Source organism: Humulus lupulus, chromosome X (genome assembly GCF_963169125.1).
Source record: "Humulus lupulus chromosome X, drHumLupu1.1, whole genome shotgun sequence".
NCBI lineage: Eukaryota > Viridiplantae > Streptophyta > Magnoliopsida > Rosales > Cannabaceae > Humulus > Humulus lupulus.
This window is the reverse complement of record NC_084802.1, coordinates 35,352,263-35,424,351: the sequence shown is the minus strand read 5'-3', so window position 1 is coordinate 35,424,351 and position 72,089 is coordinate 35,352,263. Positions and strand designations below refer to the sequence as shown.

At 43.1% G+C, this 72,089-nt stretch overlaps 1 protein-coding gene across 1 annotated transcript; it reads left to right on the top strand.

The window, feature by feature from the left end:
- The first annotated feature begins 56,523 nt into the window (after positions 1–56,523).
- On the top strand, positions 56,524–57,075 carry LOC133805709 (uncharacterized). The gene has a single exon (XM_062243872.1). The coding sequence runs from the start codon at positions 56,524–56,526 to the stop codon at positions 57,073–57,075; it is 552 nt and encodes a 183-aa protein (XP_062099856.1).
- The last annotated feature ends 15,014 nt before the right edge of the window (positions 57,076–72,089 follow it).

Sequence of the window (72,089 nt, the reverse complement as noted above, 5' to 3'; positions counted from 1 at the left end):
GTAGGAAAGGCTGTGTAAACCCTAATTTTGGTAGTTAACTACTTGTAAACTTGTTTTGGAGCTGTAAATATTTTATAAACTATATTTTGGGATCCCAGATGTGAGACACTTGAAATTTTCAGTGAATTAAGAGATGTTCAAAGATTACAGCGTTAACTTCTGTTTAATCACACTTTTGTTTTAAAAACCTAGTCTAGCGAGTTGATTGCACATTTTAACCTCACTTAGTAACGGCTCTAAGGTAGTAGGGCGTTACAGCATTCACGGGCTTAGTACCATCTTCATCCAGAACATCGGCGATAGTAGAAGGAAACAACCCGACCTTCCTAAGGTTCTTTGAAGTAATGAGAACTCTTCTCCTCAGGGGTCATGGCAATCAATGCCTTAGCCCTAACAGTCATGGTCTGGGTCGGGAGCGGTCTATAAAAAGGCCCGACGTGCTTAAACTTGGAGTAGTTGGCCTTTGCATCCTTAGTGTAGAAATAGTTGTCGGCATATCTAAACGCCTTGCTGTTTCCAGAGATCTCTTCCAAGAAGGTGTCGGTACCTTCTCTCGTATAATGGTGGAAGTGGAAGTACCCCGAGTTGCGCCGTGAAGGGTTCGTCTTCAGATCAAATAAGTAGTGGATCTCATGAGGTACTAGAGCAGCCCATTTTCTACGATGATAGATAATGTACAATGAAAATAACACCAAGATGGCGTTGGGAGCCAACTGAGAGGGACTAATACCAAAATAATCAGCCACACTCCAAAAATAAGGATGAAGAGGAAGTAGGGCGCCAGACTTAATGGCAGAGCGTGTCCAAGCGCACATACCCAAAGGGGGGTCCTCAGCTCTTTAATCCGGACTAGGGATAGTAATAGAAACGCTAGAAAGGTCAAAGGCCTTCCTTAAGTTCTTTACCTTCTCTTCAGTCATGTCAAATGCAGCCCCTTTGAACCAAAACACCTTGTAATCAGCGGGGCGAGGCTTCTCAACAGGTTTCCATATGATCTCGTTGGCAAAAGTGCCCCCAAAATTTGATGAATAGAACTCTTTTTGTCATATTTTCTTCTGCTGCGCAGCTGGCGAGACTATCTTGCTCTTGGGAGAAGGGCTAGCCACCTTAGGTCAGAACCTGTGAATAGAACGCTCCTGAGGGTGAATAGCCTGGTGATGAGATCCCTCTGTATGTTCTCCCTAAGAAGAAGAGTGATGGGGAACCCGACTGGTATCCTAGTGCAAAGGGCGTTGCAAGGATTCCTGCTAACTAGACAAAATCTGTTGAGAAGAGATCTGAGAAGAGCCAGGTGAAAAGTCTTGAGTGATGTGCCTGGCATTGTGAGGATTATCTTCGGAAGGTTTCCGAGTTGTCTGTTTTACTCTCTCCATTGGGCTATACCTTTTCAAGAAAGATTTGTCACTGAACAAACATATAGAGTGGAATGGGGGAAAGTCCATTTCACCCTTTCCAACAGCTCTTGGGGAGTACGCTCACTCAAAGACTTTTCAGACGAAGAGGAGCTGGACATCTGCAACAAAGAAAGGGAAAAAAGTAAAGTTAGTATATCGATGTAATGAAGCTCCCTACCATGAACCATATAGGCCAGTAGCTGGGGGCATATCCATTACGAAGGAGAAAAAGTGAAGAAATCAAAAGAAAAAAAAAGGCCCTGGGTGGTCGACCTATGATTGGGCCGACCACCCTAGATCTTGGATCCCCAAAATTCGCCCAGAGAATATGGTGGTCAGCCTATGCTAAGTAAGGGTTGGGTCGACCACCTAGGCCTGGGAACCCTAGAATCGCCCAGGACATGGGAAATGCAGTCTAGACTTGGATTTGTAACCCTGGGAATCGTCTATGCCTGGATTTGTATCCCTGGAAGTCGCCTATGCCTGTATCTACAAGCATGGAAGTCTTTCAGGTTAAGGAAGCCCTAGGGGTGCTCGGCCCATGATGGAAGCCCTAGAGTGGTCGACCCATGGTGAAATTCACAAGCCTGAAAATCGCCCAGGCTAAGGAAGCCCTAGGGGTGCTCGACTCATGATGGGATGCGTAGGCCTAGAAATCGCTAGGGGTGGTCGGCTTATGATGGGAATGGTAGGCTTAGAAATCACCCAAGCTCTGAAAATCTATGGGTGGTCAGCCTACATTCCTCTAAACCCTAATGTATCATGCAAAAATGAAACATAGATCAAGCCATTTATTAAAAACAAGTTTCTTTGATTCAAATAAGTTAGTTGTTTTAAATAAAAATAGAGCAAAGCAAGGAAATTCAGACAGATTCATCAAAGACTTAAAGATTGGGAAATAATGCTTACCCAAGAGAAGATGCGCAGAGTTGATGAACGCTTGGAGAATTTCACAACTCAGACTTTCCCTGAGATAGGCGCATGGGTCTGGGATGTGATGACTGTGTCCCTACTTATAGCCTTTCAGGCTAACCATATTTTTAGGAATTCAAATTCCTTGAAAAATATCTGGTATAGTTACAAAATTCAAATTCCTTGAAAAAAATCTTATATTTTTAGGAATTTAAATTCCTTGAAAAATATTTTGTATTTTTAGGAATTAATATCCTTGAAAAATATATTATATTTTTAGGACTTCAAAACTCCTTGAAAAATATATCATATTTTTATGACTTCAAAATTCCTTGAAAAAAATATACTAGATTTTTAGGAAATTAATTTTACTTTAAAAATATAATTATTTTTAGGAATTACAATTATCCTTGAAAAATATGTGCTAAGCAAATTATTGATAGTTGATAAAAGTACTATGTAATGTCCCGAGGGACTTTGCTGTTAGAGTACTGCTACAGTATGTTTCTCAGGCCAGATCAAGTTTACCATAATGTTGAACACATTACGATAAACTTGGGGGGCAAATGTTATCCCTCAAAATTCAAGAGGTGACATGGCGAATGAGAAAGCAACACGTGGATAGGTCCAGGACCTATAGGGAAGTCGACCAGGCCTAAACCTCCTAGGGGTGGTCAGCCTGGCCCTAGCCCCTAGGGATGGTCGGCTTGACCCCAACCCTTGGGGGTGGTCGGCCTGGCATGCTCAAGGACATCATGATATGGTCGGCCCACCCTATTCTTCATAGGGCGGTCGGCCTAAACTTCCAAATACACTTCACTGGATAAAGTTCATGCTCGTTCAAGCTGAAATCAACTGGTGTAGCACCCAAGCTCAAAAAGGTCATCGAACCTAGCACCTAAGTCTCACAGACCAACCAAGACTTAGCATTTTTCGTAAGGTTTCAATCGTGCGTCGTCAACCAAGATCCAGAGAAACAACGAGAAGACCCACGATCTCATAATTATGGGGAGGTGGACACGTTTCTCCACTCCCAATGATCGTGTACCAAACCACAATCCCCAGTCTTACTAATCATGTAACAAGCCCTGGGTACTATAAATAAAGGAGCCAGAGCTTCATTTAAAGGGATCTGATGAATATTTTGGGGGAGAGACTCTGCGTAAATCTGTGATGAGTGAACTCTTTAGTTCATCTTTGTAAATTTTCTATTGAGTGATTCAATACTAAAGACTAAATGGATTAGGTTAATAATGTTCATCAGAACAGGATTGAACCACTATAAATTTTTGCGTGTTTGTTTAGATATTTGTACTCTGTCGTATATTTATATTTATCTCGTTGAAAATGTGTCGTGTACCATACATACGACTGTTGGCCAATTTCACAAGTCAACAAAATATATAACCATATAAAAAATAATTACTCTGGTTGTTTCTAACAACCAAGTTCACACATATCACAATAATCTGCACTCAGAAAATTCCCAGTACAATCAAGATGTATAACCATTTCTGAAATAATACTCTAGTTGTTTCTAATAACCAAGTTCACACATATCAAAATAACCCGCACTCAGAAATTTCCAGAACATTCTATATATATAATTACATAATTTAATCAACTCAACAAACATAAAGGATCTTGGCTCCAACCCGGATTCCCTCTTAACGTCTTGGCTCCAACCCGGACTATCTTACCATGTCCTGGCTCCAACCCGGCCAGTATTACAATAAGGTTACGGCTCCAACCCGAACTCACTTACCATTAAGCTGCAAAATGCATAAGCATTGCAAAGGTAGGCATTAAGCATACCCTGATCTTAATGACCCAAAAAAAAAAACTAGTGTAACCTACTACTACAAGCACACACTACTACAAGCACACAAGAAAGTGAAAGGCTAACTTGTTGTCCTTAGCTCCTAGTTGGATCTTTAACACCGCTATTCATTTTCCCTTTCGCGGTTACTGTAATTAATACAGTGTACTCAAATTAAACTATATCATACTCTTATAGCTAATATTCGATGATAGCTACAAGCAATAAAATTCTCTTAGAGACGCTATACTATAGCCTCTTATACACCTTATAGTGTATAAGGCCAGATTTTGTTTCAGTCTTTACAGTAACATGAGAAAATTGGCCTCACCGCAACACGCTCTCCGTGCCATGCATCTTAATATTCTTTAACTAAAGAACTTTCTTATCGGATAACTCATATTTTCGTTTTAGGAAAAGGAGTTTTACTCAACTCATAACTTTAGAAAAATACCAACTTGTTGTTCTCTTACACAAGTTCACCATTTTCTATCATTTACCAAAATACTGCTTTTTGACCCTTTACAAATAATATCTATCAATGTTATTCCATTCTCTCAAAAGTTCTACAAAACCCAAACTCCCATTTTTACAATTTTTATCCATAACCTAGGATCTCTTTTTATGTTATTTTTTAAAAGAAGGACAATGGGACCCTTAACTTATAAAATGGTAAAAATCAACTTTTAAATTAACTCAAGCTGATTTGGGATTGGTTAAATCTCTAAATCCTTAGTTATCTTCGTAAAAGATTATTTCTTCTCATTTCCAAAACTTTAATGTCATTATATGTTTTAAAGTTGTAAAGTCCCATTTTTAAGCTTTTGCCCTCAATTGAGTTTTTTAACCAAAACCCTTAAACTATCGTTCATGTATTCTGTGTCATAAGGATGGGAACTAGACAAAATTCTTGCATCGTAACTTGTTTTAGGTTAAGATAACTAACCTCCCAAAAATCATTTTTCATTAAGGTTAGAAATTACTACTTTTTCAATTTTTAGGGAAAATTTTGAAAAATTATTTCTCTTAAACCGTGATACAATTTTCTTGAAAATTTTACAAGAGTCCTTATACACATCTTAACTAATTCCTCTCAAGATTTCATAATTTTTTGGAAGGCAAAACCCATTCAAATTTTTAAAGCAATCTGGGCAGTGCCTGCTGCCCAGAAGTTTTTCTCAGATTTTAAGGTAACTTTGAAAATTTATTTATCTTATACCATAACCTAGTTCTTTCTAAAATTACAGGGACCTTTGTACATGTGTAAATTAACTTCCTTCAAAATTTCGTAATTTTTGGAGAAATATAACCTATCAAAATGTTTAAAACAAAAAACAATCTGCCCATAAGTTTTGTTTCCATATTCTAGGGAAAACTTTGAAAAAGTTGGGAAATCTGGGCATATTTCTTATACCTTAACACATTTTCCTCTAAAATTTTATATTGTCCCTTATACATCGCTTTTATATTAGAAAAACCCATTCAAAAGTCAAAACAATCTAGACAGTGCATGTTGCTCAGAATTTTCCAGATTTGCATCACAATGCCAAAAAATGTATAACTTGGGTTTAAAAATACCTTTTTACGATTTTCCAAAGCCTATCATCAAGTACTCACAAATAAATATGCAACTACACAAATATTTTTCACAAATAGAGGCAGTGGAGTGTAATCTGACCCGTTGGAAGCCAAACCACGAAATTTTGGCAGCATGCATTTTCACTCACACTCAACAACAACAAGCTTTCTAGCATAAACCCTAGCCACATGAATACATGCAAATCACACAATCTCAACCTTAAGCATAAAATAAACTAAAAAAACCATTAAAATAACCTATACACCAGATCTACGAACATAAGTCACAAAACTTAAGAACAACCATAAATTTCTACCTTTGATAGTTCTAGCTTGGAGATGTGTTTTCCTTAGCTTCCTCAAACTCCCCCTTGTGATATACACTCTCAAATCGAGCCCCAAAGTCCCACATGAAGATTTTTAAGAGAGAGTTAGGGTAGAAAGACTTAGATGAGGGACAAAACATGCAAACTACCAAGATCTCTTACCTTGCTTTTACTTGATCACCAAAGTGCTAAATCCTTGAGATCCTACTCGTACAAGCTTCTCTTGAACCCTTAGAACACAAGATCAATTCCATGGATGAATATTAGATCACATGCATCCAAAATAAACCCTTAGGGTTTTAGGTTTGAAGAGAAAAAGAGGAGAAACATGAAGTAGGTTTCGAAACTTACTCCACAAAAGTGTACTCTTGAGCTTCTCCCTCCTTCAATGGGGAAATAAGTGCTCATGGCTCATGGAGAGAAAAATTGCAACAATGGAGATTAGAGAGGGAGAGTGTTTCAGTTTGGAGAGAGAGAGAGCTAGAGAGAGAGTGTGTTTCTTGAGAGAAAAGAAACTTTGTGAGAGAAATGATTAGGTTTTGGCTTGTGGAAGAAGGTGAGAGGATTTTTCCCATTCTTTAGCTTGTGTGGTAAGTTACCTAGCTTATTAGAGCCCTAGGGTCTACCCCTAGCCTTGCTGTCCACCTATCTCTCTCTTCCCTAGGAAATTATTTTTATGCCCTTGCTTATTTTACCTCACATATAAGGAATCCAAGGGCCCTTTCAGAATTTTGTGCTCTAACTTTCCCTTAACTTTTAACCTATAGTTTTTAAATATCTCAAAGCTTAATTAATTAAATTAAATGTGACCCAAAAATAAAATTTGTCACATATCACTAAATTTTGGTAATTTTATCAAATTGATCAAATTGTCATTAGAGGTCCGAGCAATAAATTCTCATTCTTAAGCCCGGTTGATTTGAATTCAAACCTCAATCAATTTTGATTAAACTTATTGGTTCGACTATAAAGTCCCAGTTGCCAGACAAAATTAATATTTTAATGCCATAGTATTTCCTACTTTATTTAATCCGAGATTTTCTCCCATTATGGTTTATTCCTTGGTCAGAGACTAATCTTTCTTTGCATAAAGCTAGACCCTTTACCAGATCATTACAGCGGCTATAAAATTTACTAATCATCACAAGTTCATATAATATTATTTATCAAAAAAATTCTTCACATAATTCTTCACCGACTCCAACCAGCTACTAATGGGTGTTCAAAACACAGGATGTTACATTATTCGTCTATGATTATGTTCATTATTATTTATTTATATATGTTTAATGAGTTTATTTTGTGTTTTTAGGACTTGGGATGTTTGGGTGAAAAATAATGAATTTGGGATGTTTTACAAGCAATGGTTAAACTCGGAATTACAGGTCTGAAAATTTACACTAGATTTTGATAATTTTCCAATACTCTTTTGGAAATCTTTCTAGAAATACAAGTTTTATATATTTTTCTTAGATTTTCATAGCTTTTTGAATCCTCCAATTCTGAGCTATATCGATGAAGTTATTGCTAAAATACAGTCAGCGGCTGCAGCTGAAGAAAAATGAAAAAATGAAAAAAAAAATGATATGGTCGTGGCCAGTCACATCTCAGGCCTTGGCCATATCAACAGAGCCCAGCGGCTGCGACCAACAATGTCCTAGGCTGTCGCTGGCACCCGATTTTCTGGAAAATTCATGTTCTAGCGACCGCGGCCGGCGACTAATTTTTTTCTTAATTTTGAATTTCAAATGTATTTTCAAGGGGCTATAAAATGGGTTATGGTTAACTTTTAATAGAACTTTGGAATGCAAATTTTAGAGTCCGGAGTGGTAGAGGAGAAGAAAATACATCGTCATCTACATTTTTTAATCTAGTTTTTCTTTCTTCTCAAAACTTCTTTATTTTCATTGAATATTTATGTTTGTGAATATGAATTTGATTATGGAGTAGTTTCTTTTTAGGTTAAGGGTTATTTCAAAACCATAGACATAAGATCTTGAATGCATTGATGAATTTTATTCCTTCTATTCCCTTATATTAAATTGCTTCTATTTTTTCTATTTCAATGCTACGAATCTTGTAAAATCTTGTTTAGAGGGCCACTAATTAGGGTTTTGCATTGTTCTATTATCATCTCAAGATGGCTATTCACCTAGTTATTTAGGATTCTAAGTAGAGTGATAAATTGCAATTAAGGTATTGTGACGAGCATTTCAATTGTGATGAAGAATATAACCTAGGTTAAATGAATTTCATGGTTAATGAATATGTTGCCTAGATTAACTTGTTTCCATTGAATGTAATGTTTTTCCTAGGTTAAATAGATCTTAATGGATTTATTACTTGGTAAAAATGATTAATTAAGAGCGCTTAGCTTTAATTAATTATAATAATGAAACTGGAATAATTGACTGCTTAAGTGTTATTTGCAGGGTTAATAGTTTAATTGGTAATATGGAATATTATTCGTCATTGTTGATAGATTGATTGTTGAAGGTGGAGAATAATTCTTAACTGTTTCTTTAAAATCGTATTATCCATTTTTTTTTTATTAATTTATTTTATGTTATAAATCTTGAAATAAAATCCCCTATTTTATTCTTGTTTTTATTTTGAATGATAAATTAAATAATAGTCCTTGTGGATTTGATCCTTACTACCACTTTACTAATAGTTTAGTGAGTAATAAGGAATAAAGATAATTAAATTTGATACGGCATATGACGCACATCAATGACCTTACAAGCTGGCATCCGACCAAGTCCTCCTTTATGGGGCGACCTTCAACGGAGAGGATGACACAGGCTTGACGACTTCATACATCGAGCCCAAGAGTATATTCAATGGGAAGATGCCAGATTTGAGCATTTGGAGGGTCGATTTCCTTCCTGAATCCAACAATCCCAGCTGCCATAGCTCCGAGACCACAATTCTCACCATACACTCCCATACAGATGAGTGTCATGAGTGCCCTGCAGTATAATAAACTGTTCCCCAGGCTAGTTTTAGTGTTGTTCCTTCCAGGTATGGAGCAGTTCCCACTGGATACAGTGTATTTCAACCTGCGTTCAGTGCTAGAACAACGGCTCCAGCCTAGTCAGTAGCACCCGGTGATGGCCCCAGCTGGAGCGAACGCAGGGGGAAAGGTAAGGGCAAGAATCCCAAGAGGATTGGCACTCCTGAGGAGAATTATACTCCTCAGCACTCTGAGTACACAGACTTGGTCGATACTCAGGAAAACATTTTCCTTGCCACGGAGTAGCAAATCCACTACCGAAAGCCTTAACCTATCCAGAGGGACCGAAAGCAAAGGGACTCCATGAAGTTCTATAGGTTTCACAATGACGCTGGATACCACACCAACGAGTGCAGAGAACTTCGAGATGAGATTGAGAATCTCATCAAGTTGGGACATCTCCACCAGTATGCCAGGGCTGGAGCATGCCCTGCCTAGGCTCCGACCATGATTATATCTCCTCCACAATAGGAGGTGCCTCCTCAGGCCCCAGGCCAAGTGCTTGTTGTCCCACAGCAAGCAGCCCATAGACCTCTTCCTCTAGTGAACTGAAGAGTAGGGACAATATCTGGAGGACCCTACCTAGGGGCACGTCAACGGGCTCGTAGAACCCTTATGCATAGGCCCTAAATCATGATGATGAAGTATTGGCACTAGCCTAGCTAACATCATAAATGCCTCGGATGACGGACCAAGTCATCACCTTCTCCGAGGATGATGCTCGGAGAATTCACTTTCCTCACCATGATCATTTGGTGATCGAGAGCCAAATTTCCAACAAGATGGTGGCTCAGATCCTGGTGGACAACGAAAGTTCTGTGAACATTCTGTTCAAGTCATTCTTCAAGAAGATTGGGCTTACGACAAGTGACCTTTCCCCGTGCACCTCCACACTTTATGGGTTCTTGGGTGAAGGTCTAATTCCTATGGGGAAGATCAAGCTGCTAATGACAATTGGAGAAGTGCCTCGCCAGGCCTTCAAGTACTAAAATTTTGTGGTGGTGGACTGCTTCTCCACCTATAACAACATCTTGGGGCGTCCAACTTTGGTGGAGTTTGGGGCAACCACTTATATTCGCAATTTGTGCGTGAAGTTTCCCACAGAGGTGTGAATAGGAACTTTTTGCGAGGACCAGAAAGAGGCTCACCAGTGCTACAATGTGTCACTAAAACATCCATGGATGGTTGTTGAAGTGGTGGCCCCCGAGCACTGGTGCTGAACACAATTTCTCTTTGAGCAACTGGAAGCTTTCCTGACATTTATCCGTCCAGTTGAACTTCTGCTGTTTTCGGGTCAGGTTGGTAAGCGGAGTGGCTGTCTTAGAAAAGCCTTCTACAAACCTTCGGTAATAGCCTGTCAGCCTAAGAAAACTTCTAACCTTTGACGCATTCTTTGGTCTTGGCCAATCCTTCACAGACTCTACCTTAGTTGGGTCCATTGGGACTCCATTCTTGGATATTATGTGCCCGAGGAACGCCACTTGTGATAGCCAAAATTTGCATTTCTTGAACTTGGCATAAAGTTAGTGCTTCTTCAGTCGCAGCATGGCCAGTCTTAAGTGTTCCTCATGTTCGACTTTGTCCTTGGAGTACACCAATATATCGTCAATGAATACCATAACGAATTTTTCTAAGTAATCCTTGAAGACCCGGTTCATTAAGTCCATAAATGTGGCTGGACCGTTGGTAAGACCAAAAGACATAATTAGGAACTCGTAATGTCCATATCAAGTCCTAAAAGTCGTCTATGGTGTATCTTCTTCCTCTACCTTGAGCTGGTGATAACCGAGTCGTAGATTAATTTTTGAAAATACTGTCGCTCTTCGGAGTTGATCAAATAAGTCATCGATTCGGGGGTAGTGGGTACTTGTTCTTAATTGTCACCTTGTTCAGCTCACGGTAATCGATACACATCCGTATGCTTCCATCCTTCTTCTTCACAAATAGAATCGGTGCCCCCTATGGCGAATGGCTTGGTCTGATAAATCCCAAATCCAAGAGATCTTGTAACTATGATTTTAACTCCTTGAGTTCGGTAGGTACCATCCGGTATGGTGCCTTTGAGATAGGCTTGGTTCCCAGTACTAGTTCGATCCTGAAGTCAATTTCCCGATTAAGGGGTAATCCTAGTAAGTCATTAGGAAATATCTTTGGAAATTCCTTTATAATGCGGACGTCTCCAACCTTTAATAATGTTTTCCGTGCAACATCCGTGACACTTGCTAAAAATGTGTGACATCCTTTCTCTATCATCCTCTGGGCCTTGAGAGATGAGGTAAGTGGTCTCTGTAGTCCTGAAACCTTGCCCATAAAACACAGTTTTTGACCCTCGGGGATTTCAAATGTCACTTGCTTGCGTCTACAATCGATGGTTGCGCCATGTCTTGCAAGCCAATCCATGCCCAGTATTATGTCAAAATCCTTGATCTTTAGCTCTATCAGGTCTCCTTCTAGCTCCGTGTCCTCGAATTTGATCGGAACTCCTCATACTATCCGTGATGATAGAATGATTTTCTCAAAGGCAGTTCTGTAACAAACCTATTTCTAAATCTTTCACAAGGTTTGTCTAGTTTCTCTATCATTGCTAACGAGATATACGAGTGTGTTGCTTCCGAAAAAAACAATACTGAGCATATATTATCGAGGATAGGAAGTTGACCTGTAACCACCTTGTTACTGGTTTCGACTTTTCCCTGGGTCAAAGCGAAGAGTCTGGCTAGGGCCATCTTGTTATCTTTCTTCTCTTCTGCTATGAGCTGAGGACATTCTCTTTTCAGATGACCTTCCTGGCCACACTTGTAGCAACCCTTCCCCAGTTTGTTACCATTTTCCTTTTGCAATCTATGGTTGCCACATACTTCACCAACCAGTCCATACCCAGAATCATGTCAAAGTCGGTCATAATCAACTCTATCAAATCAATGGATAACTCTCTGCCCTCCACTATCACTGGCAATGATCCGACCAAACTTCCCAGTGGGTAATAAGGTCCTGAATCCCACAGCATAATAATCACATGGTCTACACATTCTATCAATAATTCTACTAGCAACAAAAGAATGCGTAGCACCAGAATCAATCAAAATAGTATGAGGAGTTCTAGCACTAAAAACTTGACATGTAACTACTGAGGGACAAGCCTCAGCTTTTGCCTGGGTTAATGCGAACACTCGAGCTGGGGCCGAGCTGTCCCCCTTTCTTGGCTCTTCCTTTCTTGCCATCAGGCAATCTTTCCTCAAGCGTCCCACTACCTTGCATAAAAAGAAGGCTCTTGCTCGACACTCCCCTAAATAGTGCCTCTTGCATCTAGGGCACTCAGGAAAAGTCCTCCAAACCTCACTGCCGCCCTGACGGCCCATTATAATACCGCGTGGCCTCCTGTCAGGGCCTGGAGCTGGGAAGGCATCAGGAGCCTTCCTTTTTTGATCACTGGGGCCTCCACCCCTACCTGAACCCATAAATGGAGGTCCCACCCTCCTAAAGTCTTTTATGGCTGTGTTATCCTGCCAGATCTTGTTCTCTGCGCTCTCAGTTGTGAATGCCTTCTCAACCACCTATACATAAGTAGTCACTCCTGGCACAGTGGTAATACGAACATCACGGGCTATCCTAGGTTGTAGCCCCTGGAGAAACCTCTCCCTTCTGGTCTCATCAGTGGGCACCAGTTCCCCAACGAACTTTGTCAGTTTGTCAAACTTTAAAGCATATTCAGTCACTGATAAATTCCCCTGAAATAGCTTGTTGAACTCTTTAGCTTTTGCAGCCCTAATAGCATCATTGTAGTACTTTTCATTGAACAGAGTCTGAAACTCTTCCCAACTCAGGGCATTAACATTCCTAGTTTGGGATATCACTTCCCACCAAATTCGGGCATCATTCCGAAATATATATGTGGCACAAGCCACCCTCTCATTACCATACACCCTCACAAAGTCTAGGATGGTGGTAACCATGCTCATCCACTGGTTGGCCTTGGCCAGATCTGCACTACCCTCAAATACTGGAGGGTGTTATTTCTTGAACCTTTCATAAAGAGGTTCCCATTTATTCCCAGCCTCCGGCGGTTGCTCAACTGCTGGCACCATTACAGGTGGTGCTTCTGGTAAAAAATTTTCTGCAGGAACCTGTTGTTGTCTCAGGAGGCAGATTTCTTCTTCCTGCCTCATTACCCTGGCTTGCAAATCAACAAGCAACTGCTACCAGTTTTAAGGAGCTGGCTAAGGGGTCTGACCCTATCTATCATTCTGGCCCTGATCTTCCTGGCCAGCTGATGATTCTACCTGCCTGGGGATCATACTTTCAACTTATACCTTGCTGCAATAATCAATGCGACCAGTTAGGTAGTGATAACTAAACCTCTTGCCGCCTCACAGTCCAAGATCAAGCAGAAACTCATCCACATTCAACAATCATGCTAATAAGCATGTCGATTCATAAACATAACAATTAACATTTAACACTTAGAAATTTAACAATTAACGATGCTAATAAGCACGTTCTTGCTCATTATGCACCAGTCAACGGCCATGCCCTGTCAATGTATCTCATGTAGGCAGGTAAAGCATTTATTTTCTATTTAAGTAGTTGAACACAAAACCACAGAACCATGAGTCAAGCTTGTCTTCAGTGGCAAGTGTACATGCCCAGCCAGTCTACAGGAACCCTTAACCTTGGCATGCTCTGATATCAAGTTGTAACACCCTAGATAACCAATACTGTCACACTATGTATTTTAAATAGTGCTTAACTCATTAAACAAGTCATTAGGCCATAAACGTGCATCTAAGTGTTATTAATGGGTAGGGTTAAAATTTTGGTCAAAAGGAATGGATATTTTATTAAAAACTGTTAAGATGTACATGGGATCCCATAAAAGTGTTTACAAAGTTGTTTACAATCCAAAATGGTCATTACAATTCAAAAGTTACAATCTGCCGACCTAAGTGGAAAAAATAGGGTTAAACCTTAGTTCCCCTGAAACACCTTGGCCGTGGTGGTCAAGCGGCCGCATATATACATGTTGCCACCTAAGCTCTCCACTCAAGGTTGGGTAAGCTTTTCTTTCCCTTTACCTGCACCACATAGCACCCGTGAGCCAAGACTCATCAAGAAAACTTATTACTGCATGCATATGAGTATTAATAAATGATCATGAAATCATTCTGGGGCCTGCAACCCTAATCAGATGATCGTGGAGTTATCTTGTGGTTATGTGCCCTGAATAGATGACGGTGGAGTCATCCTAGGGTCCTGTGCCCTGAATAGATGACTGTCAAGTCATCCTAGGGTCCTGCACCCTGAATAGATGACTATTGAGTCATCCTGGGGACACGTGCCCTAAGCCATGTGACCATCAAGTCATCTGAGCCTTTTAGCCCTTGCTCTGAGTAACTAGCCAAACGCTTTAGTTTTCTTTGACCATTGGGTCAGACGAGCGTATAATGCTCTGTTGATTAGATCTAATCATATGGACCAGCGCTCGTTGCGCTATTGCCGCTCTTGACTCATAAGTCAATGTCATACGACCAATGCTCATCACTATTGCCGTATCTAACTGATAAGTTAGAGCTTCATGACCAGCACTGTAACGCCCTACTTCCTTAGAGTCGTTACTAAATGAATTTACAACGTGCTAATCACTCGTTAATCGAGGTTTTAGGTTAAAAGTGTAGCTAAACTGAGATAAAACCCGTTACTAGTCATTAAATATAAAACATTTGGTTATTTATTGAAATCTCGGAACGTTTTACAGTTGGGATCCCAAAATACTGTTTAGAAAATATTTAAAACTCAAAACACATTTAGGGTCGACTAAGTGACAAATTCAAGTCTATACATAACATTTTCCCAAAAATATCCCTGGCCGTGGCAGCCAGGTAGGCCAAACATGTACCTGTCGCTTCACGCTCTCTGTACTCATGGTTGGTCGACATTTCCTTTGCCCTTACCTGCACCATAGAGCACCCGTGAGCCGAAGCTCAGCAAGAAAACTCAACACAAAATAATTAACATATGCATATCTATCAGCAGCATATAACAAAACAGCCAATAGGCTAAACACATAGAGCCCATGCCGTCCTAGGTGCTTTACCAGGCCCTGGGTTTGCGGTCTTCACCGTGAGGATGACTTCAACATCCTAAGAGGGTCTCGTCATAACGACTTGCACTCTACGTACTCAACGTCGTTCCCGGCCCCTTGCCATACTCGACTTTGCACTCTGCATGCTGGCGCCGCTCCCGACCCTTGCCATACTTGGCTTTGCACTCTACATGCTCAACGCCGTTCCCGGCCCTTGCCGTACTCGGCTTTACACTCCATGTGCTCAACGTCGTTCCCGGCCCCTTGCAGTACTCGGCTTCCTGCCGTTCTCGGCCGCCATTCCCAGCCTTCACCGTCCATTCACAAATATGCAATACATAGCATAATATCGACAAATACTTAAACATATACCAAACATAAACAATAGGGCTACACCCTGCAATTCAATCACATAGGGCCATGCCCTGCAATACAACAATAGAAACAATAGGGCTACGCCCTGCTCTACGGGTACAACATTTTTGTTACTTGTGTCCCAAGCTTCCTGAGCACTGCAATCCCGAGCACAGTCCTCTAACCTGAGCCTTGCTAAAAACCTCAGAGAGGAATTCAATCTTTAAGCCACTACCCAAGCATCACAAGCTTCAATCCTCACAAGCTCTAACCTAGAATCCTTGATCTTTGGTTAATTTTCTTCAAAAATTTCCAAACTTCATTGAGAGAAGGAGTGAGCTAAGAGAGAAAGAGAGAAAAAGAGCTGGAATTCCTTCTGCTTATCCTTGCCTAATTTTGGTGGTTTCTCAAACCATCTAAGTGTTTATTTAGTTTGAGCAAAAAGTCTAAAATGCCCCTTAAGTACTCAACTATCATCAAGGGTAATTCAGTCAATCGCCAAGTCCCGCTAATTCCTCGAGTGTTCCTATAAATCCCCGTTTAATCCCGACATGTCTAAATCATTACTAAATTACTACACATTACTGAATAAATCCCGAACACATATTATATTCCCAAAATACCCCTAGGCTCCTCCTGAGCCGGGTATTTGACCTCGTTGTGACTTTCTAGCCAAACTGCTCCCTAGGACTGTCTAGGATCTTGCATCACAAATATATCACCACTCACACGTGGTATAGATCACAATACACACAAATATTGCATTTATGCCCGCAACGGGATAAAATTAAAAACATGCCCCTAATAGCCAAATAGGGCCCACATGCATATTTAATTCACCTAAACATGCATTTCTAATCACATAGTCATCAAATTCATGTATTAACATAATAAATCAATTATTTCCCTTCAAGCATGCTAATCAAGGCCCTAAGCCTTATTAGCAAATTTGGGACGCTACAAGCACTCAGCACTATTGTCGTTTTTGACTGATAAGTTAGTGCGTTTCTCAAGTAAACAATGCAACCAAGCATTCATGATGCAATAGATATCCATATATAGAGCACTCAACATGCTTCATTAATAATCATGTATGTCACATAATGGGTGCAATTTTCTTACCTCAGGCTCGAGCGTAAAATAAGTTAAGAACAACGCTTGAGCACGATCCTGACCTTAGGCCCTTAGCAGTAACCTAATCATAACCAAATATGAAATCCCCTTAATAAAATGAGTAATAAAAGGTTCCCGGACCAAGTCCTAGCCCCCGGGACCTTGAATTCTACCAAACCAGGTAGTAGATTCGATCTCAGGCCTTAAAGTTTGAAAACCCTCTCTTAAAACCAACATTGGCTCAAAAAGAACAGGCGGGCTGCGACCTGCCCCCAAGGGCCACGACGCGCCTCCCAGACAGACAGCCCTACTGTCTTGGTGTGAGGGGTGGGCCGTGACTTGCCCTTGAGGGTTGCGGTGCGCCATGCAAACAGAGCCCCATCAAGGCTCTGGGGTTCGCTCAGGTCGTGGCGCCCAAGAACTCAGCCGCGACTTGACTCTGCGAACCCAGCTCCCCTGCATTTTCTTCAATTCAAACTCAGCCTAAAATACTTCTAATCAATCCCAAAATCAAAACCATAACTCACAACAACATTATCATCAATCCAGCAACCAAACCCAAACTTGGAAACCCTCAAAACACTATCAAAAACCCAATTCCATGATCAAACTTCCAAGCTTATAAATAACATAAAAATAGAGGAAAACTCAAAGTTTAAGCTTAGAATCATTATCTCAACTATGAATCAACCCCTCCCAGCTGGAACAATTCAATCCTAAACCTCAAGCTCTAGAACTCCAAGCTTGAATCCTTAACCTTAGCCTCCAAAAATCACACACACACAGAGAGAAAGGGAATGGTCGAGAGAGAGAAGGAGAGTGCCCTGTTTTCTTGCTTTGCTTGGTTCTTTCTATAGCCATCCTTTGGCTAAGTCTATCTCATTTAACCTAAAATGACTCAAATACCCCTAAGGCCATCCTAGTTTCTCAAAGCCACACAAGGGCAATTTTGTCATTACCACCTATCCCGTTAATCATAATGAACGTTTCTCAATTCCCGTCATTCCCAATATCCTCAAATAATTATCAAATTATTTCCCATTACCCGCTCAATCCCGATAATGTAATAAGTACCAAATTACCCCTAGGCTCACCCCGAGCTCAGTAATTAACCCCGTTATGACTAAACTGCTAACTTGCTTCCTAGGATCGTCTCATGCCAAATAGCTCAAATATGTCATATAATAATGTGGTCTCACCCATATATCACATAAATGCACATAAAAATACAAATACGCCATCAATGAGCAAAAATTATGAAAATGCCCTTCTTATAAGAAACGGCCCACATATATGCAAATACAGTCATATAATAATACAACACACATAATCATGCATATCATCACATAATAATGCTTGAGCCGCAGGCTGAGGCTGTGGTTGAGGTTGTCATTGTTGCTGATGTAGTTCTTCTACTTGTCGTTGTAACCGAATAACTTCAGCGTTGTTGTCAACCGGAGGTGGTGCATTCCTATTAGCAACAGTAGTGGCAGCAAGTATTCCCCTTCTTTGGACTAGAGAGGTCTCAAGTGTCTCGTTGGTGGTGGCATTTCTTTTATTGTGTGCAGACCATCAGAGCGACATCTTTGGCAGAGTTCTAACAATCAAGAGAAACATGTTAGAACTTACCCTAATAGTTTCTAAGGAAAATACTTAGTCTAAGCAAACATAACTCGGACGTACCAGTTATGATTTCCTATGAAAATTTATGTAAGTCATCTTTATAAATTAGGATGTGTTTCTACACTTAGACTATTAGGCCATTTTTATTATTTTCTAAGTCTATTTCTAACCACCCTATATCACTTAATTCTCAGGCTCGGCACTTGTCGCTTTTCCGAAGTTAACCATATTGAGGGAGGGCTGGGATCAGTACAATTGTTCCCACTACTATGGCCCCCTAAACTCTCAATAGAGAACTCGGTCCATTGATTTGTATCCACCCTCACCAAACTTAGCCATTATTTATTGAATTATTCTAAATTTATTATGATTTCCAAAGCAAAAAAAATTCAAATTTCATACATACCATAAAATAACTTTATTCATTTGGAATTTTTTTTCTCTTATTACAATAATAATTCAAAATAAATAAAGAAATAATACTAATAATAACTAAGGTAAAAATTTCTAAAAATCAGGATCTTCTACATTTGATCCTTCATCTAAAATATCATCAGTTATTTCCTCATTATCATAATCCTCGAATCTACTACGGGAAATACTTATTAGGATATTATTCTTTTGTTCATTGGTGAATCGAATCTCAAACCTATAGGTAAACCTAAGTATAAGAAAATAATATCTAATGGCTACCGGTAAGTTATCCTCATTATCTAGAGCTTCCCATAATTCTTTCAATTTTGAAACTACAATAGGCATATCTCCGAAAAGCCTAATTACTAGGACATATTTATCCATGCCTCTCATCATAATTTACATAGTGATTTGAAGGTGAGCTATCTCATGAAATCTGACCAATCTTTGAGTGATTCGTTCTAATACATTTATTGTATCCTTTGACTCTCTAATCCTTTTTAATGCCTTAATGGCACAGATATCTTGATAAGTCATGGCTCCATTCATTTTGACTGAAAACATACTTACTAAAACGTTAGTTTTAACATAAGCATAAGATTCATAACGTAAACACTTACATTGGCGGTTAGATCCGGAGCTTTTACGTGTGTATCAAGGATAACTTCATGCATATGAACCGTGGCTCTGGTACCAACTGTAAAGAGTCGACTAATTTAAAGACCTCGGACCTTTAAAACTACTAAGACATAACTACTATCTTTTGGATATGTACATAGAATAATCAAACTTTATTATTAATACATAGAAAATCCAAAAAAATATGGGATCCCATTGTTCATCATAAAATAATAAAGAGAACAAAATATTTAATTAAAATTTAAATATTCAAAGTACTAAGTGCAGAAACTTTAAAGACATAATTCAAAAGACTAAAAAATAACTATGTCATCCTCGATTGATCCCATCGGCTCATTTCTTTAGTTCCTCGCCCGATACACAAGCCAAAGCTGCCTCCGATCTGTCCCGCCTTCCATGTTCATTTTCCTGCACAATCTAAAATAAAAAGGAATGAACCTAATTCCCAGTAAGGAAAAACTACTAAAACATAAAACATAAAATAGACTTCAATATCAATGGCCATTAACTCATTATCGTAGTATGTAATAAAAACTGCTATAGTCCTATTATTTTAACTATTATTTTAGAGGTAGGTTTAGACACAACTATAGTCTACGATAACAATAAAAATCCTAGGATTTGCTATCCAAGCAACCATATTTCCCGAGTGACTAAAGACATAAGAAAAACATACAAATCTAACTTATTTTCCTTACCAAAATTGAGATATTGGATTCAAGTGCAGGATCAGAAACTCCTAAAACCAAACATTAAAAACCATAAGTTTCCTAGAGAAAAAAAGATGAAGAGAAAATCTAAACCATCAGAATAAAAGACTTGCCGAAAATCTTAAGTTTCAAAGAAATCGAGTACCTAACCAAAAGTCATTATGACGAGTTAGGATTTGGATTAAAAGAAAAGAATAAGAAATAGGCTAGATCTGAGGATTAAGATAACCTTAGATAGCTAGAGCTTTGATGATACCACAAACATTTAAATCACACTATAGCTTACTTCCCAAGTGCTTAGAAAAGCTTAGATTTGAAAGCTTTAACCCCAAAACCCTAGTGTTTCTCTCTAGAACGAAAATGGCAGCTTGGAGGCTCTGAGAAGTGTTTTAAAAAAAATGCAAATGACTGAGTGAAGGGTCCTATTTATAGGATTCAAGGAGTGAAACTAACTCCCATTAAAATTAATAAATAAATGAATAAAAATGGCACTTTCCGCTCAACAAATGCTCAGAACTAGGGCTGGCAATTTGTGTAAACATGTCAGATTCGTGTCGACACAATTATGACAAGACATGATTAAGGTAAACACGAACATGACATGATTATTAAACGTATCAAAAATAAGAACACGACACGATTATTAAACGGGTCAACACAACATGAACACGACACGACACGATAACACGATTATGACACGATTAATCATAACTATATGAAAAAAATCATAAAACTTATGAAAATTATTCGTGTTATCGTGTCTGACACGATTATGACATGACGCGATTATTAAACGGGTCAACACGATTATGTGACAAAATTAAGGTAAACACGAACACGAACACGACACGATTATTAAACGTGTCAAAAACTCAAACACAAACACGACATGATTATTAAATGTGTCACCCAAACCCATTTATTTTTTGTGTCATGCCGTGTCGTTTCGTGTCGTGACCCAAATTTCCACCCCTACTCAGAACTCAGTCAAAATTATTTAAGAACAAGTCAAAGCGGTTGAGGACTGATTCTAGCTTTGGATTTCACGGAGATTCATAATTGGCACACACAGCCGATATATCGCCCACTATAGGCGATATATCGCCTGCCCTGTTTTGTCGAGGGTCCGTGGTTTCGATCATGCAAAGTCGGCGTATTTTTCCATATCAGCATAGGCGATATATCGCCCCCTATAGTTGTGGTATATCGACTTACGCTTACGTACTAAACCACATTTTTGCACGTTTTAAGCACACTTAAAGCTGTTTAAACCACTTTGACTGATTAATATGAGATCCTAGCATCTGAGGGAAGGTTCTAGACTTCCTAGGCTTATCCTTACATTTATATTTATCCTTGATTATTTTTATTCATCTAAAATCCTTAAATCCTTAATAAATATACATGTGACAATTGTCACATTCTTAATTATTCTATTTAAATCTTAGGTTATACTAAATAATATTTTTAGGACCAACTACATTAATTAAACTTTGTGATAAAATTAATATTTCTAAACTATAGGCTAAACTTATAAAATTCATAACTAGCTCTACGAGTTTCCAAATAATTCCCGGCTTGGACCAATATCACGAAAATTAAAACACTACATTATAAGATAATATTATCTAACTAAGTAAAATTCTGAGGCACTACACACCTCTATCTGATTACTTATGTATTTTTCATTGTTCGTGCCAAGCACTATTAATGGTCTTGTGCTTGATCCATTCATGAATCATCCATAGAGAAAACTCCTACTCACATAGGTGAAAGTCTTACAACATATTTGCTACCTTAAGAGATACTTGTTACTCTTAACTGAATTTCATTAAAAGCCTTAGGATTAATCCTCACTTTGCTAGCAACCACCATTAACTCACCCTTGATGAGACTTTAAATTGTTAATGTTGAAACTATTCCCTTATCAAATTACTTGTTCTTACCCATTGAACACTACACTTGATGTAAACAAGTTTTGAGTTGGGTTGTCATCATTGGGGAATCTATATATATCAAGGAGTTTTAGTCTCATCCCTTTTGTTGACCTGTGAAATTGGCCAATGGTCGTATGTGCAGTATATGACACCTTTTGAACGAAATAAATAAAATAAATGACAGAGTACTATATCTTAAATAAACACAGAGGAATTTTATAGTGGTTCAGCCTTGTTCTGATGAACAATAATAACCTAATCCACTTAGCTTTTAGTATTGAATCACTCAACAATTACACTGTTGAACCAAAGTATTCACTCATTCTCACTTGCCCAGAATTTCTCCCCAAATGTTCTTTAGATCTCCAAAATTCCAGAGAAAGTCATCCAGCCAAGAGTCCAAAAAGTCCCCGTAAATGAAGCCCTGTGTCCTTTATTTATAGTACCCAGGGGCTGTTACATGACCAATAGTACTGGGATCGTGGTTTGGTACACGATTATCATGTAATGGAGAGACGTGTCCACCTTCCCATGATCATGAGATTGTGGGTCTTCTCGTTGTTTCTTTAGATCGTGGTAGATAATGCACGATTGAAACTTCTAGGAAAATGTTAAGTCTCTGTTCGTATATGAGACTTAGGTGCTAGGTCTGACGACCAAAGCTTGGGTGCTGGACCTGTTGATCTCAGTTTGAACGAGAGTGATTATTTCTCAGTGAAGTGTACTTGGGGGGTTTAAGCAGACCACCCTATGAAAAATAGGGTGGGCCAACCACCCAGGTGGCTCTTGGGCCTACTTAGGCCGACCACCCCTAGGGATCCTTGGGCATACTGGGGCCGACCACCCTAGGGGTTGGGGTCAGGCCAACCACCCCTAGGGGTCCTTGTGCATGTTGGGGCTGACCACCCTCAGGGTAGGGGGTCAGGCCGACTACTCCTAGGCCCTTGGGCCTGCTTAGGTCGACCACTCCAAGGGGTAAAGGTCAGGTCGACCACCCTAAGAGGTTTTAGGCTTGGTCGACTTCCCTAGGCCCTAGACCTATCTTTTTTCCCCGTCGGTCTTTTCTCAATACTTTATCGTTTTCCCCTTATTTGTGATGTCACGTGTCACATTCTCATTCACCGCATCATCCTCGTATTTTTTAGGGATAACATTTGCCCCCCAAGTTTATTGTAATGTATTCAACATTACAGTAAACTTGATCTAGGCCCGAGAAACATACCGTAGCAGTACTTAGATAGTCAAGTCCCACGGGACATTACATAGTACCTTTTTTTTTACTATCGATACTTTGCTAAGTACAAATTTTTCAGGGACAATTAGTAATTCCTAAAAATAATTAGGTTTTTCAAGAAAAATTAATTTCCTAAAAATCTAATATATTTTTCAAGGAAAATTGAAATCTTAAAAATATAACATATTTTTCAAGGAGTTTTAAAGCCCTAAAAATATAATATATTTTTCAAGGATATTAATTCCTAAAAACAAAAAATATTTTTCAAGGAATTTTAATACCTAAAAATATAAAATAGTTTTTCAAGGAATTTGATTTCCTAAAAATATAAATATTTTTCATGGAATTTTAAATTCCTAAAAATATAGATATTTTTCAAGGAATCTGAATTTTAACCATATTAGATATTTTTCAAGGAAATTTGAATTCCTAAAAATATCTTGTCTGCCTGAGAGGTTATAAGTAGATCATCTCTTCTCATTCTTGCTCCATGCGCCACTTTCAAATAGGATCCAAGTCTGATTTTTCCAGTTCCTCATCAAGCTCATACCCTTGGTAAGTACTCTCTTATAATATTTACATCATTTAATTTAAATGTGCTTAGATTCGTATGAATCACTTTGCATTTTTGATGAATTTTTGTCTGAATCTTCTTGTATTGTTGTATCTTGATCTAAAATAATTGACTTACTCGAATCAAGATTTCTCTGTAAAATTCATTAGCTTGGGTGATTTCCAAGGTCATAAAGCCCAAACTGGACGATTTCCAGGGATGCAGGACCCTAGGCCGACCACTCACTAGTCCTGGCGATTTTTGGGACTCCAAATCCTAGTGCCTGCAATTTCTAGGGAAAGGATCAAGTTTGGGCCGAGCACCTCCATGGCACCCAATCATGGGCCGAGTACCTCTTGGCTTCTCCTTGTGTGATTCCACGCCTAGGAACAGGTTTGGGTCGAGCACCTCCAGGGCTCCCGATCCTTTCCTTAGGCTATTTTCAGGACAGTGTTTGGGCTGAGCACCTCCAGGACTCCCAATCCTTGCCTTGAGTGATTTCCAGGCTTAGAATTAGTGTTTGGGGTGAGCACCTCCAGAGCTCCCAATCCTTGCCTTGGGCAATTCCCAGGCTTAGAATTACGGCTAGGTCAACCACCCATAGAGCTTCAATGGCCGAGTATTCCCTTTCCTTCCCTTAGGCGATTTCCAGGCCTATAATTAGGGCTAGGCCGACCACCTTAGGGGTTCATAGGCCGAGTACCTCTTTCCTTAGGCGATTTTCAGGGACTCATGGTGGTTGGCCTAAGCATAAGCCGACCACCTGGGATCCTAAAAAATAATTTTTTCACCTTAGCTGATTTCCTTGGGGTCCTTGTACTGTAAAAATTATTTTTTCTGGAGACTTGAATGATCCTCTAATATTTTTCTGAAGCTTACTTCCTTGGGGTGGTCAGCCTATGCTTTGGCTCACTGGGTCGATCCCCTATATAGAATCTTGCTCCTGATTTCTTCATTTTTACTCTTTAGTTCATGAACATGCCCCCAGCTGTTGGCATCATTATGCTCATTTACTAACGTTAAATCTTTATTTTTCTTCTATTGCAGATGTCCAGCTCCTCTTCATCAGACAAGTCAGTAAGTGACCGTACTCCCCAGGAGTTCTTGGAAAGGTTGAAAAGGATTCTCCCTCGTTCTGCTTTATACTTATTCAGTGAGGAAGATTTCTTAAAGAGGTACTGTCCAATGGTGAAAGTGAAACAAACAACTCGGCAACCCTCTGTAGATGATCCTCAGATTGTCAGGCATATCACTCAGGGCTCCTCGCCGGGCTCTTCTCATATTACTTCTCAGCACAGTATGCCCCGCAGCTCCTAAGGCACCCAAGGTACAACTCAGTGGAGTCATTCTTCTCAACGAGATAGGCCAGGTCAGCGAGAACCATTGGAATGCCCTTCGCTTTGAGATACTAGTCGGGTTCCCCATCAATTTTTTTCTTGGCAAGATTATACTGAGGGCTCTCGTTGTAATACTACTCATCCTCAGAAGCGTCCCATTCATAGATTCTATCCTAAGGTGGTTTGCCCTCCTTCCAAGAGAAAGACAGTCTCGCCAGCTGAATAATAGAAGAAGAGACAACAAAAGGAGTTCCATTTATCAAATTCTGGGGCCACCTTTGCCAGTGAGATCATATGGAAATCGGTTGAGAAGCCTCGCCCTGCTGATTATGGGGTTGTTTAGTTCAAGGGGGCAGCCTCTAACATGACTAAAGAGAAAGTAAAAAACTTGAGGAAGACCTTTGACCTCTCCGGCGTGTCCATCACTATCCCTGGTCCAGATGATAGAGCTAAGGACCCCCCCTCTGGGTATGTGCGCTTGGACACGTTCTGACATTAGGTCTGGGGCTCTACTTCCTCTTCATTCGTACTTTCGAAGTATAGCAGACTATTTTGGTATTATTCCTTCTCAACTGGCTCTTAATTTGATCTTGGCCTTAATAGCATTGTACATTATCTATCACCGCAGAAAATGGGCTGCTCTATTGCCTCACGAGATCCACTACCTGTTTGACCTGAAGACAAACCCTTCTCAACGCAACTAAGGGTATTTCCACTTCCACCATTATATGAGCGAGGGTACCAACACCTTCTTGGAAGAGATCTCTAGAAATAGCAAGGAATTTAGATATGCCGACAACTATTTATGTACTAAGGATGCAGAGACCAACTACTCCAAGTTTAAGCACGCTGGGCCCTTTTATAGACCACTCCCGACCCAGGATATGATAGTTAGGGCCAAGGCACTGATTTCCATGACTCTTGAGGAGAAGAATGTCAAGACTCTCATTACTCCATAGAACCTTAGGAAGGTGGGGCTGTTTTCTCCTACCATATCAGATGTTCCAGATGATGATGGTTCTGAGCCCATGATAGCCATAGACTCCCCGGGATCGATTCATGTCGAGGAGGTACCCTCTTCGTTGGTGCTAGTCGGACATGAGAGTGATGAGGTGGTTGCATCTATTACGTATTCATCGTTTACTTCGGATGACTTTGATGAGGCTACGTTTGAACTCGAACCACATTCAGAAGGTTCGACACTATATCACCTTTATTTTATGTTTCATCTATACTTAATATCCTTCTAACATTTGATCTCCTTTTGCAGGCTCAGACATGTTTGGTTTTGTCCATACCCAGTAGAGGTTGGCTCCCACCGAGGCCAGTCCTTCTATTCGAGCGGCAAAAAGGGCCAGGGTTGAGGCTGAGTCGGTCACGGAGGTTCCTCTTGAGGTGTCTCCTTCGACTCCTTTGGCGTCTAGTCCAATTCTTTTTGCGTCTAGCCTTGTCGCAGAGGTAGAGCCATCTTTGTCTACACCAGTTCCTCCCATTTTCACTTATGCGGGTGATTCTTGTTCTGCGCCAGCTCCTTTATCTGAGCCATATCAGTCTGCTATACGGAACTTAAGTGCCCTCATGGATCGAGCATCGCATCTGGAGCAAACAACAGCAGTATTTAATGGGATCAAGAATGAGGACCTGAACACCATTCTCACGAAGTCATTCTTAGACATTCAGAGTGTGAGTCCTTTACAGTTCTCTTCTCATCTATTTAGCTTGTGTTCTATTTATCTAACACTTGTATGTTCTTTGCAGGCATTGATGCTAGTCTCTCATGTCCGTGATAGGTCTGTAGAGTGTACTTCTATGCTCTCCAACCTTTGTTTTGAGCTTGAAGTTGTCTGCCAAGAGGTACTGGACCTTAGGCGAGTTCTTGGCTCTAGGGATGATGACATTGCCTCAAAGGATGAAGAGATCAACACCCTCCACAATACCGTGGAGCTCAAACAGAAGGAAGTGACTGAGTTGACTCTCAGAATAACCCAGATGGAGGGGGAACTTGCCGATCAGCTCCAACAGTCTGAAGCTGAGAAAGAGAACTTGATTGCTGACATGGACCAATTGCGGAAGGATTCTCTTGTCGAGAAGGAGCAAGAGGTCAAAGCTACTGGACAAGGCCCGAGAGGAGTATTCAGAGACAACCTTCTCTTGCTTCCACTTGATCTTGAAGTCCAACAAAGATCTGAACTTGGATTTCCATCCCAAGAAGACGACGACGAAGGAGCTTAGGAAGTGTCTAGCTCCTGAGGCTGCCGAGGCACAGGGTAGTCTTTCAGATGATACTCCTCGCCCTAGTTAGTCTTCTTGGTCCTTTATTTTGTCTTTCCTCTCATGCCATTGGTGGGGCACCTTGTGCTTGACAATTTTTACATATGAAATTTTCTGCCTTTATGCTTTTTTGTTATGAGTACTCAGTGTATTGATTGAATTTTTTTTATTTCCAATGCTTACTAAGTATATAAACTGACAACCTTCATTGGTTCAGGTATCAGTATGCTCTGAACACATGTATTTTACATGCCATACTAACCTTACTCTTTTACGTTTTTCATGCTAACAACCATGGTAATGTGAGTAGTACGATACTTCACCAAGTACCATGAACAAAACAGTCAGGTCGACCACCCCATGGGTGATAGGCCAACCACCCCATAAGGGTCATGGCTAGGAATCTCCCTACCAATGCCCTTGTTTTTGTTTTTGGTTTTTGCACTTTCGAAACATATGTTGACCAAATGTCCTAGAAAAACTTGAGCTTGCTTAGTACTTAAGGTCACGCCCTCATTTCTCGTGTATACCTCGATCGATATGTACTATATGCCCCCTAAATGATCATGGGTTTTTAAGCCTTGGTCACTTGCTACTTGACCATGCCTTGCTTTGAGCATTTATACATATAATACTATCCTTTTCACCCAATGAAGCAAGCAACAAATGCTTGTCCCTCATTGGTAGTCGGGTGATGGTTTCATACTTAATAGTAATGATACCTATACAAAGATACCTATAATGATATCATGCCTTGCTTCGAGCATTTATACGTATAATACTCTCCTTTTCACCCAATTATGCAAGCAGCAAATGCTTGTCCCTCATTGGTAGTCGGGTGATGGTTTCATACTCAATAGTAATGATACCTATACATAGATGCATATTGTGTAGCAAGTTTCGATCATGATCTCGTGTACTCGTTATAATGATTGTAGACAGAAGTGTCTAAGTTGGACCAACCGGGTCTAGTTGGGCTAATCGAGCCTGTAACGAGTCTTAGATCAAATTATCGATTGGTCATTCAAGGATCAGGTTCGATTATGATCCGATGATGACTGGTCTTCGGACTAGTCTCTTTTGTTGATTGCATGTGCGATAGGTTCCTCATGAACCAGGATCGAACGTCATCAATAAATTTAGCAACAAGGTCCTAGGACCTATCTCTTGTTTGGATCGTATGGGTCGATAAGCTCCTCAAGAACCAAGATCGAACATGATCCATAATTTGGCGACAAGGACCTAGGACCTGTCTCTCATTTAGATCGTATGGGTCGATAGGTTCCTCGAGAACCAAGATCAAACATGATCCATATTTTGAGGACAAGGTCCTAGGACCTGTCTCTCTCGTTTGGATTGTATGGGTCGATAGGCTCCTCAAGAACCAAGATCGAACATGATCCATATTTTGGCCACAAGGTCCTAGGACTTGTCTCTCGTGTGGATCGTATGGGTTGATAGGCTCCTCAAGAACCAAGATTGAACATGTTCTAATGGGGTTGATAGGTTTACAGGACAAGTCCCTCGTTGAAAGAAATTTAAAGAATTAAGTGAAACTTAAGAAATTAAATTCATTCATTCATTGAAGCATAATGGATGTTATACAGATAATTTGAAAATAATAAATTTGCCTCCTACTCGGCTATGCTTCTTTCTGCCAAGGATTCGATGGGAATGACATTCAAGGTGTCCACATCTTTGGCACTGGTAAGCTTGGTTGAGGCATCAGCATTGGCATTATGCTCCATCGGGACTTATGTAATCGAGTATCTCTTGAACTGTGTCAACAAGTCCTTCCCCTTATTCAGGTATTGCACCATCCTAAATCCCTTGGCTTGATACTCCCCTTGTACCTGGTACACCACTAGCTGGGAATCGCTGAATATCTCTAGGGACTGTGCATGTACATCCCGAGACAAGTGTAATCCAGCTAATAATGCCTCGTACTCAACCTTGTTGTTTGAAGCGTTGAATCCAAATCTGAGAGTGCAATGGATTCGATGATTCTCCGGAGTGATCAGTATAATTCCTACGCTTGAGTTGTGTTCATTGGATGCTCCATCAACATATAGCTTCCATACAGGAGTATCTCCTTCCTTCTCGGTATCTCCACTCTTCGATTGATAGGAAGGGTCTTCAAGGTTGGTGCCTTCGACTATGAAGTCCTCCAATGCTTGTCCTTTTATTTCCATCCTCGAATGATAAGTGATATCAAACTTTCCTAGTTCCACTGCCCACTTGAGTAATCATCCCGAGGCCTCTGGTTTCTGGAGAACCTGTCTCAGCGGTTGATCGGTCAGGACTCAGATCGAGTGAGCCTGGAAATATGGACACAACTTTCGAGAGGCGACTACTAAACATTAGGCTAGATTTTCAAGAGGGGAATACCTGGACTCCGCACCTACTAGCCTTTTACTAATATAGTATACAGGGTGTTGTACCCTGTTCTCTTCCTTTATCAAAGCAGCACTGATTGCATGCTCGGTGATTGCCAAATAAATGAATAGTACTTTGCCATATATTGGCTTTGCTAGGACAGGAGGTTGGGAGAGGTGTGCCTTCAGGGCTTGGAAAGCTTCCTCACACTCCTCGGTCCATTGGATCTTCTTGCTGCCCCTCAGTAAGTTAAAGAAAGGGACACACTTGTCCGTAGACTTTGATATGAACCTACTAAGGGCAGCTACTCTCTCGGTTAAGCTTTGCACTTCTTTGATTGTGGTAGGTGACTTCATGTCGATCAATTCTTTGATCTTCTTGGGTTTAGCCTTGATTCCACATGAATTGACTATGTATCCGAGAAATTTACCAGAACCAACTCCAAACGAGCACTTGAGAGGGTTTAGCTTCATGCTATACTTTCTAAGTATTGAAAATCATTCCTCCAAGTCTTGAACATGCCCTCCATCTTTTTTGGACTTAACCAACATGTCATCAATGTATACCTCCATATGTTTGCCGATCAAGTCTCAGAACATGCCATTCGCTAAATGCTAGTAGGTGGCTCGTGCGTTCTTCAAGATGAATGGCATCACCTTATAACAGTACAATCCTTTGTCTATCCAGAATTTGGTATGTTCCTTGTCGGGAGGGTTCATACTTATTTGATTATACCCAGAATACACATCCATGAATGAGAGTAGTTCATGTCCAGCCGTTGCATCGACCAGATGGTCTATTCTGGGTAGTGGGAAGCAGTCTTTTTGGCAGGCCTTATTCAGATCTATGAAGTCCACCAATGTTCTCCACTTCCCATTTGGTTTTGGGACCAACACGGGGTTTGATACCCAATTAGGGTAGTAGGCCTCCCTTATAAAACCGTTTTCCTTGAGCCACTCGACCTCCTCCTTCAGGGCTTGAGATCGATCTTTATCAAGCAGTCTATTTTTTTGTTCCTCTGGTAGGCAGTTCTTGTCTATATTGAGGAAATGACTTATTACGGATGGAGAAATTCCAACCATGTCCTTATGTGACCAAGCAAAGACGTCCTGATTTTTCTTAAAAAGTTCCACCTATCATGCTTTAATTTCCATCTTTGACTCATTCCCGACTTTGATTACTTTAGTCGGGTCCTCCTCATCTAGTAGGACTTCGTCAAGATCTTCGACTGGTCCCACCCCCATGATCTCATCCCCAAAGTGAGGATCGATGTCATTTCCCTCGCTTTGGGAAACTTGCTATAATAACAAATCTTCGTTAAAAGGAGCCCTCAGCTTCAGTAGAATGTTTCTTTCAATGTTAACTTCCATGCTGACAACCTCATCGGTTCCTTCACTCTCTTCGCAGCAGGTTATTATCATGTTGTTTACGCATGGTCCTTTCTTTGCCTTGACAACTGACACATTATAGCATTCTCATGCTTCCCTTTGGTTGCCCTGTACGCATCCTTGCCCAGCGCTGGTGGGGAACTTCAAAGATAGATGCCAAATAGATACTACTGCGTGTAATGCCATCGAGAGGGGTCTCCCAAGTACTACATTGTAAGCCGATGAGCAATCTACCACCAGGAACTCTGTCATCACAGTCGCATGCCTGGGGGCATCCCCCACTGTGACCCATAGTTTGATAGTTCATGCTGGTGCTAGGCATTCTCCCGTGAACCCATATATCACTTGGGAACACCGTGTCAAGTCCTTGACCGTAAGCTTCATCTTCTCGAGGGATGATTTGTAGATGATATCTACCGAGCTTCCCGTATCCACCAAGCACCTCTTCAGTCGGGCATTGGCGATTTGAATGGTAAGGACTAGAGGGTCATTGTGGGGGTACCTCATGTGTCTGGCATCATCCTTTATAAAAGTGAGTGTTTCACTTTCATACTTTGGATTTTTTTAGACTGCTCCTCCATCGCCATACACTAGGAAGACTCCCTTACCTCATGCCTGAGGGTCCTTGCATATCGCTCGTGAGCATTGTTACTGTTGCCTACTATGTGGGGCCCTCCACATATGGTGTCTAGTGTGAAGTCTACAGTCGTCAGCTCCAGTGGTGGACTCCTCTGCCTTCAGAATTCTGGGTTCTTGCTTGGGGTCTCGGTCTCGGTCTTGCCTTGGTACCTTGAGAGTTTTCCTGATCGGAGAAGAAACTCTTTCTCATCCTTCAATTGTTTGCACTTGTTTGTGTCATGCCCATAATCATTATGGAAACGACAAAACTTATTATTGTCCTTTTTTCCTTTTGAACGCAAGGGTGGTGGCTTTTGGTATGGTACCTCCTGGTATGTTGCCAAGTAAATCTCAGCCCTTGATGTGGTCAAGATGGTATAATTGGTGAACCTGGGTTGGTAGGGTTAATGCTTAGCTTGTTTGTCGGCGGGTGTTGACTTAGCTTTCTTTTCTCCACCCTGCTCGGCCCCTGGGTATTCCTCTTCTTACCGTTCCTGCACTGCCTCCCTGAGGGTTTGCGCCATTTTTATTCACCTTGAGAGTGGTCGGATGGTTTATGCCTTTTTCTTCCTTCATGATAGCATCATCTAGCTTCATGTATATCTCCCCAAATGTTCTTTAGATCTCCAAAATTCCAAAGATAGTCATCTAGCCAAGAGTCCAAAAAGTCCCCGTAAATGAAGCCATGGGTCCTTTATTTATAGTACCCAGGGGCTGTTACATGACCAATAGTACTGGGATCGTGGTTTGGTACACGATTATCATGTAATGGAGAGACGTGTCCACCTTCCCATGATCATGAGATTGTGGATCTTCTCGTTGTTTCTTTAGATCGTGGTAGATAATGCACGATTGAAACTTCTAGGAAAATGTTAAGTCTCTGTTGGTATATGAGACTTAGGTGCTAGGCCCGATGACCAAAGCTTGGGTGCTGGACTTGTGACCTTCTGGGTGCTGGACCTGTTGATCTCAGTTTGAACGAGAGTGATTATTTCTCAGTGAAGTGTACTTGGGGGGTTTAGGTCAACCACCCTATGAAAAAAAGGTGGCCCGACCACCCTAGGGGTTGGGGTCAGGCCGACCACCCCTGGGGGTCCTTGTGCATGCTGGGGTCGACCACCCCTGGGGTAGGGGGTCAAGCCGACTACTCTTAGGCCCTTGGGCCTGCTTAGGCCGACCACCCCTAGGGGTAAAGGTCAGGCCGACCACCCTTAGGGGTTTTAGGTTATTCTCATTCGCCACGTCATCCTCGTATTTTTTAGGGATAACACATTTATTTTTGAAACTAACCAAATCTCTCCCAAGAGGTTTGGTAAATAGATTCGCTAAGTTCTCACATGATTTCACATATGAAATTGATATGAAACTCTAATCAATCAATTCCCTCACATAGTCATGTCTTATACTTATATGTCTAGAGTTCCCATTGTAAATCTTGTTGTAAGCTCTAATCAAAGTAGCTTTATTATCACAATGTATCGAAATCGTCGGCACATCAATCGCAGTTCTTGGTATCTCCAACATGAGATCTCTTAACCACTCGACCTCTTTGTCAGTTGCCGATATAACTACAAACTAGGATTCCATGGTTGAGTGACATATACATGTTTGTTTCTTAGAAACCCAAGAAACCGCACCCCCACCGAGGGTGAACACCCAACCAGTTGTGGAGAGATTATCTCCTACACCGGATATCCAACCTACGTCGGTATATCCCCCAAGTACCTTAGGAAACTTAAAATATTGTAGGCATAACCTTTTGGTCCTTTTAAGATATCCAAACACTCTTTCAACCACCTTCCAATGTAAGATACTTGGATTGCTAATAAACCTACTAAGTTTACTAACCGCAAATGCAATGTAACGCCCCAAATTCCCTAATATGGCTTAGTGCCTGGATTAGGGGGTCGGGAGGAAATAATTGAATTAATTGAGTGTTTATGTGTTATGAGCATGTTATTATGTGAATTATGTGAGTTGTATTATAATATGACTATATCAGCATGTTTAGGTATATTAAGCATGCATGTGTGCCCATTTCTTATTAAAAGGGCATTTTTCGTAATTTTGGCCCATTGAGACATATATTGAGTATATGTGTGTTTTATGATTAAGACCACATTATTATGTAGATATAATTGGGTTACTCAGCACGAGGCGATCCTAGGGAACTAGTTAGCGAAAAAGTCACAACAATGTAAAATACTCGGCTCGGGGAGAGCCTAGGGGTATTTTGGTAATTTAGCACATTACATGGGTTTACCAGGAAATGGGAGAATAAATTATTATTACTTGAAGATATTTGGGATTTATTTGGATATGTGGAGTTTGTTAGGAAATAGAGGGAATGGTGGTAATTGACCAAAGTGCCCTTGTGAGCATCAGAGAGGAAAAATTGAGTTAACGGTGTTTAGGTCTTTTGGATAGACCTTGGCTTGACTCAACTAGTTTGGAAAGCACTGGAAAATAAGGGAAACACTCAGAAAAACAGAAAAAAAGCTCTTTCTCTCTCTCTCCCTCTCATGTAGCTCTCCCTCTCCCTCCTTGGTGACTTGAAAATTTTGAAGTATTTGAGGAAACAAAGCTTGGGAATTGAAGGTTTGGTGATTAGGATCAAGTTAGGAGTAACTTGGGGCCATAATTTAGCTATTGGAGGTAAGGATTTGTTCTGCTTGTGAGTTTAATTTCTGGTGGTTTAAGTTTTGTTAGAATTTTAAACCTTGATGGGTTTTGAGTTTGGGTTTGGATTTGAGTTGGTTATTGGGATGTTTGGGATGTATATGTTGTGTAATAATGCTTTTGGGACTCAGTTGGGACTTTGTGGAAACCTTGGGGTGATTTTGGAAGGTTTGGGTTTGGAGAAAACATAGGAAAAACCCAGTTTTTCTGGGTTCGCAAAGGAGCGCTGCAGTGTTGTTCTTCCGAGCCGCGACGTAAGGGTGTTCCAGGGCAGGGAACCCTGGCTGTGTGTCGTGGCGCTTGGGGGGCTGCGCTACAGCACTAGGCCAAATTTCAGGATCCCCAAAATCCAATTTTTAGGGTTTTTTCCCAGGGTGCTCGGGGGACAATTTCACAGCCCCGTTTGGTGGAATGGGAGGTCCTGAGAGCACGGGATTGGTCCCGGGATTCGTTTATGGAATAAAATGTTGATAAGATATTATCTATGGTTTGTGACTAGGTTATCGCTAAGGCTTAGGAAAGGATCGTTCTCGGGGGTCGTGCTTGCTTTCTTATTTGCTTGTGCTTAGACCAAAGGTAAGAAAACTGCACCCAATGCATGAGATACATGATTAGGGCTTAGCCCCATTGTTGAATGTATTATGATTAGGGCTCGGCCCAGCTATCAAATGTATTATGATTAGAGCTCGATCCAGCTATCAAATGTATTATGATTAGGGCTCAGCCCAACTATTAAATGTAATATGATTAGGGCTTGGCCTAACTATTAAATGAAATATGATTGGGACTTGGCCCAACTGTTAAATGTAATATGATTGAGACTTGGCCCAACTGTTAAATGTAAACATGATTACGGCTCAGGCAATGCTAATGAACATACTTATAATTATGCATGTGTATACCTGTGTAAGTACGTTGTAAGGCATTGTATCTATGTATGGTAAAGGTAGTATATGCATGTATGCCCCTAATTGGGAGGCCTGGCTGATAAGTCGGAAATTTGTCTATCGTACCTAACCAAAAGCTCAGTTTGCTAGTCGAGGGTATACTTGAATAAAAGGGGCATGGCTTATAAGTCGAGGAATTAAATAGGGCTTGACTTATAAGTTGAGGGGTTTACAAGGCCCGGCTTATAAGTTGAGGGTTTACAAGGCCCGACTTATAATTCGAGGGTTTACAAGGATGACTTATAAGTCGAGGGTTCACAAGGCTCGACTTATGAGTCGAGGGTATGCAAGGCTCGTCTTATGAGTCATGATCGGCATTATGCGTGTTGAGTGCATGCCGTTATGGCTAGGCCACCCCAGGAGTGTGTTATGCACTTGACTAGCTCGGATGCCATATGAATAAATGGGAGTGCATTATCACTTGACTAGCTCAGATGCCATAGGAATAAATGAGAGTGCATTATGCACTTGACTGGCTCAGATGCCATAGGAATGAATGGGAGTACATAATGTACTTGACTAGCTTGGATGCCATAGGAATGAACGGGAGGGCGACACGCACTTGCATGACCCTATGGTCACTTACTTGTACAATGTGTATGCTCGGTTCCAGTTATTACTGTTGAGCATGCTGTTATATTAATGTGTTTTCTTGCTGAGTTTTTTGGCTCACGGGTGCTTTATGGTGCAGGAAAGGGTAAGGAGGACCTTGGCCAACCATGAGTTGGAGAGCGTTAGGCGCGATGTGTACATATGTAGTATGCTCGACTGCCACTGCCGAGGTATCGCAGGGGATTGGGTTAGGATCCTATTTTGCCGCCTAGGTCAGCTTATCTTGTAATCCCTGAGTTGTAAACGAATTTTTAAACTTGTATTTTGGGATCCCATGTAAAGACTAAAGTTTTCTTTTAAATGGAAATGTTCATTCCTTGACCAAGATTTTTTAATACATGAACCCTTAGTGGCTTAATCACATGTTTTAGTCCAAGTGACTCATTTAGCGAGTCCCGCACTATTTAAACACACGTGGTAACATACTCTAATTTGCAAGGTGTTACATGCAATGTCCGCTCTAGTACAATGAGTGGCATACATCAAACTCCCAATTGCACTTGCATACTCTAGTTGAGCTACCACTCTCCCTTCATTCTTTTCAAGCTTTAAACTTGAATCGAAGGGTGTGTTTACCTCTTAGATATTGAGATGACCAAACTTGTCAAGCATTTTCTCAATATAATGAGTTTGACCTAAGGCATATCCATCAACACTCCTTCTAACTTTAATACCTAAAATGGTATCAACCTCTCCAAGGTCCATCATCTTGAAGTTAGAAGATAGGAACCTCTTCGTTGCTATTATGCCTTTCATGTCATTACTCAATATCAACATATTATCAACATATAGACACACTAAGATGACATAGTCATCGCAAGTCTTAGAATATAAGCATTTGTCCACACTATAGTGTCTAAACCCATAAAAAATAATGGCCTCATCAAACTTCTCATGCCATTTTTTAGGTGCTTGTTCAAACCATATAATGATTTGACAAGCCTACACACCTTATGTTATTCCCTTTTAGAACAAACCCTTCCGGTTGTTCCATGTACACCTTCTCATCAAGGTTACCATTTAGGAATGCCATCTTGACATCCATTTGATGAATGTATAGGTTGTGTATTGATGATAAGGAAAACAACAATCTTATACATGTTGTTATTACTATCAGTGCATAGGTGTCAAAGTAATCTATGCCCTCCTTTTGTCTAAACCCTTTGGCCACCAATCTTGTCTTATAGGCTTGAATGGTCCCATAAGTATTGTACTTCTTTCAAAATACTCACTTACACCCTATTGGCTTTGATCCTTGTTGTAGATCAACAATCTCCCAAGTTTGGTTTGACATGATTGAATTCATCTCATCATTTACTGCCTCTTTCCAAAAGTTAGAGTCTCTTAAGGACATAACCTCTTGGAAAATCTTAGGACCATCCTCCACTTGAAGTACCATAGGATACTTCTTTGTTTCTCCCTTATGGTTTCCCTCTATTAGATAAAGATTCTCCACTTGAGAGGTTTCACTTTGTGATCCTATCTCTTTGTGCATTTGGCTCTTTCTAGGCAACATAGGTTGCTCTTCAACCCTTGAAGGTTACTCACCTTAAGTTCCTTCCAACAAACTCTCAACGAACTCAATTTCTCTTGATTCAATTATCACATTAAACTCCAAGTCTAATAGCCTATAAACCTTGCTATTTGAGGCATATTTGATGGCCCTTAGACCTAACTTGGTCCTTTTAGGCTCCGGTTTATAATATGACAAGCGGTAAGCAAGGCTTCTCCCCATAAATCAAACTCAAATTCGCATGTAATAGCATAACATTAATCATTTCAACATAGGTTCTATTTTTCTTTTCGCTATACCATTTTGTTGGGGAGTATAAGGGGTTGTAAATTCATGTATTATACCATGCATCTCACAAAATACATTAAGCTCATTGGAAATGTATTCACCACCCCTAACACTTCTAATCACTTCAATTTTCTTTTCCAATTGATTTTCAACTTCGGCTTTCTATCTTTTAAACATGCTAAAGGCCTCATCCTTATTCTTAAGAAAGTATACATATGTGAATCTAGAACAATCATCAATAAAGATAATAAAATACCTATGTCCTCTTTTAGTAATTATTCCATTCTATTCACACAAATCACTATGTATCAAATCTAACAAATTAGTATTCTTTTCAACACTAGGAAAATGTTTTCTTACCATCTTAAATTTAACACATAATTCAAATTTATCATGCTCAACATCATTGCATACAATTAAACCACATTTAATAACTGTTGATGCTCAGAATCTCATCAAGAGAAAATGCAAGGCCATCGCGTGGGCGAAGCCCCACCATCTCGCGAGGTCATCATTCCGCGAGGCCATCGCATGGGCGAAGCCCCTCCATCTCGCGAGGCCATCGCGTGGGCGAAGCCCCACCATCTCGCGAGGTCATCATTCCGCGAGGCTGTCGCGTGGGCGAAGCCCCTCCATCTCGCGAGGCCATCGCGTGGGCGAAGCCCCACCATCTCGCGAGGCCCTTACATGGGCGAAACCCCCCTATCTCGCGAGGCCATCGCGTGGGCGAAGCCCCACCATCTCCTGAGGTCATCATTCCGCGAGGCCATCGCGTGGGCGAAGCCCCTCCATCTCGCGAGGCCATCGCGTGGGCGAAGCCCCCCTATCTCGCGAGGCCATCGCGTGGGCGAAGCCCCACCATCTCGCGAGGTCATCATTCCGCGAGGTCGTCGCGTGGGCGAAGCCCCTCCATCTCGCGAGGCCCTCGCATGGGCGAAGCCCCTTATCTCGCGAGGCCATCGCGTGGGCGAAGCCCCACCATCTCGAGAAGCCATCATCCCGCGAAGCCGTCGCGTGGGCGAAGCCCCTCCATCTCGCGAGGCCATCTCGCGAGGCCCTCGCATGGGCGAAGCTCCCTATCTCGCGAGGCCATCGCGTGGGCGAAGCCCCACCATTTCGCGAAGCCATCATCCCGCGAGGCCCTTGGGCCACTCCCACCATGCAAGGCCGAGGGAGGCTGCGAGGCTGTCAACGGCGCCCCATGCGCGAGGCCGCGCAAGGTCCCGCGCGCGCGCCCCTGGAGGTCCATCAGCCCACCGTCTTCTCGGAAGGCCGACACCCCGTAACTTGACACATATGGCCCAAAGGCATCTTGCCTCGCACGCTAAGACGTAGAGCGAGGCCAAGCAATTATCGCCCACGCCCGTGGGTGACTTTAGGGTGCTCCGGGCATCCCATACCAAGGGTCCCGTTCCCTACATCTCGAGATCCCTATGTTTAGGAGATCCCGTACGAGTCGAATGCGACATATTTGTACGACCAAGTACTAAGTACGGATACCAGGGCCAGTGAAGTTGCTGGGGTAAGGATCATGGTCCGTACGTCTACGGCCATAGGTCAGAGCCGACACCACGACCTCCTGCGCCACTATGCCTGCTGCCACGTATCAGACATGGTCACAGAAAAGTGGTGGAAACCTCTTCCTGACACCTGCTCATGTACGAGATGTACATCCACGACCTCTGATGCCACTCCCCTGACACAGTACGAATGTACCACTTGGTCCCCTGGACCACTATGTACCTAAGGCCATTAGAGCCTACTATAAAATGAATTCGAAGACCACCCGAAAAGGGGTTGGGAAGTTTTGACTGTAGCAGAGGCATTAGTGTGAATGAGATACTGAATTCTCCATTGTTCTTAGATTATTGTTCTTCAGTTATTGTTCAAGTTTTCATAGCTTTCCAATTAGCGATTCTAATTTGATAATTTTTCCAACTTAACTTCGTTGACGAGTTCTTACCGTCAACAGTTTGGCGCCGTCTGTGGGAACGTTAGTTTCAAGCTACTGTTCCACCATTGTTTCCGACAAGAAGAAGATGCCAAGACGCTCGAAACGACTAAGGGAGACGCGGGAGGTAGAGGTTCACCTAAACGGAGTCCAGCTGAAGGCCTCCATGAAGGACGCTCCTCCACCCAGGGACGTGGAGCCCCCGAAAGACCCTGAGGTGCATGGAGGAGACAGGGTGGCCTCATCGCGCGGCCGCTCCACCTGGAGGGAGTCCTCCCAGAGCACCACCGGTACACGCTGATGAGTTCCCTCCTCCAAAACAGCCGCGGGCACCGAACTCCGGCCGGCAAGACCCGGGCCCTTCTGCCCATAGGCCTGACAAACACCCCTGGGTCCACTCCATGAGCTCGAGTTCAAAGTCCCGATTTTATGAAGAGGAGATACGTGAGCTCCACCGCAAAAACCAAAGGTTAGAAACTACCTTAGAAAACATGCAAGAGGTCCTTAACGGCCTACTGCAGGGTAAGTCCAGCATAACTTTGCCTAAGGGAAAAGAGAAAGGCAAGGATGGGGTGGAGACCACTGTGTCAGTAGATGATGGAAGAACCCGACATTCAACTAGCAACACCCCCCGCGCGAAGCAACATGATCACCCCAAACCGCCTAAGCAGGCCCAGAAGCCAGCACCGAGAACCAACGCTGCCCCTCGCCATGAGGATGAGGTCACCTCCAAAAGAACAACCCCAGACTTGCGGGAGGAGCTCAATAAGAAGAGGGCAGGCAAAGGGACCACGCCCCCTGTGGCGCCTCGAGAAGGCAAGGGAAAGGCAGATCTTAGCCTGTCCACTCTGAGAGACACCCTCAGCAAAAGGAGGCAGGACCTGGACACGGAGATGCGGAGCTTGCGGAGCAAGATTGTCACCGCGTCGGATGGCCAGGCCTTTGAGGAAGACTTCAACCATGAGTCGCCCTTCGTGCGAGAAATTCAGGCAATCCGGCTCCTTGCCAATTTTAAGGAGCCCAATATGACCCCTTACGAAGGGAGCACGGATCCAAAATACCACCTGGATGCGTTTAATGATCTGATGAAATTGAGGGGGATCGGAAGTGGTGCCAGGTGCCATTGCTTCGCTGTTACTCTAAAAGGACCCGCCTACAAATGGTTCAAAAGGCTAAGGCCAGGGTCCATCAGGTCCTGGCAGCAGTTCTCTGACGAGTTCCTCCAGCAGCACCATGCCGTGCGGGACTACACGATGCCAGGTACCAGCTTGGCCAATGTGAAGCAAGGGGAGAAGGAAAGCCTAAAGAGCTACATTCACCGGTTCAATATGGAGGCCGCAAAAGTGGGGAGCCTAACGCGCCGTGAGTTAAAAATGGCCATTACCGCCGGGGTGCTCCCAGGAAGCAAATTGTGGGACAACATGTTAAAGAGGGAAGTCACTGACCTGGATGACTTCTATGAAAGAGCACAGAAGTACATCCGTGTGGAAGATGGCCACGCAAACCTGAAGGCAGGAAAGGAAGAGCCCCACGCGAAGTCCCCAACTAATGACAGGTCGAATGTAGCAAAGAAGAAAAGGACGTACGATGGGTCGAGGGATGACCAGTAGAGGAAAACCAAGCGAGGGGGTGATCATAGGCCAACAGCCTATACTCATTATACGAACCTCACGGACACCAGGGAGCATATTTACATCACCAACGAAGATCGGGTGCCCTTCAAAAAGCCCCCGCCAATGAGAAAGGATCGGTCCAAAAGGGACCCCAGTAGATACTGCCAATACCACAAGGACATCGGGCACACCACAACAGAGTGTATCCTCCTGAAGGAGGAAATTGAAGAGCTTATCCGCCAGGGGCACTTGGGCCGCTATGTCAGGAGAGAAAGGCAAAGGCCAGAAGGCGAGCCCACAGCACCCCAGGCACAAGAGCGAGCCCCGGAAATACAGGGGGAGGTCCGAACCATTTTTGGAGGTCCAGGATTTGGGGGAGACTCTAGGAAGGGGCGAGATAAGTATGCAAGAGAGGCTTGGCGAAGTCCGCCTCCCTGCGTCATGAGTTTAGAACAACGACCCCCAAAGAGTTTCAAGGGGGAAAACAACTCGATAACATTCACTGAGGAGGACGCACGAGGGGTACACTTTCCCCATAATGATCCGCTGGTGTTAACAGTCCAATTAGCGAATATGCGTGTGCATCGAGTCCTAGTGGATAACGGGAGCTCGGTGGACATCTTATATCGCCCGGCTTTAGAAAAGATGAGACTAGGTATTCGTCACTTGAAGCCTTGCCAGTCGTCCCTATACGGATTTACAGGGGATTCGGTGCAACCCTTTGGGATGATCGAATTGACACTTACCATGGGGGAGCAACCCCGCCAAACTACAGTCATGTCTAACTTTGTTGTAGTAGATTGTGCATCAGCTTTCAACGCGGTATTAGGGAGACCCTCCCTAAGAGAATTGAAAGCCATAACTTCGATATATCACTTAGTTGTCAAGTTCCCGACTCCAGGAAGGGTCGCAAGTATGAAAGGAGAACAGAAGGAGGCAAGGGAGTGTTACAACACCTCACTCCGCACGCCTGCAAAGCCGCATGAGCCAATGGCCATGGTGGTACATGAGGCGCTATGTATGCCCACGGGGGGTCCGCAGGAGCTAGACCCTCGAGTCGTGGATGAGGCAAGAGCAGAACCAGTAGAAGAAGTGGAGGAGGTTACGGTGACAGAGGAACCCTTAAGGAAATTAAAGATAGGAAGAAGCCTACAAGGTGACGTGAAGGAGGAGTTGATGAAATTTTTGAAGGATAATCTAGACATATTTGCATGGAGTCATGAGGACATGGTGGGCATAGACCCCAGCGTGATGTGCCACCACCTGAACATCTCCCCAGAAGCAAGGCCCGTTAGGCAAAAAAGGCGGGCGCTAGACCCAACAAGATACGCGGCGTTAAAAGAGGAGGTTGACAAGTTGAAGGCTAACGGTTTCATCCGTGAGTCTTTCTACCCTATGTGGGTATCGAACCCAGTACTCGTGCCCAAGCCAAATGGAAAGTGGAGAACTTGCGTCGATTTCACGAATTTGAATAAAGCTTGTCCTAAGGACAGCTTCCCACTTCCCAGGATAGATCAGTTAGTAGATGCAACAGCGGGGCATGAGTTACTAAGTTTTATGGACGCCTACTCAGGATACAACCAAATCCCAATGAACCCGGCAGATGAAGAGCACACATCATTCATTACAGACAAAGGGCTATACTGTTACAAAGTGATGCCCTTCGGGCTCAAGAATGCGGGAGCCACCTATCAAAAGCTGGTGAATAAAATGTTCGCCAATCAGATAGGAAGGAATATGGAGGTGTATGTGGATGACATGCTTGTGAAAACCAAAGTAGCAGCAGAGCTCAACAAAGACCTTGGTGAGATGTTTGACACGCTCAGGAAATACCGGATGAAGTTGAACCCAGCCAAGTGCACCTTCGGGGTATCCTCAGGAAAATTCTTGGGCTTCATGGTCAATTCCAGAGGCATCGAGGCCAATCCTGACAAGATAAAGGCACTCATAGAAATGAGCCCGCCAAAGAACAAGAAGGAGGTGCAGTGCCTGACAGGAAGGGTGGCGGCCCTTAATAGGTTCATATCAAGGTCCACCGACAAGTGCCTCCCGTTCTTTGACATCCTCAAAGGGAGCAAAAAGTTCGCTTGGGATGAAAGGTGTGAGGAAGCATTTGTCAAGCTAAAAGAGCACCTAGGGAAGCCACCCCTGTTAGCAAAGCCAGAGAAGGGCGAGAAGCTGTACCTGTACTTGGCAGTGTCTGAGCATGCCCTCAGCGCAGCCTTGGTTAAGGGAGAGAAGAAGCAGCAACAACCCGTATACTATATCAGCAAGCGTTTGGTGGACGCGGAGAGCCGGTATCCAGAGATCGAAAAACTGGCCTATGCGCTAGTAATGGCGTCAAGGAAGTTGAAGCCTTACTTCCATGCACATACAATCGATGTCTTAACAGATAGTCCTTTGAGACAAGTCTTACATAAGCCAGAAACTTCAGGAAGACTGATGAAATGGTCAATTGAGCTAAGTCAATTTGATATTGTATACACTCCAAGGGCTTCCATCAATGGACAGGTGCTGGCAGATTTTATAGTAGAACTCACCCATCAGCCGAATGAAGGAAGGAATGAAGAAGGAGAGCAGCCTGTTACGGGGGAGGAGCTAGGAGGTTCAGAGGAGTGGAGTTTGCATGTTGATGGGGCGTCAAATGAAGGAGGATCAGGAGCGGGCATCATGATGACAGGGCCCGAGGGACACAGAATGTACTGCACAATCCGATTTGGGTTTGAGGCCTCCAATAATGAGGCAGAATACGAGGCGCTCCTGGCTGGCCTGCGCCTAGCCCAGGAACTGAGAGTAACGCGCCTTCATATCTTCAGCGACTCGCAATTGGTAGTATGCCAGGTAAAGGGGGAGTACCAAGCAAGGGGACCAAAGATGGCAGCCTACTTGGAGAAGGTGAAGGGCCATCTGGGACGGTTGGCAGCATATACTATAGAGAAAATCCCCAGAGAGAAGAACACCCATGCCGATGCACTCGCGAAGCTGGCATCTACCAAGGATAGTGATGTCTTGGAATCAATACCCGTAGAGTACTTACCAAAACCCAGTATCGAAAGCGCGGACGTGCACATGATTAGTGTCCCGAGGAAATCATGGACCGAGCCAATCAAGAGGTACCTGGAAGAAGGAACCTTGCCTGCGGATAGAAACGAATCCCGGAGATTGGTGTACAAGGCCGCAAGATACACCCTGGTATATGGGGTCCTTTACAAAAGAGGATTCTCAATGCCCCTGCTGCAGTGTGTAGAAGAAGATGAGGCGTTGACAGTGTTACAGGAGATACACGAGGGAGAATGCGGCAACCACGAGAGCGTACCCTCTACGGCTAGGAAGGCCATGAGACGAGGGTACTACTGGCCTTCCATGGAGAAAGATGCGCATGAATTTTCCACGAAATGCGACAAGTGCCAGAGGCACACCAACTACCCTCGGAAACCCCTAAGCGAACTGACCAGCATGACCAACCCCTGGCCCTTCGCTATCTGGGGGATAGACTTGATCGGTGCTCTTCCTACAGGCAGGGGTGGAGCAAAGTACGTGGTGGTGGCAGTAGATTATTTCACTAAGTGGGTGGAAGCGGAACCCCTTGTGAAAACCACCGCCAAGCACATCACCTCTTTTGTCAACAAATTCATTGTGTGTCGATATGGAGTACCCTACAAGATTATTTCCGACAATGGTACCCAGTTCGAAGGAGGAGCCTTCGATGAATATTGCAAGGAAAGAGGCATAAGGAGGAGTTTCTCCGCGGTGGTGCACCCCCAGGCCAATGGGCAAGTGGAAGCCATAAACAGGGTCCTTAAGAAGAACCTGAAGACAAAGCTGGAAAAAATGAAGGGAGCCTGGGTAGATGAGCTACCAAACGTGCTATGGGCTTACAGGACCACCCCACGCTTGACTACTGGGGAATCCCCATTCTCCCTGGCCTATGGATGCGAGGCCGTGCTACCAGTCGAGATGCGAGTCGAGTCCCACAGGGTACAGGCATATGGAGACGAAGCCAACTGCGTAGCCCTGGCCGAAAGCTTAGACATGCTGGAGGAGAAGAGAGAAAAAGCCCAAATGAGGGTGGCGGTATACCAGCAGCGCGCCGGAAGGTACTACAATTCGAGGGTGCGAGAGAGAACTTTCAGAGTTGGTGACCTGGTGCTAAGGAAGGTACTCCCAAACACACGAGACCCAGGCGCGGGAGTGCTGGGGGCGAATTGGGAGGGGCCCTACCAGGTTGCTCAGTGCATCCCCCCGAACACTTACAAGCTGGCTCGTATGGACGACACCATCATACCCCGGGCATGGAACGCAGAGCACTTGAGGAAGTATTACCAGTAAAGCGCCCACGCCTGATGGTAAAAGAACAAGTGTGGCACGCTGCCTTGATATGGTAGGAAGAAATCAAAGAGGTTACCTAGATAACCTCCTAAGTAGGTGTGAGTCTTTTTATTTTGTTTCATATGAAAACCCCCTATGTACCGTTGCAACTATGTGTACGAGACTATTTATTATGAATATGATGAATGGAACGGCATGTTTTGAGAAAAATTGTTAGCAACTTCGTGTGTTATTTTTCTTCGATACTCGGGCATCAGCCAAAGTGTCCGCCGAAATAAATTTCACCAAACACTTGGGGGACAGGACAAGGGGAAATAACACAGCCAGCAAGGGGAACCTAAAAAGGGCCCTCTAACGGAGGATCTTAGAAAGGACCCCTCGCCCTCCTAAAAAAAAAAAAGAGGCCCCTAAAAAAGACCCTCTAATAAGGGATCTTAAAAAAGGCCCTCAATTAGGAGTAGCCTAAAAATGACCCCCTAGGCGTCAGGAGGACCCGAGAGGGATCATGACCCCGAAAAGGACCGTTTAATGGGAGATCCTGGAAGGACCCCTTATATCGGGGCCCTAGGCGAAGTCCCTAAACACAGAAAACAGTAAAAAGACCTTGCAAGGCCTCCCCTGAGTTTACAAGGATTAGCTACCCTTGTGAGCATCAAGGAGGCCAAAAGGCCTCACGAAAGAAAAATATATATATAGTGACAACACTAATAAGTCTAGAACAGCCGCCAAGCCGTCTAGCCAAAAAAGGGTCCTAAAAGCGACCCTTGCAGAAATAGGACTATGCATAATGACGAGAGGGACGCTTCTCGCAAAGAAATAATAAGCGCACGCAAGAAAAACATGAAAGGATAACTAAGACCCAAGGGGTCAAAATATCCTTATGAAAGCAACCAAGAGGCACCAAAAGAGGTCCCAGTGAACCCTTACACATGGGCTCCAAAGGACCTCCAGCCTGATAAATAAAAGAGGGAACCAACCAAACCCCATCATATAGGCATAAAAGGGCCTCGAATGCAATAGAACAAGAAATAAACAGCAACATCATATGTATTCATACATTAGAAGAAAAAAGAGTTCTCGGGTTAGTACAAGAGCTACCAACAGAAAAATAGCATTGATAACGATGTTACAAAATAAAATTAAAAAGGAGCTAGACTATTTCAAGGTCTCTTGTAGTGGGTACTCCACCAGGCCGCTCGGGCAATGGCCTGTTCGCCAAAAGAGGAGAAGTCGAAGTTGGGATCCTGCCTCCACACATTGTAGAGAGCACGATCTATAGACTTGCGCTCGGTTATGACTCTCTCCGCCTCCAAGGAAGCGTTCCTCTCTTGAGCCGACTGTAGTTCAGCCCTAAGGGCCTCAACTTCAGTCTCCAGCTGGGTAACCCTCTCCTGCGACCCGGACGCAGCAGCCTTGGCCCCCCGGAGTTCGCGCTCCAAGCCTTTAGCCTTGCCCTTTAGCTCCTTGATCTGGGCCTTCAGCTTATCCTTCTTCGAGTCCAGCTTGGCATACTTTGTCCGGGCCTTTGACAATTGGGCCTTGGTTGCGCCGAGCTCGTTTTCGAGCTCTTGGACCTGGGCCATGAGGCTGTCCCTCTGAGCAGTAGATGCGGAGAGAACGTCGGACATGTCAGCATGCCGAAGAGACACGATGTAGACCTGCGCAAGAAAGTCAATGGTGTCAGCGATAAGTAACAAAAATAAAAGCACATGTACACCCACACATAATACTAATCAACGCAAGGTGCAAGACCTCACCCAGGCTGCGGCACGCCTTAGCATCTCCTCAAGGTCTGGTTGTGGCACGTTCCCCAGACCCCTCCAGTCGGAGACAGGGAGGCCCGAGGCTATCGGAATGAAACGCTGCGCATAAGATGTGGCCATCCTGGTCACCCAGGGTTCCGCCTCCGCACTTGGAGCATCTTGTTGGATAGGAACAGACGACCCGCTCGCCAAAGCAGGAGGAGGCGCAGCAAAAGGGAAAAATTGAGACCCTGGTGCATCAGAAGGGAGCTTCGCAAGCCCGACGTAGTCGGCATCCGGCACGCCGAGATCCTGAGGGACTGGAGGGAAGGCATCACCGCCATCACAGCCAGGGGGAGAGTAACCTCCTGCCGCGGCCTGCGGATCCAGAGACTGAAAGACCGTGTCCTGGTCATAGGAGTCAAAAGGAGGGCATCCCCCTAGAGACGGGGGGGCATCCTCCATCTCCACCTCAGCCTCACAATCGTGTAGTGATGGCCCATCCGGCATAGCCATAGCCTTCTTAGACCCAGTGATCGACCACAGGAACTTGGGGTTAGAGACCGGGGACAATTGGTGGCAGGTGAGATTCGCCACCGTAAAAAGGACTGCTGCCTTTTTCAGGGCGGAATCTGCAGCAATGAGTTTGCCTATGGCCTCCGCCTCCGACCCAATGACCGAGGGATCAGCAAAGTGCCCTACAAGAATCACGCCGATGTCAGTACAAGTGAGAGTGCAAAACAGTAAGTTCTAATAAGAAAAGGAGAAAGACCAGGATACTTACTAGGGCTGGCGCGGAAGCTTTCACGAACCGAGAGAGGCCCCTCTACCCAAAAAAAGTCTTGTTTCCAAGGCCTGGTATTGGACACCGAGCCCTCTATTAAGGGGAGCTCACTGTTGGCCTTCTGCAGATAGTAGAAGCCCTTGGACCTGGGCAATGCTATAAGGTTATACAAGGAATGCACCTCCTGCGCCGTCGGGGCGCGTTGCTTGTTGTCCTTGAACCAAATGAAGAGGCAACTTAAAGTCAGCCAACTGTTGGGCGACAGTTGGAGAGGGGTCAAATCAAAATAGTTGAGAACCACCACGAAGAACGGGTGCAGAGGAATGGTGCCACCCGCCTTCAGAATCTGCTCGCTCAAAGCCACAGAGCCCAGTTTGGGGCGGTCGGCCCGGCAAGTCTCCTGAGGAATGTGCAGGGCGTATTCTGGAGGAGCTCGGTAATGTTTCACGATTGCATTCAATTTATTCGGAGACACGTGTGACACTAGGCTGGACGCCAGTAGGGGGGCGTCGTCCTCTTCCTGGACGGACACCTGTCTGCGTGCTTTTGACATATCTGCAAAATCAAAAGAAATATGTGAGGAAGAGGCAGAACACTTAACCCTCCATTTTTTCTTCCTAGCAAGAGTTTTCCATCGAGGGAGCAATGGCGGAAGCGCTAAGCTAGGATCAACTGAGACTAGGGGCTGAGGAGAGGAGCTGGCAGCCCCATAACCGTCATCAAGCGAGGAGGGAGTGGGAGGTTCTGGCGGAATGTGTCCCTCCATAAATTCTAACTCCCACCGCAATTCGAAAAGGGTCGTCCTAAGGCGCGCTATATGGTCACTAAGGCCCAGGGGTGAAGGTCCTCCATCTCCCCTCGACACCGAGTCAATTTCGCTCTCTACCACCCAAATTTTACGCCTAAGATCAGCCATGCACTCGAGGTGGCGGATGCGGGCTTGCCACAAAGAATCATAGTCCTGATAAGGGTTGCCCTCAGGGGACTCTGAGTCTGAGGACAGGTCAATAAACTCAGCCCTTGGGGGTACGTCGGACGGGCCGCCACTGGCCATGAAACCACGTCCCGATGGCAAAAAGAGGCTCACGTATAAACGAGGGGAAGGCTACAAAACATAAAGGAATAGGCTTAATACCCCTAGATGCAAACGCCCTAAAGGGACTACTACAGGGTATATATATATATATAAAAAAAAGAAGAGGAAGGGCGTGCATATGGTCAAACTCACTACAAGTCCGGACTAATGTACCCCATCCCAAGTGTTGCTAGTTTGGATCCGATAAAATAAATAAATAAACGGGAGAAGGAAAGAAAATATACCTCAAGCGATTAAAAGAACGAGGTCGGAGTCCAAGAAAGGTTGGGAGGCGAAAAGCACCAAAGCGTCGAAAATGCGCGTCTGCAAGGATTAACCAGAAACGTGTGTTAGTCATAAAATATACACACCAAGAAATTAGCTCATATGTTTAAAAAAAAATGAAAAAATGAAGAAGATATGAAACTATGGATAAAATGTGGTTGTGGGGGATTGAACCCTTCACCTCTTGAAAGGAGCAAGGGTCTAACTACCACTAAGCCAAGGAAGTAAGGTGAAAATGTTAAGTCATGCAAGAAGGCCTATTTATAGGAACCAAGATGAATAGTCTACAAGAGCACCTAAAGGCCCTCTCCTAGACTAGGGGGCAAGTGTTGATGCTCAGAATCTCATCAAGAGTAAATGTAAGGCCATCGCGTGGGCGAAGCCCCACCATCTCGCGAGGCCCTCGCATGGGCGAAGCCCCCCTATCTCGCGAGGCCATCGCGTGGGCGAAGCCCCACCATCTCGCGAGGTCATCATTCCACGAGGCCGTCGCATGGGCGAAGACCCTCCATCTCGCGAGGCCATTGCGTGGGCGAAGCCCCACCATCTCGCGAGGTCATCATTCCGCGAGGCCGTCGCGTGGGCGAAGCCCCTCCATCTCGCGAGGCCATCGCGTGGGCGAAGCCCCACCATCTCGCGAGGCCATCTCACGAGGCCCTCACATGGGCGAAACCCCCCTATCTCGTGAGGCCATTGCGTGGGAGAAGCCCCACCATCTCGCGAGGTCATCATTCCGCGAGGCCGTCGCGTGGGCGAAGCCCCTTCATCTCGCGAGGCCATCGCGTGGGCGAAGCCCTAAAATCTCGCGAGGCCCTCGCATGGGCGAAGACCCCCTATCTCGCGAGGCCATCGCGTGGGCGAAGCCCCACCATCTCGCGAGGTCATCATTCCGCGAGGCCGTCGCGTGGGCGAAGCCCCTCCATCTCGCGAGGCCATCTCGCGAGGCCATCTCGCGAGGCCCTCGCATGGGCGAAGCCCCCTATCTCGCAAGGCCATCGCGTGGGCGAAGCCCCACCATCTCGAGAAGCCATCATCCCGCGAGGCCGTCGCGTGGGCGAAGCCCCTCCATCTCGCGAGGCCATCTCGCGAGGCCCTCGCATGGGCGAAGCTCCCTATCTCGCGAGGCCATCGCGTGGGCGAAGCCCCACCATTTCGCGAAGCCATCATCCCGCGAGGCCGTCGCGTGGGCGAAGCCCCACCATATCGCGAGGCCCTTGGGCCACTCCCACCATGCGAGGCCGAGGGAGGCTACGAGGTTGTCAACGGCGCCCCATGCGCGAGGCCGCGCAAGGTCCCGCGCGCGCGCCCCTGGAGGTCCATCAGCCCACCGTCTTCTCGAAAGGCCGACACCCCGTAACTTGACACATATGGCCCAAAGGCATCTTGCCTCGCACGCTAAGACGTAGAGCGAGGCCAAGCAATTATCGCCCACGCCCGTGGGTGACTTTAGGGTGCTCCGGGCATCCCATACCAAGGGTCCCGTTCCCTACATCTCGAGATCCCTATGTTTAGGAGATCCCGTACGAGTCGAATGCGACATATTTGTACGACCAAGTACTAAGTACGGATACCAGGGCCAGTGAAGTTGCTGGGGTAAGGATCATGGTCCGTACGTCTACGGCCATAGGTCAGAGCCGACACCACGACCTCCTGCGCCACTATGCCTGCTGCCACGTATCAGACATGGTCACAGAAAAGTGGTGGAAACCTCTTCCTGACACCTGCTCATGTACGAGATGTACATCCACGACCTCTGATGCCACTCCCCTGACACAGTACGAATGTACCACTTGGTCCCCTGGACCACTATGTACCTAAGGCCATTAGAGCCTACTATAAAATGAATTCGAAGACCACCCGAAAAGGGGTTGGGAAGTTTTGACTGTAGCAGAGGCATTAGTGTGAATGAGATACTGAATTCTCCATTGTTCTTAGATTATTGTTCTTGAGTTATTGTTCAAGTTTTCATAGCTTTCCAATTAGCGATTCTAATTTGATAATTTTTCCAACTTAACTTCGTTGATGAGTTCTTACCGTCAACAATAACTCTTTTAGCTGTACTAAATCCTATATGACCAAGTCGATTATGCCACAAGGTAATAGAATCAAAACCAAGCACATAAGTGGAAGATGAGCGTACATTATTATCAAAACCACTGTTCTTGGTACATAATTTAATCATCCCATCACAAACATAACCCTTTCCCACAAAATAGTTTCCCTTGGATAAAATTTGCTTACCAGCCTCAGACATCACTTTGATGCCCGGTTTGCTTAACAAATGCCCACTCACAAGATTCCTACTCATATCTAGAACATACAACACATTAGTCAAAAGAACCTTATTTTCGGATGTGAAGTAAAGATCAACATTTCCCTTGCCCAACACCTTGGACCTCTGCTCATTCCCCATTTGGATCTCATGCCCATTCTTTGACTCCTCAAAAGTCATGAAGACTTCTCTATCATAGGTTACATGAACAGTGACACAAGTGTCATGCCACCACCCTCGCACCTTTCTTTGTATGACATTCACCTCACTTAAAGTGGCAACTAACTCCTCTTGAGTTGTCTCTAGCCAAGTGACCACTCTTGCCACAAACAAAACAAGGGCCTCTCACACCCTTGAATTACCTTTCATTCTTTCTTAGAGCTAGATGAGTATCTTTCTTTGATTGGGGTTTCTAGTGAGTCTTCCTTTTGGATTGAGAGAGTTTCTCTATGGCATTAGCCTTGGATGTCCTAACATTTGACTCTTCCTTACTCTTCTCTCTAGACCGAGATTCCTCTTCAATCCTTAGGTGTTTTAGATTTCTTCCAAAGATATATCTTCATTCTTATGGAGAATCTTCTTCCTATATCCTTTCCAAGATGGAGGTAATTTTTCTATAATCCCTCCCACAATGAAGGGTTCCAACAATGTTATCTAGAGGGTGGACAACTTATTCACAATAATTTGAAGCCCATGAATTTAGGGAAGTAAAGGGTCTAGCATCAAAGAATTTCTTTGTACCTTCTTCTCTGGTTTTGTATTTATTCACAATAGCTTCCAATATATTCTTTTCCAATGTTGTATTTGTGTAGAGATCATAGAGACGATCTGACAATGCATTGAGAATGTGGCCTCTACAAAAGAGTTCATCTTCTTCCTTTTTATTCCTTTCTTTGATCACTTCTTGAGAGTCATCATCCTTTGGAGCCTCCAATGTCTTCAAATCTTTGTCAAGGATGTAGTTAACTTTTAAAGTTGTGAGAAGAAATTTGATCCTGTCTTGCCATCTAACAAAGTTAGAACCATCAAATCTATCTAGTATAACTAGATCTTGAGATATGAACTTTAGGGCTGAGAATGAAGAGCTTTCTTCCATGACTTTATCTAGCACAAAAACCTTTAGAAACATAAGAAATTTGACACAAAACAAAGGTTTAGAGAGAGAGATTTTTGAATGTTGGGATTAGGCTTCATAAACCTTTGTTTGTATTACAACTCAATGACAAAATCATACAGGTAAATCAATCTCATAAAATAGTTAAACACAAACTACATAAAGACAATGCATAAAAGTTTAGAATAGACCTTCCTTGAAGAACGAACCCTAGGGACATAAAATCACAAGTTATGATTTTATGTGAGACACAAAAGTGACAAGGCTTGACACAAATGAAGATTTGTTGTCCAAAAATCTCTATTCCTAGCCTTCATTTGAAGATACTTAACGCAACAACCACTAGAATGAGATTGGGAATCACAAGCCTTGGATCTCCATGCAATTCAATCTTTCTTGATGAAGTTCTTGGAGAAAGCTAGTAATCTTAGAGTTAGAGAGACAGAGAGTTCTTCTTTAATGAGAGAAAGAGGAGAGTGATCAAGTCACTAATTAACTCATTTTAACACCTTAAATAGTATAGGATCCTCATTAGACTCAACCAATGAGATTAATGCATTTAAGTTTTGATGCTAAGAAATGTAACCGTACGAACATTTCGTAACGGACCAGGCGACGCGTCGACCTATACCAGGCAACTCTAGGGTTTTGAGAGCCCAGGCAATGTATCGTCGATGCCTCTGTAATACGGCTTTATGAGGTGTCTCAAAACACCTCCAAATTCTCCCAAACTTTTTGGGTACTCTTATATACTCCAAATAAATATTTTTGACCCAAAAGTTTGATATAAAAATACTTATACTCAAATTCAACTTTCACATGTTGACTTTTGTGAAATTGTTATTGTTTTAGCACCTCTTCATGCCTAAAAAATTTCACCATGTATTTAACCAATCTCAATACTTTTGGGGTAGCCATCAGGAAGTTCCTAAGATTTATTGTTAGTGCCCGTAGAATAGAGACAAATCCCGAGAAGAACAAAGCCTTGATTGAGATGCCTTCACCAAGAAAGCACAAGGACGTGCATAGTCTGATTAGTTGGATAGCCGCTCTCAGCCGCTTCGTCTCCAAGGCTACCGCTAAGTGCATTCCCTTTTTCAATACCCTCTGAGGAGGTCAGCAATTTGAATGGACTGAGGACTATGAACATTCCTTCTAGCAGTTGAAAGCGCACATGGTAAATCCCCCGATTCTATCAAAGCTCGTTGATGGAGAACCCCTCCTCCTCTACATGGGTTTCTCCAAGAATGTCATCAGTGTTGGTTTAGTTCGCGAGGAAGATTGTGTCCCGTACCTCGTCTATTATGTATGCAAAAGGCTCCTCAGAGCGGAGTCTAGGTATCCGCTTATGGAGAAGTTAACTTTTTGCATGATGATAGCTTCTCAGAAGCTCGAACCCTACTTCTAGGCACATCCTAACAAGGTCCTCACCAACTAGCCTTTAAGGTAATTCTTTTAGAAGCCAGAGTCCTCTAGGAGACTCCTCAAGTGTGCGGTCGAATTGAGCCAGTTCGACATCACCTACCATCTATGGACTGTTAGGGTTTATGCCCTAAAAGCATGTAGAAAGACATTTTATTTATTTAAATAAAAGTGAAATTTTACTATATTTGAATGTTATAATTATTGTTTGAATAATTTATATAATATCATGAAAATTCCATATTTATTTATGAGGATATGATCTTGTATTAGTACGAGAGAATTAAGATCATATACAATGAATAAAATAGTCAGTAACATATTAAAGTATGGAATCTTTAATGAATGGTTACTAGTATGGTTTACTAAGCATACAGGAAGCAAGTAGTCTAGATCCAGATTATTGATGTGGATAAACATCTTGGTAAAGGTGTTGCATATAATAGTGATTATATATGACATGAGCGATATGAATTAACTATCATTATAAACTTACCGTTTGCAAAAAAGATTTAATTCCTATCATAATATATGATCATTTGTAGATCAGTCTAAATCCTGAGTGGTCATGAACTCTTGTTTGTGTTTATTGGATCTTTTGATCCATTCGTTAAGGTCTCTTAATATAATGAGGCTAGTGACTTTTATTTAGGAGATTCAATATCATGAATGGCTGGGAAAATGATTTACAATAATGGAATCCATGCTTTCCTAATAGGATCGAATATTGGTTCCCTTAAGGAATAATTCTGGAACTGAATAGTTATTGAACTCAAATCTATAATTTGATTATAGATTAATTATTCACTAGTGAATTAATGATACTTAAGGAACATGAGGTAATTAGAAGGGTAAACTGATAATTTTGATCAGCTCTAATTAATGAACCAATAAATGGAGGACAAAACTACATTTATTGATTATATCAATGGACTGCAAGAGAAAGCTCTATAAATATAATTATATAAATACTTAAAGTGAAATTCCATAGGGGAGTAATCATGGAATTAATAAATAAGGTTATTAAATGAAAGAGTTTAATTAATAATATGGTTTATTGGAGCTTCGTATTATAGGTCCATGCTCCTCAGGTCGCCTTTGTCCTACACTATCAAGGGTGAGGATGTAATAAGGAAGATTTATAAAGAGAATGACTAAATTGCAAAGGAATTAACTTTCTAGGGCAAGGAAATAATTATGTGATAGTTTTTATTTTAAATTTTTTTATGTTAAAATAAATATTAATCATGTTTGGATTAATATTTGGGAGAGTTTAATTATTGTCTTATTATAAGATATTTATTTAAAACTGATATCTTTAAGATAAAGTTAATTTTGAATTAACTGATATTTATTTTGGGATAAATATCTTGTCTTATAATTAATTAAACAAACAAATGAGAAAATCAGGGATAGACCTTAGTGGCTCACGCCACTCCCTGTGCCACACAATGAGTGGCGCCACATGTAGGATTATCCCTATCCTTGGGATTTGAATTTTGAATTTCAAATTAATTTGTTTATTTTATTACTTTAAATTCTTTTAAATATAATTTAAATTAAATAATTAAAATAGGTTATAACAAATCATTTTTATTTAAATATGATCAAGATTAATCAAATTAGTTAATTATCTTTAAAAACCTAAAAAGAAGTGTTTCTTTTCATAAGTTTAATTAAGTTAGTTGTTTCTTGGTTATCATACTCTCTCAAAAAGAAAGAAATAATAGAATTTTCTAAACCTGAATTCTAGAAGTTTTTATAGTCTATCTCTTCTCAAACCTCTCTAGATCTCATGTATTGAGTACATCTAGAGAGCCTAAAATCAAAGTGTGATTCCTACGTGCCCGCACATGTCCTTGTGTGTTATAGGATTGTCTTGGAAGACTGAGGTGTGAGCTTTCATAAGGATAGGAAGATTATTGATTTTTAAGAAAATATTCGAGGGCACTTGATAGGCTATGAGAGGTAATCTCAATTCCTTTTGGGTGTTATTTAATATATCTATATATGTATGATCCTGCCTGGTATTAATGTTATGTGAAAATCCCTTCCCTATACAATTTCACTGTGTATTCTAATTTTTCATTATTTAATACCAACAAGGACTGCCATAAAAGGGAAGACATTGGCAAACTTCATTATCGAGTGCACAGGAACACATGAGAGACCCGAGGAGGCCCAGGTTGTCGAGCCCATATGGAAGATGTTTGTAGATGGGTCTTCCAATGAGAATGGAGGAGGAGCAGGCCTTATCTTGGTCTCCTCCAAGGGGCATAGGGTTCACAGTGCCTTAAGGTTTGGCTTTGACGCCTCAAACAACGAAGCCGAGTATGAGGATTTAATTTTCGGACTCCGAGCTTCCCTAGAGCTCAAGGCTGAGGGACTCAAAATATTCAGTGATTCTCAGCTTGTCGTGAACCAGATCCTCAGAGAGTACCAAGCTCAGGGAACCGAGATGGCCGCATATCTGGCCAAGACCCAAGAAATGCTGGACATTTTCAAAAGGTTTACCATTCGACAAGTACCAATGGAGCATAATTCTAATGTTGACGCTCTGGCTAAACTCGCTACCACCAAAGACGCAGAGTTGCTCAACGTGGTTCCGATTGACTACTTGGCTTCTCCAAGCATCACGACTCCCAAGGAGGTAAAGGTGGTCCAGTCCCCAAACAGTTGGATGAGACCAGTTTTGAAGTATCTTGTCTTCAGAGAGTTACCGCAAAACAAAAAAGTGGCTCAGAAGCTACTTTACTAGGCACCTTGATACGTAATCATGGACAGCAAGTTGTACAGGCGAGGATAGTCATTGCCCCTACTCAAATGTGTGTTCGAGCATGAAGCCAAACTCATCCTCCAAGAGGTGCATGAGGGTTTTTGTGGTGACCATGTCTGGGGTCAGAGCCTCGCCAAGAAAATTTTGAGTCGATGAATGGCAATTCAATGGATTATGTCAAGAAGTAAGACAAATGCCAACATTACACCAACATCCCCAAGCTCCTCCAAATGAGCTCACTCAGATTACAAGTCATTGGCCCTACATCGTCTAAGGCATTGACTTGATTGGAGTCTTGCCCATGAGAAAAAGAGGAGTAAAGTATGCTATAGTGGCAGTCGATTACTTCATGAATTGTATAACGTCCCAAATTACCTAATAAGGCTTAGGCCCTTGATTAGTGGGCCAGGATGGCAATTTATGGAAATTATGTGTTTGTGATGTGTATGCATGTAATTATGTGATTATGTGAGTTATATGATAATATGACTAGATATGCATGTTTAGGTGTATTAAATATGCATGTGAGCCCGTTTTTTATTAGAAGGGAAATTTTCATAATTTGGCTCGTTATGGGTATATTTGGCATATATGTGATATATGTGAGAAACCACATTATAATGTGAGTTTATTTGGGTTACTCGGCACGAGACGATCCTCGGGAGCAAGTTAGCGAGAAAGTCACAACGGCACCTAATTCCCGACTCGGGGCAAGTCAAGGGGTATTTTGGGCATCTAGTGTATTACTGGGTTATTAGGTAACGGGAATAAATATTCGAGGATATATTTCGTATTAGCGAGATTAGGAGAGAATTCCAGAAGTTTCGACCATTTTTCCTTCGGGGACGTTTTTGGTACCCCGAGCCTCGGGATTTACTTAGAGCCTAAGCAACCTCACAATTACACAACGCACCAAAAACAGAGGAAAAATACATTCCTTTTTCTCTCTCTCGGCTACATACTTTCTATTTACCATAAAAATATTTGCTTGATGATGTGGCACAATAGGGATGTGCGTGGATAGCACGTGCCTGTTTAGTGATGACAATTTGGTCGACCAACGACCAGGATAGCAAGCTCCTTGATGGATTCAAGAAAGATGTTGAACAGTACGACAGAATATATGCTGACATATGCGACCAGGTCTGATCATAGTAAGGAATCCAGAGTTCAAATACAGTTATAAGTTGGATATTTCTAAGATATTTGACCTTCTTTATGTGTAACTATTATGAATTCTATTATTATTCAAATATGCTTATAACAAAGTTTAAACACGGCCCATCGACCCATATGTACATCCTTGAACCTATAAATATGACTCATGGGATTAATTTAAGGAGGGGCAATAATTGGTATTCAAAGAGAACTAGTGTTTTTATACACGACTTTTGTATTCCACTTTGGAGCTTGTGAAACTTAGTGAACCCTAGTTTATTAATCGCGGGTTTTAGAGTTTATATTAATAGAAACACTACGTGGATGTAGGTTATTATCAATCTCTGGGGCCGGCCCACTATAAAATCTTCGTGTTGTTTAGTTCTTGCATTCACCTAATTAATTCTTATCCTTTTTAGTGACTCCGTGTCGTTGACTAAATCAGCAGTCAACATTTTGGTGCTTTCATTGAGAGCTAAACTCAAGAACTTCAAGATAAACAATGGCAAAAACCTCTAGGAAAGTGGGTCAGACGGGGCAGACATCTGAGAGTATGCCAAATCAACCTCCTCCACAAAATGTAGCGGAGGACGAGCCACAAGTGGAACTGGAAGAGGAAGAGATGGATGTTGAAAATTTGCGAACAACTTTGATAGTATTGCAAGAGGAATTAGCTACTCTGAAAGCTAACCAGAGAATGTGGCTGAAACGATGGTCCTGCAGCAAATGGAGATTGACCGGAAGCGCCGAGAACTGAATGAGCGGCAGGCTGACATGGACTGCCGGCAGAGAGATGCCACGATAGCTTTAGAAGCAGTCATTCAGTTGGCTCGAGGACATCCTGCGCCAACCTCATAACCAGATCAGCCACCAAGCTCTCACCCTCACCAAAATCCACAGTCAGAGCATCCCCAATATCATCACAATCCACCACACCCAAGGAGTCCTCAAAGACTAGAGCAACCTCCCGCTACTCAGTATAAAAGACTAACCCAAAATCCTGATAAAAACAACGAGCAGCAACCACCCTCTCGATCTGGTCGGGATAACGTTCAACAGCACAGGCAGAATAGGGTCGAGCAGTGTCCCAAAAGCCGTAGATGCTATACAGCTGGGGAACAGAACTCTCATGGCATGGGACAACATCCCTCGGGAAGCAGAAGGCAAGTGGATTCAGGCTCTGCAGTCTAGGTTCCCCTGTGACATAGTAATGTCAAAGGACCTAATGACTAATGCAGGCCCCCACTCATAGGTCGCAATTCAGAGATGGCCATGATTATAATGAGGCAAACTATGGCAGAAGGAACAATGGTCGGCAGCAAGAGGAAAGGGGCGGACAGCAAAATCCTCCACCAATGGAGAACCGATCGATGAGCCAAAATGCTGGGGGATAACCTAAACAACCCAATGTCTTTGACCGACTAGGTGCAAGTGAGCAGAGATACAGGGATGAAGATCTGAGGGATGTGATCAATAATCGAAGGGAAAGGCATGACGAGTACTTCCCCCCAGCCCCAGCCGCTTCAACAATACTAGATGTTGTACAAACTCAGATAGATGCCTTGAATCAGGTTGTGCAATAGCTAGTTGGAAATAAAATATCCCACATAGAGTTTAATCGAAGAAAGGGCACCCCATTTATTAATAGAATTGTTGTGGCAGAAATCATAAGCAATTTCAAAATGTCAGTTCTACCCAACTTCATGGGAGGAGAAGATCCAATATCTCACGTGAACAAGTTTGAGATACAAATGGACATCCAGAAGGTGTCTGAAGATGCTCGGTGCAGGATTTTTCCTGCCACTTTGTCTGAATCTGCTCAAGAATGGTATTTCAAATTCCCTCCGGCTAGTATAGTTTCTTGGGAGATGTTCCTGAAGGAGTTTTACTGGCAGTTTTGTGCTGGTCAAATACATCCAACAGAGGCTAATTAGCTAGTCGACATTTGACAGAAGGAAGGAGAAAATCTCAAGGAGTATATCCAGTAGTTTATGCGAGTGGCTGCTCGAGCCAAAATTGTTGGAGACGATGGAAAAATGATGGCAATCACAGTTGTAGTGCGACGCCATTCTCCTCTCTGGATTAGTGTGCCAAAGAATGGAGTCAAGAGCACTCAAGAATTTCTGGATCGAGTAGACAAATATATCAAACTTAAGGAGGCCATTGACAATGAAGGAAAGTCCCCAAAGAACAACCAGGGTAAGAAAGAAGACCCGCCTAAAGCCACCAGTGGGTCTGGTAAACCCAACAGTAAGGGCAAAGGTAACGGTAAGAATGGGGGAAAAGAGCGAACACTAAACCAACGACATCTGATAGCAAGCACCGTAAACAAAATAGATATGAACCAAGGTTCGCCAATTACACTGCCCTGGTCGATAGCCGAGCTGAAGTGTATCGGGCCAGTCATACTACTGTTCCTTTTAGGCGACCAGCTTCAATCAGGAAAGACATGTCCAAAAGGGATACGACCAAGTTTTGTCGTTTTCACAACGACTATGGCCATGATACAAATTAGTGTAACCAGCTCAAGGACGAGATCGAGTTCCTTATTCGACAAGGACATCTGAGGAGATATGTGTTAACAGATGGAAGTTCTCAGCAGGAGGCTCACGGAGGCAACGAGCAGGCACCTTTACGCCAATACTCGCCTCATATACAGCCAGCTCTTGTCACTGGTACATTGTTAACCATCTGCGGAGGACCACATATCTCAGGTGATAGTGGTAAGGTGAGGGAGAGATATACCAGAACCCTACATCACGATCAGGACATCGAAATGTTAAATGTCGAGGAGTGAACTCCCCAAAAAGCTCGAACAGAGGAAGAATTACTAACTTTCTCTTAGCTGGACGCACAACATGTCTGATTTGCCTACTCAGATCCTCTGGTCATGGATGTTCAGCTCGCCAACATGATGGTAAAACAAGTGTTGGTAGATACAGTAAGCTCAGTCATTATTTTGTACAAGTCTTCATTGGAAAGAATGAAATTGATAGTGCAAGATTTAGAGCCATCCAACCAAACAATCTATGGTTTTTCTCGCGAAGGGCTAGCACCAATAGGGTCGATCAGACTCCCAGTCACAGCAGGAATTGCACCTGCGAACAGGAAGTTCGCTACTTTTATAGTAGTTAATTGTCCGTCCGCATATAATGTTGTGATCGGAAGGCCCATACTCATCGATCTGCGAGCCATAACTTCAATCTGGCATCTGGCTATGAAGTTTCCAACTGATACAGGAGTTAGGTGCATGTTGGGAAACTAGCAAAAAGCCAGAGAATGCTACAATTCCTCGATCACAAAGGCAAGAAGAGGCAGATCGGGAAGCGGATTCGAAAAAAGGTTGCTAGTGGTAAATAAGACACAAGCCCAATCAGGTGAACAAGTCACCAAATAGAGCATTGCCCAAAGGAGGATAGGGATTTGGATCCTCGCTTTGGGGATTTTGAAGAAAACATTGGCCCTGTGGAGAACCTCGAGGAGGTCCAACTAGAAGAGAAAGATCCGACCAGGGTTGTGAAAGTTGGTAAAACTTAGAGACAACTATAAAAAACAAATTGGTGGAGTTTCTGAGGAGGCACCAGGAGGTCTTTGCCTGGTCGCATAAACAAATTAGCCATGTCTTGAATAAAGACAAAAATCATCCACCTGTACAACAGAAAAGAAGGCTACTCGACAAAGATAGATCTAATGCCCTAACTGTAGAAGTTGAGAAGCTGAAGGAAAATGGATTCATCAGGGTAGTGTTTTATCCATCATGGGTCTCTAATCCCGTACTAGGTCCCAAGCCAAATGGTAAGTGGAGGACGTGCGTGGATTTCACAGACCTAAATAAAGCTTGCCCGAAGGATTGTTTTCCACTTCCAAGAATCGACCAGCTGGTCGATGCTACATCATGACATGAAGTTTTATCATTCATGGACGTGTACTCCAATTATAATCAAATTAGTGTGCATCCACATGATGAAGATCACACTAGCTTTTGAACAGGTACGGGACTTTACTGCTACAAAGTAATTCCCTTCGATTTGAAAAACGCTGGTGTGAGTTACCAGGGACTAGTCAACCACATGTTCAAAGAGCTAATCGGCAACAACATAAAGGTCTACGTCGACGATATGCTGGTTAAGTCAAAAAAGGTCGGTGAACACATCAAGGACCTACATGAATGCTTCAATATCCTGAACAAATATCAAATGAAGCTAAATCCTCTAAAGTGTTCATTTGGTGTTGGATCAGGAAAATTTTTGGGATTCATAGTAAACTCGCGAGGAATCAAAGCCAATCCTGAAAAGATTCAAGCACTGATAGAGATGCAGTCACCAGCCAAAGTTAAAGACATGCAAAGCCTGACAAGAAAAATTTATGCCCTTAGTAGATTCGTATCCAAGTATACGGACAAGTGTGTCCCATTTTTTAATCCACTCAAAGGAAACAAAAAGTTTGAATGGACAGAGGAATGCAAACAGGCTTTTCAGGCGTTCAAAGCCCACATGTCAAAACTGCCCATTTTGTCCAAGCCAGTCAAAGGAGAGACTTTGTACATCTACTTAGCCATAATAGAGTATGTTGCTAGTGATGTTTTAATCAGAGAGGAAGACAACATTCAAAAAGCAGTATACTACTTAAGCAAAAGGCTAGTGGGAGTAGAATTACGATATCCGCCTATAGAAAAATTGGCTTACTGCTTGATACTGGCGTCTAGAAAACTACGACCCTACTTTTAAGCTCACCCCATAATAGTGCTTATCGACCATCCACTACGGCAAGTATTACAAAAACCAGAAGCTGCTAGTCGACTATTAAAATGGGTAGTTGAGTTGGGGCAGTTTGAAATTTCCTATGCACCACGAGTAGCCATAAAGGGACAAACCTTGGCGGATTTCGTTGTTGAATTCACCGGATTTCGATGATAAAAATCAAACCTCTGCCAAGAAACTGTTCGCACACGGGTCCTCTAATGACCACAACGCGGGGGCAGGGCTAATCTTAATCACCCCTGAGGGGCATCGATTTCACTGCACGATCAGATTCAACTTTACAGCCTCCAACAATGAAGCCGAGTACGAGGATCTACTCGCAGGATTAAGACTAGGCAAGGATATGAACATAAAGCCACTAGAAATATACAGTGACTCCCAGCTAGTAGTTAATCAGATTATTGGAGAATATCAGGCTAAGGGTCTAAAGATGGTTGCTTATTTAAACAATGCGAAGGATTTACTAGCACAGTTTGAGAAGTATACTCTCCAGCAAGTTCCTCGCGACTAGAATTCAAACGCCAATGTCTTAGCCAAGTTAGCAAGCGCCAAAGATGCTGACAATTTGAGCATAGTACCGGTCGAACATTTATTGGCACCAAGCTTGAATGCTAATAATACAAGTGTCCAACACATGGATGACTCCCATCATACAATATCTCGAACAAGGATTGTTACCAGCAGATAGGAATAAGGCAAGGACGCTTCAAAGGCAATCGACTCAGTTTATTTTGATCGATGGAGTCTTATATAGACGAGGATACTCAATGCCTTTATTATGGTGTGTCTCTAAGGAAAAGTCTAAGGAATTGATGCAAGAAGTACATGAAGGTTTCTGTGGAGATCACGTTGGGTGGTAAAGTTTGTCTAAGAAAATTCTTCGACAAGGGTATTTCTGGCCTACAATAATCAAAGATTCTATGGAACTCATTAAGAAGTGTGATAAGTGCCAACGATTTTCCATGATACCTCGAGCAGCCCCAAATGAGCATAAACAGAGGCAAAGCCCATGGCCATTTGTGGTTAGGGGAATTGACCTAATCGAATCTTTGCCTACAAGAAAAGGGAATGTCAAGTATGCAGTAGTTGTTGTCGACTACTTTACTAAGTGGGTTGAAGCTGAGCCACTCGCAAAAATCACGACCAAGAAAGTATTGTATGCCAATATGGGTTGCCGAAAAAAAAATTCTCAGATAATGGCACACAATTTGACAGCGACCTTTTCACCGATTTTTGCGAGCGGCGTGGTATCACAAAAAGCTTTTTGTCAGTCGCTCATCCACAAGCCAATGAACAGGTTGAAGTTGTTAACAAAACTCTGAAGGAAACTTTGAATAAAAGGCTCGAAGAAGCAAAGGGAGTCTGGCCAGAATAATTGCCTGAAGTACTTTGGTCATATAGGACATCTCACTAAACAACAACAGGCCATACACCATTTTCCTTGGCCTATGGGTATAAAGCCATATTACCCGTTGAGTTAGATCCACCATCGCATAGAAGGCTGACATACAACCAGAGCATGAATAATCAGTTATTAATGGAGTATTTGGACTTGGTCAATGAAAGGCGCAAGCAGGCTCAACTTCGAGTTGTAGCATACCAACAAAAGGTCGCTCAATCTTTTAACTCTAAAGTACGCGAAAGAAAATTTGACGTGGGAGATTTGGTACTTAGAAGAGTTTTTCTTAACACTCGTGATCAGGATGCTAGAGTACTCGGACCGAACAGGGAAGCTCCATGTCAAATTGAAGAAATTCTTCAACCAGACACATACAAACTTGCTCGTTTAATCGGAGATCTCGTTCCTCGCTATGGGAATGGAGAACACCTGCACAAGTATTATTAATGAAAAAATATTTTTAAAGAGTTGGCTTGTATTAATTTTACTTTTTACAAGTTTGTGAACAAGGGCTGGCCAGTTAGATGGCTGGTCGCTTATAAGTGTAAGATCAATTTTTGATCACTCATACAGACACGAATCTTGTCCATTTTATTATGAGAAATAAAAGGAACTATGCCAGTTAGTTATTCTTGCCAATTATTGTATTTATTACAAGAATTTGCTCATTATGTGTGTTATTTTGCTATATTATCATTGATTGTTTACAAGTACGCGAGTAGTAATGTTCGAACAGGTATTGGTCATGGCAAGTGATTAAGAACCTTAGACTCCTCAATCACTTGGGTGGCATATAAGATACTAAGCGAGCAAAGCATATCAACATAGACATATATAAACACACGAGTAAAATAAGAGAAAGCATACCACGACACTTAGAGTATTTTAAAAAAAAAATAGTTAATTTTATGAAATCTTAATAAAGTGTTATGCTAAGTTCAGTCATACAAGCAGATGTTAAAATAGGATGAGAATGTATTATAATATCAAAATGAAACGTCTTTACACTGTGAGCAATTTCTTCTCGGATGTAATTAAAAATAATAAAAGGAAAGTAAAGTTTCCTTAGGAAGTAAATTGTCTCAACACCACGAACAGTTTGTTCGGGTGTTTTAATTACATAAACAAAATGTTTGCTGTGCAGCTGAAGGGGGGTCCTATTGAAGCTGTTGGTCGACTGAAGGTCTGGCTTCTTCGTCAGCACCATCGATGCCTGTTGCCAAAGAAATTTCAGGAGAATCAGAGGCATTTTGAGAATTTTTCTCCTCCTCTAGGTGAGCAGCACACTTGGCGAGTTTGGCTTGTTTTACCTGCTCGGGAAGGTAGTCAAAATTTTCCTCTGGATTATTCTTCCAAGACATGTAGAAGAAGTTGAAGGTGGCTCCTTGTAACTTCTCCAAGTTTTGGGAGATTTTCTCCTCGAGCAGCTTGACTCGATCCTTTAGACCAGTGGCCTCCTTCATGCTTGCCTCCAGATCCTCTTAAAGCATGGCTGCTTCCTCAGCGCAGCGCCAGCCATTGTTCATGGTCAAGATACCCTGCGAGCAGTAGAAGAATGAAGCTTTTACAGCTAATCAAATGAAATTTTGTTCGACTAAAACATAATACAGAAGAAACTTACACTATGGACTTCATTGAACCCACGAGCAAGGACCTTGCTGGGTTTCAATGAAGGAAGACAGGCAAAGGCCTCCTGGCTGCGATGGTGCTTAGTCAATTTCTGCAACTTGTCGTTTGTTGAGCTATAGGCATTGCTCAGCAATTCTACAGCCAAAGATTTCCTTGTCTAGTCGATGGAGGGATCAATGCGAGGAGGAGGAGGAGAAGGCGTAGTTGATCTAGAAGGAATGGGAGTTGGAGGGACCTCAGGTCGAGCCATTTTTCTTGAAGGTTCCCCACTGCCTTCTCCAGGGTTTCTTCTGCTCAACTTCTTCTTGCTCGCTGGAGTGTCTACAGAAGCGTAGATATCAAAGGCGTCGTCAAATGGCATGACTACAAAACAAAAACAAATGAGAAGATATGTCACGAAATAGTTTGGCACAATAAAGAAACAAACTAAAAATAAATTCTAAGTAGTATACCCGAACTATTATTACTGATCGCTACATTATCTAAAGAACTACTGCTACACTCACTATCTGCCTTGAAGAAGTCCGAGCTAAAACTACTGGTCGTAAATTTAAAGTTGGCATCCCTATCAAATAAATGATAAGGGGTGTGCAATTTATTTAAGAGTGAGAAATCTATACCATTCTCGTCGGAAGATTCGAGTATGGGACCAGTATATTCTGGCAGTTTTTGTTTTCCCCTCCCATGATGGGGAGGGGTATTAGCTGCTCGAGTGTTAGGGGTAGGTTCTCGAATGGTCACTCCCATTGTTCGGCACCTCTGGGGTGTGACACATCCTGTTGTTGCTCGAGATTTTCTTATCCTTCAGTGCTCTCTCCAGTGGCACTCCCCGTGGTGGATTCCCTCACTTCCTGGTGAGGTTCTAAAAGGCTGACCAGCCTTAAGTTGCTCTCTGTGACCAGCTCCTTGATGCTTTTTTCTATATTCGTCATGTTGGCCAGGGCTATGGCTCTTATCTCCATTTTTGGAATGGGGTCTGGTCGGTGCCATGGACCTAGATACATCACAAAACAACTAAGGACAAGGAAAGATGAAAAATAACTGGATAAATGTCGATCAGAGATTAAAAGTTTACCTCCTCGTGTGTAGGCCATGTTGTCTGCAACTAAGTTAGTCATGAGGAAGTACTCTTCGAAGTACCTTCCTACATTGGACTTATAGGTAATGTCACTCAGGAATGTACAAGCGAATTCCTGGTGGTAGAATGAAAGAACCCCGTGTTGTTCTGATTGGGGTTGGATTTGAGATCAAACAAATAGTTGATCTCATGAGGAGTAGGCACAGGCCATTTTTTGTTATTATATAAGATATAGAGTGCTAAAAGTACTCTATATCCATTGGGTGTTATTTGGAAAGGGGCGACCTCGAAATAATTGGCCACCCCTCGGAAAAAGTCGTGCAAGGGCAAGATCGCCCCCGCTTCTACATGATACCTCGACCAAGCGCTGTAGGCACCTCCGGGCACGTTTGCCCTCTGGTCAGGTGTAGGTTTGTATAGAGTAGTCTCAGGAAACCAGTACTTCTTGGGATATTTTGCCACCATCCTGGTCGATATGACGCTAGGAGGAGCAATGTACTAGGCTACCTCTGCTCGAGGGCCATCACGAGGATGAGCTTTGGGCTGGATATCTGGTGATGAAAAGTTTAAAGGTTGAGGATCGCTTGATGGACCCTCGGCATTGGTTGTAAGCTGGTTGGAAGGATAGTTTGTGCATTTCTTTTTTCTACGAGCAATGTGTTTGACACAACCCATGTTTGATTGGTTTTGTGACAGATTACAAGGAGGATTGGTCGTAGGGTTTGGGTGTGAGGCTGAAGGCTCAAAAAAAGGCGGAGAAGGTTGTTCTTGATCCTCGAATAGCAAAGCAAAAAGGTCATCGTCTATTGGTCTCTCACCTCCCTAGGGATCATGCATGAATTTATGAGAAGAGTAAAGGGGAAGTGAGAATCTACGACCAATAGATAGAAGAAAGAGAAAAGCAAGGATAACGTTGCTCGTGTATAATTACCTAAAATCTCTATTGTGACGCCCCACGTCACTATGGCTGCTTTCTAGAATGACGACTGGCCCTACAAACCAACACAAGTCTTTCCAGCGTGCTTTGTCCTCACTCACACACTTCCTGGGAAAACTTCCCAAGAGGTCACCCATCCCTAGATTACTCCAAGCCAAGCACGCTTAACCATGGAGTTCTCAAGTGATGGGCTACCGAAAAGAAGATGCACCTTCCTGATATAGGTAGTACCCATCAATCCATTAACGCTGCTAGGGCATTGGTTAATCCAAAGGACATAACCAGAAATTCATAATGCCCATACCGTGTCCGAAATGCAGTCTTTGGTATGTCCTCTTCTTTGATCCTCAACTGATAGTAGCCTGATCGGAGATCAATCTTTGAAAACACTGTACTCCCTTGAAGCTGATCAAATAAATCATCGATCCTAGGCAATGGATACTTGTTCTTGATGGTCAACTTATTCAACTCCCTGTAATTGATGCACATCCTGAGCGATCCATCCTTTTTCTTAACAAATAAAACTGGAGCACCCCATGCCGAGAAACTCGGTCGGACAAACCCCAAATCCAGTAGTTCCTGCAACTAAATCTTCAATTCCTTTAATTCTGCCGGAGCCATTCTGTAAGGTGCCTTGGATACTGGCTCTGCTCCTGGAGCCAACTCTATGACGAACTCAATCTCCCACTGTGGCGGCAATCCCGGCAGGTCTGCTGGAAACAAGTCTGGAAACTCACAGACCACTTTGGTTTCATTCGGTCCCACTGCCGTCACCTTGGAGAAATCTACAATGCTCGCTAGGAATTCTATGCAGCCCTCCTGCATCAGGTCTCTAGCCTTTAGTGCTGAGATCATAGGCGCTCGCGGTCCATTCACCGTTCCCACGAACACAAAGGGTGCCTCGCCCTCCGGTTCAAAGGTCACTATTCGTCGCCTACAATCAATGGTTGCTCCATACCGCGTCAACCAATCCATCCCTAGTATTATATCAAAATCGTCCATATCTAGTTCAATCAGGTCATCAAACAATTCTCTACCATCTACCACTACTGGTAAGGCTCTAACCCACCTTCTAGAGACTACCAGTTCTCCTGTAGGAAATATAGTCTGAAAACCCCTAGCATACAAAATACTAGGTCTACAAAGCTGATCAATCACCCTAGCAGAAACAAATGAGTGCGTAGCACTAGAATCAATCAATGCAGTAAACAAGGATACAGCGCTAAAAATCTGACCTGTGACCACTGAGGGGGTGGCCTCTGCCTCAGTCTGAGTCAAGGTGAAAACCCTAGCAGGAGCGAGGCTGTCCCCCTGCCTTGGCTCCTCCTTCTTAGCCTGCAGGCAATCTTTCTTCAAGTGACTGGTGCTCCCACAAACAAAGCATGCCCTGGTCCGGCACTCGCCCTGATGCCGTCGCCTGCATCGAGGACACATCGGGAGGCTTCTCCAGCTGTCGTTTCCACCCTGGCGGCCACCCACAGAACCGCGAACCCTCCTGTCAGAACCATAAGGAGCAAATGAGTCTGGTACTCTCCTCTTCTGCTCACTGGGGCCGCTGCCCCGACTAGGCCCAGAAGAAGAAGGCACTACTCTCCTGGTATCACGCCTAACGGCTCTGTCCTTCCAGATCTGATCTTCAGCCCTCTCAGCAGTGAGGGCTTTGTCTACCACTTGCACATAGGTAGTCTCTGGAGTCATTGTAATACTCACGTCACAGGCGATCATTACGTTCAATCCCCGTATAAACCTGTCCCTTCTGGCCGCATCAGTCGGCACTAGCTTTGGCGCAAACTTCGCCAATCTGTCGAATACCAGGGCGTACTCGGTGACGGATAATCTGCACTGAGTTAGGTTGTTGAACTCATCCGCCTTCGCAGCTCGAACGGCTACGCTGTAGTATTTCTCGTTAAAAATGCTCTTGAATTCCTCCCAAGTCATAGTTGTAGTATCCCTTCGTTGCCTTACAACATCCCACCATATTCGTGCATCATTTCTAAGCATATAACTGGCACAATCAACCCTATCCCTTCCTTCAACCCTCATGAAGTCCAGGATCACAGACATTGTACCCATCCACTGCTCAGCCTGCAGTGGGTCTGCTCCGCCCTCAAAGGTAGGAGGTTGCTGTTTTCTAAATCTTTCATACAGAGGTTCCAACCTGTTCCCAGTCACAGGTTGAACCGGAGCTGGTACCACACTCGGCGGTGGTGGTAACCCAGTGGCTGGCGGAGGAGCTGGTTGCCTCAACTGACTAAGCTCTTCCTCTGTTTTCTTCAACCTAGCCTCCATCTCGGCTAAAATCTGTTGCCAGTTCTGAGGAGCAGGTGGAGGGTCCTGCCCCTGGTTGTCATCCTAGGCCTGAATGTCGCGGAGTCTCAATGATTGGCGAGGCATTAGAACTAAATGCCTGCAATCAGTGACACCGCTCATCAGGCATGATAACAAGGTCCAATTTCCACCTCTCAATCTCGACAGCAACCATGATCAATCGACCAAAATGACATACAAATATCATACAGCATACAACGGGCCTTGCCCTGGCATCATGCATATGTTATTTCAATCATCATGCTCCTAATAACTTAAGCAGGCACACAAAGCATTTAATCACATATTCAGATATATTGATCAACCATACCAATCAACCCTGAGTCGAGCTTTTCAATGGCAGCGTGCGTACATGTTTGGTCAATCTCCAGAACCAATAAACCTTGGCTCACTCTGATACCAAGTTGTAACGCCCTACTACCTTAGAGCCGTTACTAAGTGAGTTTAAAATAGAAATCGTGCTTTTGACTGACTCGAAGTGGTTTCTAAAACCAAAGTTGTGAATAAACCAAAGTTTAAGGCTGTACTCTTTAAAATGTTTAGTTTCATTGAAAACGTTAAGTATAAAACATCTGGGATCCCAAAATAAGGTTTACAAAATATTTACAACTCAAAAATAGATTTACACTTGATCAACTATCAAAAGAATGGTTTAATACAGCCATATACAAAATGCCCCCAACCAAAGCAGTCGGGCAGGCCAAACATGTACGCGCCGCCCCCACGCTCTCCATACTCATGGCCGGTTGACTGATTCCTTGCTTTTACCTGCCACACGGAGCACCCGTGAGCTGAAGCCCAGCAAGAAAACCCAAATAGCACATAACATATGCAATTAATATAGTTGGCATAATTTGCTGATAAATAGAAAAACCATCAGATTAAACAAACACGGCCATGCCGCCCCAGAGACCTTACCAATGCTTAGGGTCTCGGTCCTCACCGTAGGATAACTCATGTATCCCTTGGGTCCCACCCTAGCTATAGCATCCCATGTGCTGAGCGTTACTTTCGGCCCCACTGCCGTACCCGGCCTACGCCGCTCTCAGCCTTAGCCGTTCATTCCATTATAATCACACAAATAATGCATTCAGAAATAACCATTCAAACATACAATAGTTCATCTAAGTTTACACACTTGCACACAATACAATCTAGGGTCGTGCCCTGCAATCACACAGTGGGCCCATGCCCTATTCTCAGGTGTTACGGTTTTCTTACCTTTAGATTCGGTAGCCTTGATCACCTGACTCCTTGAGCACGATCCTACCCGAGCCCTAGCGCTTACCTAAGCAAAATCCACAAGTCAAAGTCATCACCAACCTCAAGTAACAAACCTAGCCTCGGGACTAATCCCGAGCCCCCCCCCCCCCCGGGAAGTCCTAGATCCCCAAAACAAAGTGGCAGAATCGAGCCCCGAACCCTAGGTCAAAATCCCTTCACAAAAGCCCAAAAATCCCCTCTGTGAACAGTGTAGCGCTACAGCGCTCAAAAGAGGGCGCTGTAGCGCTACAAGCAAAACCACCCCATCAGAACAGGGGCTAGCGCTACAGCGCCCCCTGACTAGCGTTGTAGCGCTAGTTGCAGCCAGACCAAAACCAAAAATCGCATCTTGCAATTTTCTTCTCCCATTTCAACTCCAAACTTGCCCAAACCTTTTCCAAACCCAAAAACACACATATACACACCACACACTCATCCCAAGCA

What these genes read in the sequence shown, in the direction of transcription:
- LOC133805709 (XM_062243872.1), top strand. Translation starts at nt 56,524, where the DNA reads ATGTTTGTAGATGGGTCTTCCAATGAGAATGGAGGAGGAGCAGGCCTT.